This window comes from Triturus cristatus, chromosome 1_1 (genome assembly GCF_964204655.1).
Source record: "Triturus cristatus chromosome 1_1, aTriCri1.1, whole genome shotgun sequence".
In the NCBI taxonomy this organism is placed as follows: domain Eukaryota; kingdom Metazoa; phylum Chordata; class Amphibia; order Caudata; family Salamandridae; genus Triturus; species Triturus cristatus.
The window spans coordinates 34,576,070-34,648,158 of NC_140579.1; positions in this window are offsets into that span (position 1 = coordinate 34,576,070).

Sequence of the window (72,089 nt, forward strand, 5' to 3'; positions counted from 1 at the left end):
AACGTACACCCCAAAGAATATCAGACAATATATTAAACGAGCCTCTTTCCGATTGTAGATATGATCCAGTGCCAGGAAAACACGACAGAATGTTGCTGTCTTCAGTACGTTTGCGACGAGTTGCAAAATATTTAATGACGTTACCAGGAATGGTTGAACATCTAGACAAAATATATCGCTTTATCCAATCAGGGCAAGGTCCTGAAAGTATTGCCGAAGCCATGGAATACCAGAAAGTAGACATACAAAAATTATTGTTACGCTTTTTCATAAACTGTTTGATCAGAAATAGAGATAGGCCTGAGGTAGATTCGGAGGAAATGCAAGCACTTACCAAATGGGGTCAGAATATAACAGACGGGAGACATGATAAACAGAAGTGTATAGAAGCCATGTGCCGAAGGATCAGAAAAGAAGTAGAACGAATACATGAAAGCAGAGTAGAAGCAGATAAAACTGAATCAGAGGAAGAGGAGGAGGAACAGTCAGAAATGAACACAGGACAATTTGAATTACCAGCTAAACAAATGATAGCTTATGTAGAAAAAGGAAGATCTTTTAATAAAACAATACGTCCGATACGTCCAGAATGTAACAGAATTTTTCAAACAGTTATTACAAATCCAAGGACCCCTGAACACTTATTCCAGGCTACTGATAAATTACTCCGAGAACGAAGGGGGTACCATATGCTCGATTCTATGGATGAACAAGAATTAGCCAGGTCAGCAGTACAATGGGCTGACAGCTCTGAAAAATACAGTGATGATGCGCTAGCACACACGTTTTTGAATCTTACCCCAGACGAACAGCGTTTAGCTAGTATATACATGATACAACATCTCCTTATATTATATAAAGGCCAACACTCCGATCCTGGTCCCCTACCTGATATATTGATAGAACTACTCATGAATAAATGGAGAGGTTTAGGTACCGATCTAATTAAAGTAATTCTAGAATACAGACATAGATATAGTGCCTTTTTGTGTCCAGAACATGATCCAGCTCCTTCCATGGGGAGAAAAACGTATTACATAGACAGACAGAATCCCTTATGCGAAGTACACCCAGTAAGAAATGATGACAATACGTTTAGACGCGTGTTTGTGTACACGCCCATAACCAAAATAGAACTATTGGAAATGAAAAAACTGGTGCCCAGTCATGACAAAGATCCAGCAGGTTTTCACCGTGAACTAAAGGACATGTTACTCATGGGTGATTATACCTATCCTGACATTATGAAAATATTGAAAGTAATATTGCCTGCCGGTCTTTATGAGAAACTCAAGGAAAAAGAATGGGAGGTGGGAGACCAAAAGATTGATTGGACCGCATTAGAAACTGAAGAAAATAACCGAACTGCAGGCGTAGGGCTTGGGGACAAAACAAAAGCATTGCCAGGTTTATTAGTACAAGTATTGCCACGTTTATTAACTATGAAAAAGGAAGATTGGGGAGCAATCTCAGCTTGTAAACAGAAACCCGATGAAGACACTAGTGATTTTTATTCCCGATTTGAAAAATGTTTTGGTATTAATAGCGGCCTGAAAGCAAATAGCGAGTCATATCCACACCTTTTTGTAACAAAACTAGTCGAGAATTCCCTGCCACAGGTTAAAAACAGAGTATTGAAAGTTGAGACCACTTGGCAAGCTAACACTCCTTCACAAATGTTACAAATGTTACAGTATCACCAGAATAGAATTAGAGAAGAACAAGAACACGAACAAAGACGTATGAAAGACACGAAAATGAAAATGCTTGTCGCTCAGTCAATTCCAGCTGACGGTCATAAAAAGGGTGCGACACAGTCCAGTAATTCAGCGATTCCCGTTAAAGGGACATGCAACTATTGTAAACAGCCAGGTCATTATATAAACGATTGTGCAGTTCTGAAACATAATATCTCTACGGGTAAAACAAAGGAGAGACCACGTCCGCCTAGACAGGATCAGATCCAACAACAAGTACCTCAACATGCACAGCCTATGCCGGTTCCACAACAGACCGTAGTGGTTCCACAACAACAGCCACAGCCTATCGCTGCAACACAAAACACGACACAACAGATGTACCAGTATGCACAAAATGACTATCCAGAATATCAGCGTTACACATGAAATAGCCTAGAGAGGGAAGTTGGCTTACCCCTTATTGAGGTTCCTGTAGATCAAGAGGGTCCTTATGTACAGAGTCAAGTATTAGGGAAAGACAGAAAGTTTCTACTTGATACAGGGGCAAGCAGAACAACTATAAGTCACGATGAAGTCCCAGGGGCACCCCTCTCAGGCTCACAAAATATTTCCCTTGGTTTTTCAGGAAAGCCCACTATTAACGAAGTATCGCAACCACTTGCATTTACAGTTGGTCCATTGACACGGACTACAGATCTATTGCTTACGAAATCATGCCCAGAAAACTTGTTAGGTATAAAAACATTGAAAGCTCTAGGAGCTATAATATGCTGTTCTCCGGACGGAGTACGACTATTTTTGCGTGACTTTAAAGGTCACTACGTGTCTAGAGACATGGATCACCGGTTACAGAATCTACCTGCACATTTATGGGCACAAGGCCCCACTGATGTAGGTTGTATGCACATTACACCTTATCGAGTTACACTCAAAGCAGGAGTGGTACTACCACGAATGCGACAATACAAGTTACCGCCAGATGCTGTAGTGGCTTTACTGCAAATCATTGACGAGCTCATTGCACAAGGAGTGGTTGTAGAAACGGACTCCAATGTATGTAATTCTCCGATTATTCCGATTCTTAAACGAACAGATCCAAAAGCACCCCCAGTATATCGATTAGTTATTGATCTGCGCGAATTGAACAAATGCATTGTACCACAATATCCCGTGGTCCCAGATATCTCTTCATTACTGACAGCTATTGATTCAGAGGCAACGTTCTTTACTGTAATTGACCTCAAGAACGCCTTCTTCAGCGTCCCAATCGATCCGGAAAGCCAATATTTGTTCGGATTCAGTTTAAATGGACGAAGTTTTAAATTCACACGCGCGCCTCAAGGATTTACAGAAAGTCCTAGCATCTACAGCCAAGCACTGAAAAGACAACTTGACAGTATCCACATGCCCGTTAACACTGCACTGCTTCAGTATGTCGATGATCTGCTGATCACCGCCCGAAGCGAACCCGAATGTGAAAAAGCATCACTGACGGTTTTACATTTCGTAGCCGACAAGGGGCACAAGGTGTCCCCTTCAAAGCTGCAATTTTGTGCCCAGCAAGTTGTGTACCTAGGGCACTTGCTGTCCAAATGGGGGAGACAGCTCACACCTGATCGCATCCAGTTAATTGTAAACATGCCACCACCCAAGACACAAAAGGAGGTACGGGCCTTTATAGGCCTCACTTCGTACTGCAGGCAGTGGATTCCCCAATATGCATTTTTAGCAAAACCACTCATTCAGTTGACAACCCAGGAGGCAGCGACATTGACTGTCCTCCCTTGGACTCCAGAACATACACAAGCTTTTGAAGACTTAAAGAAAGCTTTATGCCAAGCACCTGTCTTAGCGACACCATGTTACAGTAAGCCTTTTACACTCTTTGTTACAGAACGTGAAGGTACTGCCTTGTCAGTACTCACGCAGGAACAAGCAGGATCACACAAGCCATGTGCTTACTTTTCTAGCACATTAGATCCCGTAGCTCAAGCTCTTCCTGCGTGTCTGAAATCAGTTGCAGCGACAGCTCTAGCGATCAGACAAAGTGATTCCATAGTATTAGGACATCAATTGACAGTACAGGTACCACATGCAGTAGAGGTTCTCTTGAACCGGACACAGACACAACACTTGACTATAGCACGACTGACAGGTTACGAACTCACATTGTTTCAGCCACACATAGAAATCAGACGTTGTAGTACATTAAATCCTGCCACACTTTTGCCATTAAGTGGAACAGACCCACTGGCACATGATTGTATTGAAGTCATTACTATTACGACGAAACCCAGACAAGATTTGACAGATGTCCCATTACCAGATCCAGACCTGACACTTTATGTAGATGGTTCATGTATGAGAACAAGTACAGGAAAGTTAGTGGCCGCTTATGCAGTCACGACAGACACCGAAGTCATTGAAACAAATTGTATCGACACATTATCAGCTCAAGCAGCAGAGCTTATTGCTCTGACACAAGCCTGTATTCAAGCCAAGAATAGAAAAGTTAACATATACACAGATTCACGTTATGCTTTCGGAGTCGTACACGACTTCGGAGTCCTTTGGCGAGAGAGGGGTTATTTGACTTCTCACGGTGCCAACATTCAACACGGCCCCCTCATTCAAGCTCTGTTAGATGCAATACATCTACCTACTTCAATATCTATCATGAAGTGCAAAGCCCATACAAAAGTCATCGATATTATTTCCCAGGGTAACGACCTAGCAGACCGAACAGCTAAGCAAACAGTACAGAATCAGACTCATGCAACTGACTTGACAAAGACAATAGTTCCGACGCCGACACACTGCATGACAGTTAAGGATCCCGCCATTGATGTAATTGACATACAAACACATGCTACACCAGAGGAAGTAAAGAAATGGACTGAATTAGGAGGGATCCAAACAGATCAGGGATGGATGACGAAGGGAAAATCCATATGGTTTCTCCCCGACTCAATGGTTCAAGTTATCATTAACACAATACATAGTCCAGCACATCTAGGAGAAAAAGCTATGTTAGACAGTATTCAACACATTTGGTTCAACAAACATTTACGAGCTGCAGCCAAACAGAAAGTCCGAACTTGTATGATTTGTTGTCAGTTCAACCCAGGTAAAGGCGTACCTGTAGAGCAGGGTGGATTTCAACCTCCCGATCACCCTTTTGAAGTCCTCCAGATGGATTATATCCAGATGGAACGATGTCGAGGATTCAAATATGTCCTCGTAGTTGTATGCGCTCTTTCCCGTTGGACAGAGGCGTATCCCGTCTCAGATTACACTGCCCCGACTACTGCCAAACAATTAGTTCGTGAATTCTTCCCACGGTATGGTTTGCCCCGTATCGTGTACTCAGATAATGGCCAGCCGTTCTCATCCGAGCTAATGAAACACATTTCACTCTTGTTAGGCTATCAATGGAAATTCCACTGTGTCCGACATCCCGAGGCAGCAGGTCTCGTGGAACGTCATAATCAGACCCTGAAAATACGACTTTCTAAAATCTGTAGAGAGAAAGGTGTCGACTGGATAGTAGCCTTACCGGTTGCACTATTTTACATGAGAATGGTAGCACATTCTCGCACAGGGCTATCCCCGTACGAGGTGGTCTTCGGTAGGCCACCAAATATGTGGGGGACGCCTATACCTCGTAAAATAACTGATGTTGATTGTAATATGCTGACAGATTACCTTGCTTCCTTGATGTCTGCACTACAATCTTGCCGTTCACAGGTAGCTGCAGCCTTTCCCGACAACACCGAGGTAAAGCCCCATGAAGTGGTTCCGGGGGACCTAGTTTTCGTCAGAAACTTCGACAGGAGGAGCCCGTTGGAGCCTCGTTGGCAACAACCAAAACTGGTTCTTCTAACGACGAGGACAGCAGTGAAGGTCGAGGGTCGAAAGGGTTGGTTACACTCGAGTCATATCAATAAATTTCATGGACTACCATCCGATCTGAACTCTCAGCCCTGCCCCCTTCCAGAGACTGATTCAAAACTCCCCCTGGTTGAAAAGACCGAATCACAGGACTACAAACTGAAACTAAGGTCTAGCAAGTCAGACAATTCGATTGTTTAAGTCCTCTTCAAGGTGAATCGGTTGAATTAAGTCTTTGACATGTATCCTCTAGACCAAATGAGAGAGAGAAATAGACAGAAACAGCTCAAGAAACATGCATACTGTAAATCACTTCATAGTCACTGTATAGTGACATTGTTGATTATGTTTTTTCTAAGTCTTTTTATTATTGCTGCAAGTATACTGTTACACATGTACTATCCTATTTTCAAGCGTGCTTACAATGTTACAGCCGAACATTCTTTTAGTGAACTACCTCCACATGAGTTGTCCTATAGATTCGCGCTGCGCAACAACACATTCATTAGTATGTTACATCATTCCCATCAGACCAGCAATGCTACAAATTGTTGGATATGTGGCCGACTCCCTCCCTATCAGAAATACAAAGGAGTTCTGCCTCTCTTTCCGTACCCATTTACGCACAATGGTTCCTGTGGAGCATGGTTCAGTTTGATTAACTCTTTAGATTCAAACACTGTAGTTTACCAGAGCAATTGGGTATGGGGAAACCTGAACTTAGTTTTGCTTAAAGCCTGTTATCCTAACAAGAAGGGACTTCCCAAAAGAACAGGAACTGACCTAGAAAATGAAGTATATGGATTAGGTAATTTTACACTTAACCTCATGATTCTAAATGTTGAATCTGAAGCTACACTAGTCTTGCCTGCTATGTCCGTATTACCAGTCAAAGGTGAATTATGTGTAAGAAAGAATGGTTCAGTACACCTGGGTCATAGTAAATGTACTACTGTGATCGAATTCAGTGATAAAGGCAAGTCTACATTTAGAGCTTCCCGTCACTCCTACTTCATCTGTGGTCATACCGCATATATACGCCTACCCCTAGATTGGGATGGTACCTATTACATTGCATTCCTTCTGCCACCTGTTTTCCTAGCCCCTCCTGATTATCATAGAAATACCAACCTAGTACACCATAGACCCCAGAGAGATATCCCGATTGTTGACTACACCGAAACAGCATGGGAACAATATACAGACTTCAATAAAGGTCTCTTTCCTTACATAGGTGTTGTCTCAAACAGTAAACTGATGCGTAGATTAACCAGAACCCTTGAAGCAGTAGTGAATGAAACTACCTCTGCCCTAGGCAACTTAACAGAGGAGCAGTCTGCGATGCGGATTGTTGTTCTCCAAAATCGTCTTGTCCTTGACGTCATCCTAGCAGATAGGGGCGGAGCTTGTAGGGTCATCGGATCAAGTTGCTGTGTTTTCATCCCAGAAAACGCGCCATCCGTATATAAAGCCATAACTCGTCTTCACAAGATTGCAAACCAGATACATCAGAATGCAGGCACCTGGACATGGTCCGGTTGGCTCTGGAGCGTGTTGTCGGCCTGGGGATGGAAAGTCCTATCCTTCCTAGGTATTGGCCTTCTCATAGTATTCAGTTGCTGCCTATGTCTACAATGTGGACCAGCGATTTGCAGCCTGTGTGCCACATCGTGTATTGCACGTTCAAGTTTTCATTCAAGATCCCGGAAGAAGAAAGAAGAGCAAATGATGTTACATGAACTGATTGATGGATTCCTGAAGATCGATATTTCATGAAGGGTCGTAGGGGACAAGGAGGGAATGAGGAAATATGAATTTTTATGGTCAATTGTGTCCCCTATCTAGACCCCAACGGCTCCATGTACATGCTACAAGTACATGTATGTTCCCTCCACTTTAAGCTATGAAGACGCAAATACAATTGTGTCCAACGTTAATATGTACTCTTTCATATCTGCCATGAATGGGCCAGATATTCCATTCCTAAGTATGCCTTGCCACCGTCTTTATATGGTATACTTCTCACGTTTTCCAGCTCTGGCAAGGTAGGCCCTGAATTCTGCCATCGAGCTTTTTCCTGCTTCTGCCTCTGAATGCTCCAGCCTGAACCTGCATCTGTATCCATGAACTTTGTCTTACTCCCTGCGCGGCTAACGGTGCCTAGCCCGGCCTGTTGCCTGCCAAAACTGTATTCAGCCTTCAAGTTATCTGTTCCGCTCCTCAAGAAATGCATTCTTGTCTAGTAGCTTAGGTAAACATCTCTCTAGCTGCAGAGCAAAGGGCCCGGCCTTACTGTCTCCGTGCAAGTAATTCATGACTCTCGTTACCAGGGTAGGCCCATGCCCCCTCGCATCTCATGTAGACACTTAGACGCTTGTACACGCACTAGCAGTTAGTATAGAATAGGATCTGTCCGAGAAGACCTTTTCTTCCAGATAATATAGTTCCTTAAACACAAGATATTAAGATATGATTTAGGACTAGGTTGTCCTGACACCCCAGACTTCTGTCTCCTCATGTAGGGCTAAATGTCAAATTCCCTTCACCCTCTAGTTACACGTCAATCACACGTCATGCGGCTGCGCGCGCATCTCTGCTATATATTTTTTTGCTGACTTTGCAGGATTCTCTTATGGATCCACCCACTTGTGTCATCATCATAATGACGTTTTTAGTATACGCCTCTATGCACGCCTATTGTAATGCCTTTTCTATTACGTATGTGTATTCTTATCAGCTGTAACGCCTCCTGCATCTGTCTTTACTGTAATGCATTACTATATATGCTATAACCTGTCAATAATGTATTGCTGATCCCTTCCTGAACCTTCGTGGTGACGGAACTCGATTGCCTGGTTCGAACCATCATTCCTTTGTAAGGAATAAATTCCCTATTATACCCTCGAATACCACGGATTCTGCCTCTTATTTTTACTGAGTTATTCGTATTGTATTTTACCGCATAAATTAAGTCTAGGTAATTTAAATTTACCACACCATGTGTTGTCATTTGTATTTGGAAAAACAACTGCTGCGTTCTGGGTTTAAAGGACGATAAACCGGGTTCAAATTTGGGAGGAGACGAAGCCTCGTCAACCGTGAGCACGAACTTGCTGTAACTCGCGCTGGGCTTGCGCTAAGCCTTGCGGCCGGACACTCACAAAAACAGCCTTCTCTCCAAATGTTGTGCACAGCTGTGCTCACAGTGATCTCACCCTGCACTGACCCCACAGAGCTCGATTCCCGGATGATGACTCCATCAGTAGGCAGCCTGGCAACATTCACAAGGAAGTATTGTGGCTATGCTTAGTGCAAAAGTCTGTTGTAATTAGTATAGCATTACACACACACACACAGCCAAGGCTTAAACCTGCTGTTGTATGCGGACTCCTCTATTTACACCCCCAGCAGAAACAAAACGGCGTGTAACTAAACATATCTAATCATAGGTACAAAGGAGCGTGGGGAGCGGCTGACTTACAGCCAGCAGCTAAACAAATAACTAATGCGGAGGTTACGTGATAAACCTCTTGTATATTGCCAAGTGACCCGCTGCCCGCTGGCACTCCGAGGCAGAGAAACCATGCGCGCATGCGCGCTGGCTCCCCCGAGTCAGGAGCCAAATGGGGACACGGCCGCTATACGTGCGCAGTGCATAACTGTCAAAGTACACACATATCTGGTGGTCAGGTTGGACTGATCGGGACTACGGGATGGTAGTGGTTGAGTGTAGAGATAGAAATAGTAGCCGTCAATTGTCATATATAAAAATGGGCACCCAGCAGGGCTGGAGGAATATAGCCAACATGATCCTGTTGGTGTCATATGAAGGCATTTCTTGAGATGGAAACTTACAGTTGATTCCACATCTTCCAAACTCAGAAATTGCCTTTAGCAGGGCCTCTCTTGGAGACTAGAAACCAAAAATATACATAACAAGCATTCTGCTGCGCGGCCGTAAAACTAACGGCCGCGCGGCCGTGAAAACGAAAGTAAATAGCGATCGCGATCAAAGCGAAAGTGATCGCGATCGCTTGGAGGGGAGTGCTGTGTGGCAAGCACGCGAGTGGTGCGCACGCAGCAGTGATTGGCGGCTGCGCGCGTGCACGCTCACATGCACTCAAGCTTTAGGCCACAGGCAGCAATTTAAAAATCCCAACTACAAAATGTCTCTCCGAGCCAGCGCATGCGCTGGGCTCAGCGAGACCTAAAAACAGTACTTACTGTAGCTTCAGAGATGCTGCTGGCAAACATGCAGGAGCTCTGGACAGTGGGGTTTACCTCGCTGACTGACACTACGACAGGCTCGCGTTTGATATTGGACAGAATTACCATCTTCCCCCACGGAGTTCCTCCTGAAGCGCACTGCTCAGGCGGCAGTTGCTGAAGAATACTACTGTATTAACACTAAAGGGACACCAGCGCACTTCCTGTGCAGAGAAATTCTTGTTTCACTCATGTCATTACCAGCATGCACAGCCCAAAGCTCACTCAAATTGTGCAACATTGCTCTCCAATGAAGATTAGAAGGGGTGGGCATCAGTAAACTCTACTACATGGCAGCTGGCAGAGTTTTTGCTAAACTCCATGCTCCAAGTGGAGCGCAGAGTTGACAAAACTTTCTGAACTCTGCCGACAGAGCTGAGTTTACCACCCACCCCTACTTTTATTCTGAATTGCGTCGGGTAACTTTGGAGGGACACTGTAACACTTTGGCATTTTCACACCTACCAACTACAAGCTAACACATGTTTTTTCAAACCATAAATAAAAGCAGACATTTTCACCCCATGAAAAGAAGAAACTGGGCTTTACTATGCAACACATTACATGGCAAAAAATAATTTCAATGATATAAGCTATCATTGTTTTTAACTGCAACAGAAGTTGTCCTGTGTCACTCAGCTGCTTTCCGCAATTCAGCTCGAAGCTTTTCTCCATCTTGCCCGGGCCTCTTTGTCCACAGACTTAAAATAAGCATATTTCAGCTACTTCGGATTGTGCATGGTCTTGGGGTAGCATTTTATACTTAGTAGAGCTTACTATTTATACATGGGCCCACTTTGGGAGGGGGAGCAGCCATCTGCGTTTGGGTTTCATTTGATAGCAGATAACTGCTTCTGATTGTGTGTGTAGCCTCGGGACAACATTTTATACATACTAGAGCTTGCTAACTATGCCATGGGCCCACTTTGGGTAGGGGTAACAGCCATCTGCATTTGGGTTCCAATTCATAGCACATGGTTGTTTCTGATTGTGTATGTGGCTTGGGGTGGGGTTTTATACTTAGCAGAGCTTGCTAACTGTGCAACGGGCCAAATGTGGGGAGAGTGAAGAGCAGCCTCTGCGTTTGGGATCCATTTCATAGCAGTTTTGATTCAATTATGAATTTGTCAAGACATTTCTCACAAAAAATCTTTTTAAGTCAAATATTCACTGTCCAAGATAAGACAGATGGCTTAGGGAGACAGTGGGGCTGGGGGTTCCGTCTGAGTATTTCCCAAGCTTCTCGTTGAGGAGCCCTCCATCTGTCTCATCTAGGATTCACAACTTCGTCTATCTGAACATGCCCGGGCCCACTTTGTTAGAGACTCACATACTGTGCACCCAAGAGTATTTCAATTTTGTCTGTGACAAAGCCCTAGACACAGGACAATGGAACCCGTACATGTTATGACAGCATCCTAACCATGTTTTAGGAGCTTCAGCATGTGACTAGCATGTGACCAGGGTGATGTCACAACATATGTGACTCAACATGGTCACCTGACCCCCCCTCCCATCTCCACCCGGAAGTGATGTCACTGCCAGGGATAGCACCTAGAGGCCCGAAAGTCTCAGTAATGTAGTGATGTCACTTTCGAGTTGGGACACCTTTCACTTTTTACTTGATGTAGGAGGTATCCCTCATTACTACTGTAATCAATAAAACTTCATGATTGGAGTAGGAAAGAAAGAAAGAAGTAAGATATAATTCTTGAGATCTGGGAAAGATAGAATTAACCTTTGGAATAAAGGTAGGGCAAAGTCTAGGAACAACTTCATTGCCCATGAACCTGATAAAAGGAGGATTATATCCTGAAGCCCCTAATTCATTTTATCTACTGGACGAAGTAATAGCAACCAAGAAGATGACCTTGGAGGACAAGCTCTCTCCTTCCCTAGACTGCCCAGCTCAGGACATCCTGAACCTAGACTCCCCGACCCTCTCCTCTATGAGTACGACTCAGAGACTTGCTCTGCTGGAAAAGCTAGAGATTGTAATACAGGGTATCAACAAAATCATATCAAAGCTTACCACACCTCTTGAGCCTACCCAACGCCCACACCCTATACCCACAGTTACTAACACGCAATACACAAGGCCTCCCAAGGCTCAATGGCACAGCTGGACCACAACCCCCTTCTTGAACCAGCCTCAGAGACCCAAAAGAACAAGTGCCACAATATCCATGAGAGAGGCGATTGATCTTGCCAACTCTTATGACACTCTTCTACTGTCATCCCCAGCTCCAAAATCCAGATTATCACTGGATTTGGAAGAGACCACACCCCACCTCACTAATATCCCCATGGCTCCCCTAACGAAGAACCTCAACAACAAGGGGACAACCAACTGCATGCTCATAAATTGCAGATCGGCTACCAAACATGCAACAGAACTGGCAGAAACCATCCTCACCCATGACATAGACATCACGTTCATCACTAAAACTTGACTGAATGAGTCCTCTTCCCCAATCATTGACATACTTGTGCCCCCGGGTTTTAATCATCAATAAAGACAGAAAAAACCATTGAGGCGGGGGTATTGCAATCATCCACAAAAGCAACATCTCCAGAACGGAAAGGGACTCCTTCAAATATAACACATTTGAATATCTAACCTCCACCATTAAGATAATTGACAACAAAACGCTATACTGCCATCTCTTCTACCACCCGCCAGGCAACACCACCTCATTCTGAAAACACCTTTCTGACTAGATAATAAACTACTCACTCTTGGACTCCAACAACATAACTAGGTGACCTCAACCTACATTGGAATGAGGAAAATAACTCTCTGATCCAAACCGTGAATGAACTTCTATGCAACAACAACCTTATCCAACACTGCACAGAGCAAACCCATAACAGAGGCTCAATCCTGGATGCCATTATAGCTCAAAAAGATACAGTCACTATTGACCACATCCTTCCTGTTGACTGGTCTGACCACCACATCATTCTATTCCACATCAACCAAACGATCCAATGCCTACCTCGTACACAGGAATCCCCCTATTGGGTGAGAAATCTACGGCGGATTCCCCTTGCTGACCTGGAAGAAAGGGTAAGCTCACTCCTTCCCACCACCACATGCGACCTTTCCACAACTGAACTCACCTTGCACTACAATGCAACAATGACTTCCATACTTGACCAAATAGCTCCCTTGAAACAAAAAAGAGTCAGGAACATTCCATTTAGATCTTGGTTCAACACAGACCTAAACTCTGAAAGAAGACAACTAAGAGCTGCAGAAAGACTCTGGCGGAACAACCCATCCACAATCCACTTTGATCAACTCAAGTCTGAACGCAGGAAATATAAAAAATACATTAAGTATGAAAAAACTTCCTTCTTTTGTGATGAACTAGACAATGCCAAAAATCGGCCCAAAGAACTCTTCAATCTCGTTAGACAACAAACATCCAAGCCCCCCTCATCCTCAGTGCAGGCTTCCAAAGACCTATGTGATAACTTTTCCAAATTTCTTTAATGATAAAATCACCAAGATTGAGCTCTCCCTGGATGACCACCGCCGACCTCCCAACGGAAGTCCGCTCCCCGGCAAAGAAGATAACAACCCACCTAGGCACCCCCCTAATAACTGGAAATCTTTCAACCCCAACTCCGAAGCAGAGGTCATCGAAGTGATTACCAGTTCCAAACCCTCATCACACATTTCGGACTCTATTCCTGCCCAACTGGCTAAAAAGCTCAAACTCACCCTAGTCCCGCTCTGGACCAAGATTATAAACAGCTCCCTGAGAACCGGAGTCATGCCAGATTGTCTCAAAATCGGCCAAGTCACACCATTACAAAAAAAAAAAATGGGCTCTGACCCAAACTATCTCAATAACTTCAGGCCCGTCTCCAATCTCCCATTCCTAGCCAAAATCCTGGAAAGATGTGTTCTCCTTTAACTTACTCAACACTACTAGACCCTCACCAATCGGTCTTCAGAAAAGGTTACAGCACAGAGACAGCGATCCTGAATGTCATAGACGACGTCCACAATTCACTCGATACGGACCAACGCTGTCTACTCATACTCCTGGACCTATCGGCAGCCTTCAACATGGTTGACCACAAACTGCTCATCAATGTACTTCAAGAAAGGGTCGGAGTTGAAGAGGTGGTCTTGCAGGGGTTTACCTCCTTTCTACAGAACTGCACCAACAGAATAAAAATTAAAAACTTCACATCTGACCTACTCCCCATAAGCAGGGGTGTCCCTCAAGGTTCAGTTCTCTCCCAACAACTATTCAACATCTACATGGAGCCCCTCACCAACATACTCAAAAAAGCCAACATCCCCTTCCACCTCTATACAGACAATACCCAGATCTATATAGCAACTTCCTCCATTGGTGACATTCAGAGACTAAACGACACTCTAAGAGAAGTACATACTGGCTATCCCTCAACCTCCTGAAACTCAACCAAGAGAAGACGGAAATCTTTCTCATTTCCAACAGGGAGCAGACCCCCCAAATCACAGAATGGCTAAAAACTATTGTTGCTCTCAACTGCAATCTCACCCCAGCCGATTCTGTAAAATCACTGGGAATCACTCTGGACCCAAACTTGGACATGGTCAAACACATCAAGAACATCGCAAACAGCGCTTTCTTCAACCTAAAACTACTCAACAAAATAAAACCTTCATCCCTCGCAACAACCTCAAACAGGATACTCAATCCCTGGTGCTGTCCAGATTGGATTAAGGGAACGCAAGCCTCACAGGCACAGCAAAATCTCACCTAGCTGCCCTCAGATTAACTCTAAATGCAGCAGCCAGGATGGTCACCGGAGTAAAGAAATACAAACACATCTCCTCCGCTCTCAGAGAGCTAAAGTGGCTCCCAATTGAAATGCATGCCAACTTCAGTACTGCCTGTCTCACACACAAAGCTCTGCACACTGGGAAACCTGCCTACCTGGCCTCCAAACTCAATAAGGCTGGTCAAACAAAGAACCTCAGAAATACTAACACTGTACTTCTCATTCCTCCGAAAACTCACAAACCAAAAACCTTATCACATTCCTTCTCTGGAAATGCACCCAAATTCTGGAACTCCATCCCAGTCCATATCAGGACTATCCCCTCCTTAAAATTCAAAAGCCAGCTCAAAGACCTCTTCCTCAACCGAACTCTTCCGAATGGATAGCTGCAGCCTAACGTAGAATCTTGCCCATTGCACCATATAGTCACTTTGATAAGAAGGCTTCTACATCACCTACCTCTAAACTTGCTCCTTTGTCCCCTTCCCTGAACTGGATTTGTCACTAATCAATGTGTTTATTATTGGTATAGTGTGTGTTTGATTTCTTCACTATAAATGTTGTAAAGCGCTCCAATACCTTTGGGTCTGGCTAGCGCTATATAAAACTCTTAAATAAATAAATAATATTAAATAATAATAGACAGAAACTTTAAATCACCTTCTCCTAAGGTTCGAAGGGGTGACATTGTAGAACCTGTGGAGAAGTGTAGCTCACTGGTTAGAGGAGGCATACCTCTGAAGCAGAGGTCAGACCCGGGACCAGGGTTCGATTCCCGACGCGGCAGGGTCTGGAGCCCAATTGTCCACGGACTCGATAATTCTCGCTTTGGTGCCTACTCTAAGCACGAGTTCACACTATGCAGCTCTGGGCAACAAGCTTGCTTAATCTCCACAACGGCCCCCCCCCGCGGCGGGATGCCTGGCTTTCACCTTGGGGATGCCCAGTACGGGTTATCTCACAGGGAAAAACCAGGACGGGTTCCCAATGCAAGCGCCGAGATGCCCAAGGGTAATTTGAGCGCTATATAAGACCGCACATACATACATACATACATACCTTCAACACTGGAGGAAGTTCCCAAGCAGGCAATAGAGAAGGTGAAGGAGGTCTAGAGACTGCAAAACTGTTGGACAGTCTAGAAAACATTCTATCTTCCCTTATGGAGCAGAAAACTCTCTGAAGGCTTTAATGGTGAATCATTTACACATCAAGGTAGTAAGGCAAAAATTAGGATGGAAACCATATAGAAGAAAATGAAAACTGTTGAAATTTCACAAGAAGGAGCGGAAAAGTCACAAGAAGAAGACCACGTGTCAAAAGATTTCCAATACTTTGAGCAAGACTTTAGGGTGGAAGATCTTCTGAAATTCTGAATAACTTCCACAAAGGAAGAGAAAAAGGCCTCTTGTTAAAAAATTGGACTTCTCAACCTCCACACTGATAGAGTGAGCTTGAGGAGGGAGAGACAGATAATCAGTGATGTTATAGAACATTTCATGAGTGATGTAATATGCAAGATCACAAGCAGTGCATGGTGGGGGTGCAAGTTAAAGTTATCTCTGCTAGCTATAGCTGGTGAGTTTCTGTTTTTTCTTTTAGTTCAAAACGCTTTGTTGGCACTGACATTTTCACCGGACTATAATATTCACTTTAACGTTTGTTTTTTTTCTTTGAATTTCTAGGATTGTTTAAACGTAAACTAATGTTTTATTACCATATATAAAGCCAACCCCTGCTGTGCATGGCCTTTGGCTCTGCATCCAACCTCCCCCCCCGCAAGCAGCTAACCCTCCGCCAGAGGAGGGGGGGTGCAGAACCCTCTTCCCAAGCCACTTTTGGACCCTGGGACTCCGAGCCCTTTCTTTTTAAAAAGGGTAAGAGGTGCACCCAGTTCTCCTGCCAAAGCCACTAATGGCCCCCGGGATCTCATCCCCATGGTCAAACAATATATTATTAGAGGAGGGGGATGCATGGTTCTCGTCCTCGAGCCTTAAAAGGGCCAGGGAAATCCATCCACCGGGCTAAATACATTACCATTAGGGGAGGGCGTGTGGGCCCCTCCTTATTAGGCCCCGTGGAGCCCATCCCCTTTCCTAATTCTAATATTAAGAGGAGGGGGCCATGCAGCCACCCTCCCTGAGCCTTTATAGACATCATGGACTCTATCCCATGGGGCCAAATTCTATTATTAAGAAGAGGGAAGTATGTGCCTCCCTCCCAGGGCCTTATTAGACTCCGGGAACCTCATACTCTGGGGCCAAATGCAATACAAAAGGGGAGGGAGGTCAGCACATCCCTCCTCCCCAAACCTTATTAGACCCTAGGTATCCAATCCCCTGGGGCCAAATTGCATTATTAAGGGGAGGGGGCATGCATCCCCCCTCCCTTAGGCTTCCCAGGCCCCCCAGGGGACTCCATCCCCCAGAGCCAAAGGTGGGTTCCACTGTGCCTACCCATGGGTACCCACAAACCTCAAGTTGGGGGCTGCGTGGGGAGCCCCTAAGCCCCCCACCGCCTCAGCTGGCTCCGCACAAAGTGCAGGTGCTGGCATGACTCCTGCCAGTAGGAATGTGGGCAGGGAAGCAGAAGTCTGCACTCCGGCAGGCAGGAAAGGCATGCTTTCTCCTATCTGGTGGGAGATTTAAAAATGCTCCTACCAGGCAGGAAAACATGTGTTTCCCTGCCTGCATAAGTGTGGGCAGGGTAACTGCACTGTCCTGGGGGTGGGCATTTGAGTTGGCCCCGGGGCATGGGGCCTGTAAAGCCTCTGGGTGAGGGGGCGCATTTTCCACTCCATTTTAAAGTTATTTTAAAGTTATTTTACAGCCACAGGGAATGGGGTGTCTTGGGCCTTTAAAGGCTCGAGGCGGGGGGCTGTGTGTCCTCCCTCCCCTTTTTTCTGATTTTGTCCCCAGGTGCATGGACTCACCAGGGCCTAACAAGGCTCTGGGGGTCCCATGAACACTTAATTAATGCATTGGGGCATGGGGATAGAGTCCACGGGGCCAATCAGAAGGTTCTTTTTTTTAAAAACGTAGTTTCAAGGGACTCTTGTGAGAGTCCTTTGTACCCAACAGTCCAGATAAACTGATGTTTTTATCCTGAGTTTCTCAAAAACTGCTGACCAGATTTACACCAAATCACATAAAGCATGCTTTCTGGACCAAGATCTAGCTTTATGTCAAATTTGGTGTAAGTTTCTGAAGTAGCGTTGTCTGAAAAGGTCTATGGAAAGTGCATGGAAAGTGCATGGGGATTTTGTCTTTTGAGACACGCCTTTTCTTTCAACTCCCACTTGACAAATCACCCCAAAACTTTCAATGCACCAACTAAGCATAAACAAAACCTTGCAAGGGGTTGGCCGAAGGCCGTGGTAGCATGCAGTGGGGGGTTGGCTTTACACATGGTAATAAAATATTATTTTATGTTAACTTTGACAATGTGCTGCATGGGGCTGACTACAGGGCCTGGACTGTGGCTAGGCCCTGTGTCCAACCCATTGCGAACAGCTAACCCCATGCCATGCATGGTATTCTGGCCTGTTCAGATTGTAGCTGATCTTGCAGGTCCTGGCCACACTGCCACTCTCAGGCAGACCCACGGTTACCCTCCCTCACCTTTGCAGGCCCCAGGGAGCCCATCCCTCAGGCCGTACTTTTTTTTATTGAAGGGTGGAGGGATGCATGCCTGCCCAAGTCTTTGAAGGCCCCGGAGACCACATTCCTAGGCATATTTATATTAAGCGGAGAGGGCACGCAGCCTATGTGGCATAATTAGCTGTGCATGACCAGGGCGAGTTATGGAAACGCTGCCCTAACTATAACTACCCAGTGGCGACTGCTCCTGGGTAGTTATAGTTAGGGCAGCATTTTCATAACTCACACCCGTGTCATGCACAGCTATGTCACATATTATATAATTCAAAACCTATTCTATACCAAAATTGATAATATCACTCCAGCATTTGTAATGATATCATTGATGGCAAACCTGTGCATAATGGGGGTACAAGTTATAGTTACATTAGGGCACAAGTTATAGTTACTTGATATAACTATACCTGGTGAATTTCAGAGTTTTCCTTTTAGTTTAAAACTTTCAGTTTTCACTGAAATTTTCACCTAACTATAAAGTAATTTTAACATTTATTATTTTCAGCGAATATATTGGATTTTTTGGGTTTGATAGTAACTTTGGCCCCTTCTTATGAATCTTCACAAAACTTTCCAAAAAAAGCCTCATTCATGTCAGCTCTTCCCTGGAAAGTTTAGGGTGATCCATCTAGTGGGGGCAAAGAAAAAGAGCATCTCAAATGCATTTTCCAATAGGATAATTGAACAGCGATACCGCAAAAACTTGTGAATGGAATTACACCTGAATTTGGCAGAAAGCTGGGGGTGTGGCCAAAAAGGCCAACATGTCGGCCGAGTTTTAGCAGTGCTCCCGTCGTCTGACTTTAATCCTCCTTTATCTTGCCTGTGAGTGCTGCATTGTCTCCCTCCAGTGCCCCCTAACTACCCTCCCCACTCTGGTTGACACCCCTTTTTTTGTGGCCGCCTCTTGCACCACCCAAAGAGCACTGCTGCACTGGGCTGAGGCTGCATGAAACCTGCACAGCTTAATGGAGGCTGTCGTGGGATGCGTCTCGCGTCTTGATTGGCTTGACTTGTCGGCGGCCTTTGACATGGTCAACCATAAGATCCTACTAACCAGACAAGCCACAATAGGAGTGAAGGGTATCGTACTGAAGTGGCTGGAATCCTACCTGACTGACAGGTGTCAGGCAGTAGCATTGTCCCCTTATCACTCCGAATTTAAAAGCTTGGGTCATGGAGTTCCTCAGAGCTCGATCCTGTCTTATTCAATGTTTACTTTTGTCAACTAATCTCTATGATAAAGGTGTATGATGTCAATCTGGTCAACTATGCAGACGACATCCAGTTGATCTTGTCTATTAAGGGTGGTCAACATGATGATGTTGAGGCCTTTCAGAAGTGTATGGTAGACATTATTAACTGGATGAACTTGAACTCCCTTAAGCTAAATTGAGACAAAACTGAATTCTTGTGCTGTTCAGCTTCAATAATTCCTATGGAACTTCCCCCCAGCCTTTGGCCTTTTCCTAAAGAAGAGAAGATTAGTCGAGCGGATGCTGTGCATAATCCTGGGGTAATTTTTGACGACAAGTTATCCCAGGAGAACCAGTTATAAAAGTGGCTGGCACTGGCTTTGCACTGCTATAGGGTCTCAGGAAAGTGCTCCCCTTACTACCTGCCCAAGCCAAATCGCTCATCGAACGTAGTCTTATACTCAGTAGATTGGATAACTGCAATGCTCTAATTCTAGGAGCACCGGAGTATTTGATTAACAGACTACACAGAGTTCCAGTGGTAGCTGCTAAACTTACTTTAAAAAGACCTTGCATATCCTCGACATCGAGTGCTTGAGAGAATTGCACTGGCTGCCAATCAGGCAGAGAATTACGTTTAAAGCCATGTGTATTGTGCATAATGCTATACATGGCAAAGGTCTGGGGCTGCTGCAATGAAGGATGCTTGTTTCTGGTCCAGACCGATCTGCATATGGCTGGGTCTGAACTGGGATGGTGAATTGAGATAAAGGACGATGATGGATTCAGCCCAGATCTGTGACTGGGGGGGGCATCTGAAAAGTTTCAGCGCTCCCTCCATCATCTCCTTGTGTTTGGATTAAAGTTTATACCACGGGGAGACGCCTTTGTTCAATGTCAGCAAACCTGGTTTGTGTGAATAAATTTCACAATAAATGACAGGGGGGGTTGTATTTTCACAGTTCAGGCTGCCCAGCTGTGAAACAAGCTCCTTCCATCTCTTAGATCAGTTACAGATCTGAAGTTTAGAAAGGCCTTAAAGACCTGTCTCTTTCTGAAGAAACTATCAAGGATGGCACTTTGTTTGAAGGTCTAGTAGCAGGTGTGATTTTTCTCTTATGCTATTGGTGCCAGGATACCAGCAGAGTGACAGTTTGCGCTATATAAATGTAATTATTAATAATAATAATTGTGAGTGTGGCCCTGTGCACCTTTGATCCTGCAGCCGCCTGCACCGTCTGGCCACTGAGGAGGTGAGTGTGCCTCCTCCTTGGTAGCAGGCCCAACGTGGTGGACACCCGCTGGATTCCCTAGCGAGAGCCACCCAGAACTTGCCCCAACCTACAGTGACTACTGGACTTGTGCCGCGAGCCTGGGCTGGCCCGTACAATTGAATCTCTCCCAGACAGACAGGGAGCAGCGACTTTGCTGCACACACGGGTTGAGGGAGACTGTTGATGACCTTTCCCCCGTATAGTTAATTGGAGGAAGACAGCATGCACGGAGCCTGCTGTTGTGATTACATGCTCCCACTTTGAGCACCAAAGCCACACCTCAGAGCTCTGCAGTCCCCCACACATCCCATGGTATCAGTAGGGGTGCAAGGACCCCCCACGATGGAGGATTCCACGGAGGGGAAATATGGCTGTGGTGGGTTCCCTGGGGACCCAATTAGGGGGCATATCAGCAACGAGGCGATAAAAAATTATCGCCGCTTTTGCATCTGTTTACGGGTGAAAAACGGCGATAATTGTATCGCCTAATCAGCAAGGTCACGCTATCGCGTGAAACCTTGCATCAGCGCCTGAATTCTGAACACCCAGGTTTGCATCTCCAATGAGATGCAAAGTGGGCATTCCTGCCCTGACATGACTGGAGAAATGCAGCTAAGCGATATTTCTCCTATCATCAAGCCCCACGCTATGAAGCATAGCGGCAAGAAAAGTAGCGATAACCCCTGTTATCGCTACTTTCCTTACGCCTGCTTCAGGACTGACTTAGCCATGATATCCTATGGAAGGTGGATATCATGGCTAAGTTTGCCTTGTCCTATCATCAAGCTAACGCCACACTTGGTGAGATTACCGCTGGGTTTCCAGCGATAATCTCACGTTTGGCAGTTAGCGCTAGGATTTTTATCCCTTTTGAGATAAGCGTTGCTAATAGCACGCTATCTCAGCGATAAAAATCCACGTTAGCTGGCGATAATTATCCTAGCGCTAAGTGCGCTTAGCGATAATTATTGCTGGTCCTTGATGATATGCCTTTCGAAGGCCGCAGGCGGTGGCGCTAAGCTCAGGCCCTGGGGAGCAACTATGGTCAACTGGCAGGCCCGGTCTCATGAAAGAGAGTAAACCAACCACTATGGTGACCCAAGCACCTACTCCTTAGGCGCACATAACTTCCCTACACAATTACAGTGGAATCGGCACACTTACTCAGTATCCTGATCATCCGAGGCCCGTACTAGCTGAGATTGCCTTCCTAAGACCTCTTGCCCTTGGAGAAACTGTGGTGATTTAGGATCTCCCCACCTGACCATGGCTCTGAGGGAGAGAGGTAGACTAGACCTTGGTACACGGACTGACGCCGTATGGGGAACTATGACAACTAGACCTGAGGCACGTCAATAATGACTGATAGCCCCACTCAGGGAGAGAGGTAGTAGGCACCCGAAACTGCATGAGATCCCTTATATGAAGTTTCTCCAGAAACCTGTAAAGAGTGGGGGTGGACCCCACTGCTGTATGGACCACTTACGGGGAAACCGTATTGAAATGCACACCCAAGAGCACACAGGCACCGCACCAGCCCCCATCCTGGGTCGTTCCCACCCCTGGAAAAGGTGCGCTACCGAAAAAGTTCATGTAGTTGGCCTATGAGTGTCTTTTGCTTTTGAGCCCTGAGCCGGCACTCTACTACCTCGATGGAGTGGAGTCCTCGCTTTGCCTCCTACTCGCTGATTCCCACAGTGGCACACTCCTGAGACTTTGCAACTCAGACATCACTGCCTTGCAGAGGCTGGGGAGCACCCGTGGAGGTGTGAGATTGTCAGCGACTTGGGCCAATCATCCACCACTTGGCCCCTGCCTCCCTTGGAGGTCATGCAGCTCCTTTTCTGGGTGGTCCTGACTGATTATCACCAACTGCTCATGCTGCCCTGAGGCAAGTGGCCCAGTGCTACTAGATTCTCTTACCAGTCCTGGCTGTAAACTCCCTCCGCTCCCCGACCTGTGTGTTGCCATGAAATTCCTCCGGGGACCTCGACCTTGATGGTACAGGCTGCTCATGCCACCCAGAGCAAGCAGGCCCATTCTCAGTGACCTTACTTTCCACCATCATTGGTCGAGACATACCGGACGAAGGGACGTTGACTCATAACTCCTTCTGCCGGAGGCAGCTCAGATCGAAATGTGTACCAATATTGTTTTCCAGCAGCAGAAAACAAACAAGCCACCTGGCCCCCCATTCCGCCGCTCCAACTCAGTCTGCTACAGACTTGGGTAGTATCCTCAACACAATCTAAGACTCAAGGGAGGGGTGGTGGAAACCAAGGTTGATGGTGTCCATATTGACATTTCGCTTTTGCACCATGACTTACGCAAAGTTGAAGAGAGGGTGACTGAAACACGGATCTCCTTGACTGAAGATGACATAGTACCACTTAAGCACGGCGTTAAAATTATCGCCGCTTTAGCGGCAGAAAACTGCCGCTATAACGGCGATAATGGGCTTGATAATATGCACTAGAGAAGTCCGATAGAAGCCCATGTTGACACCAGAACATGGGCTTCTATTGGATTTCTCAAGGGCATATTATCAAGCCCATTATCGCCACTTTCGCTGCAGTTTTCTGCCGCTAAAGCAGCGATTATTTAAACGCCCTTTTTTGATAATATGCCCTCAAGTTTCTAAACTGACGTCCACAGTAGCTACATTAACACTTCGTTGGGCTTCCAGAGGAGGTAGAAGGCCTGGGACTGAATGTACTTCTGGAGGGTTGCTTCAAATCCTAGATCCCAATAGACAAACTATCTGGCTATTTTGTCATTGAGAGGGCACATCGAGCTCTGACCAAGAGGCCCCTACACCGGAGTCCTGTTCTTGCTCAGTGATACTGCGAATTCTTAACTTCTGAGACCTAGACACCATCCTACGTGAAGCTCAAAACCAATCAGACCTCTGACATTTGAACTCTAAGGTCATGATTTTCGCAGATTACACCAAGCCTGTCCAACACAAACGGTGCTCCTTCAAGGAAGTTAAAAAGAAGCTTTGTGCTCTTGGCATCCGCTATATGCTTGTATTACCGGCCCACCACAAATTAATTTTTGAGTTCTCTACCTGCTTCTTTCACACCCTTGCGCAGGCCTGGAAATGGGCAGCGGAACAGCGGTTGCTGCATGCCATGGAACCAGAAGATTGAGTGGGTCAAGGGCCACGGGACCACCCTCCGCCACTCCCCGCTTGAGAGTCCCGGAGGAAGCACTCCAGGTCCCGGAAAGCGGGACTGTACAATGGGGGAGACAGATCTCAGCGAGCCCACCCCCTTGTGGAGGAGAATCCACCGAAAATGGAGCCTGATGAGACCCTCACAGCTACACTGCAACTGTTCGGCTCCGCTGACAGTGTACCAAATTCTCTGGCTTAGCCTCCTTCGACTGCTTTGACTGAATGGGGATTGTGTAAAGATGAGATAATTCTCCAGGCAGGCTTGTAGTCAAAGGTTTATTGACAGTTCAGCACGATCTCTAACACAGCACCAACACTACTACCGTTGATCCCTCTCTCCGTCTGGAATGACTCTACATCATCAGATGCATCACTCCATTCCATGACATGGAGAGTATTCTAACCCAGATCACAACACATCCCCCTCCCAACAAACAAATACACAAAAACATAAATCAAAACAGCACTCTGTAAAAAACCAATTAAGCAGAGCAGGTAAAATTTAAGATAAACGCAACATGCATTTCAGAACTTCAGCATAATGCAGCAACAGCAATTACTGCATGCAACTACATTATTATAGCACAGTATGGTAACTGCACAACCATGGTGACATTAATTTAACACATAGTCCTTCAACTTGACAGGCACACTCCTACACCTTGAAGAACGAGATCTAACTCCCCCCCCATTAAGAGTGCCACCTTCAATAGGATTACCCATGTCCGACAAAGCAGATCTGGGAACCTCCACATTCTGAAATCCACCTGAATACCTGACCAACCTAGACATACTCCACCAGCAGTCAGTGTCAACCCTCACCACATTCTTCCTGATCGCCACAATGGTGAAAGGACCCAGAAAACCAGATCTACCTTTGAACGTGTGTCTGGGGTTCTTTACCAGCACCCGATCACCAACACACCACTTCTTGAACTTCACATTCATCCTAGAGTCATAACCAGACTTATACCTCCTCTGGTGGTCAGCAACCCTGGTACGTCTTGCATCTACAGAAATACCACCACCAACGCTGGGAGGTAACCAACTCGGGTTCAATTTGGAAGAAGCCTTCCTCCCCCTCAAATCTTCAAAAGGAGATTTTAGTGTGACAACATTCGGTGTAGTGCGGTGAGCCCACCAAGTCTCCCTTAAAACAACACTAAAGGGTAACTTAGACTCCAAAGCACGCTGAGCACAACCCTTAACCACCCTGTTCATCCTTTCTGCTAATCCATTAGCCTGAGGTGAGTATAGGGCTGTCTTCTGATGAATAATATTAGAATCCCTAAGAAAATTGTACATCTGATGTGAGACAAACTGCACACCGTTGTCAGTAACTAAGAACTTTGGAACCCCTTCCGAAACAAAGATGTCTTTGAGAAACTCTATCACCGTTTTCGTGTTAGCTACAGACACACACTTGGTGACCACCCACTTGGAGGTGTAATCCACCAACAAAAGAACAAACCTTTCAAAAGAAGGCAGCAGTTCAAATGGACCTACAATATCCAATCCTACTTTTGTCCATACCTTCTCAGGCACCTCCACAGGAGATAAAGGAGCTTTACTGGGAGTGTGAGACTTATCATTAGTAGCACAAGATAAGCAATCTTTAACCACCCCCTCGATCATGCGGTCCATACTGGGCCACCAGTACTTCTCTCTCACCCGAGCTTTTGTCAGACTCCTTCCTAAATGCCCTTCATGAGCAAGGTTGACAATTCTCTCCCTAAAAGCACTGGGAGGAATCACTCTATCGCCTCTCATGAGATTGTCACAGCAAAACGACAACTCATCCCTCACAGCCCAAAAAGGTTTCATGTCAAAACCTAGCACCTTGTAATCAGGCCACCCATGATTTATCCACCCTTTAAGCAAAGCAAAGTCCCTGTCACTGCACACACCTTCTTTCCATTCTTCCGATGAAAAGGCAGACTCCGCAACCCAATACACACCCTCAACCTCACCACAATCCGAAGTCTCTCCAACCGGCAACCGAGAAAGACAATCCGCAGACTTGTTACTCAAACCAGGAATGTAGCGAACCACAAAATTAAACTCTTGAAGTCCCTCACTCCAACGCTTGAGTCTGGGCGTAGTGTTCTCATTATGACGGCATGAGAAAACTTGAACCAAAGGACGGTGATCCGTCCGAACCACAAAAGGAATACCCCAGAGATAAAATTTAAAGTGCTGAATTGCCCAAAATACACTCAACGCTTCTCTCTCAATACACGAGTAATTCACCTCCGCATCTCTGAGAGCTCTAGAAGCAAATGCAATAGTTCTGTCCTCACCATCCACTACTTGGGAGAGCACAGCTCCTAGCCCTTTTAGACTGGCATCCGTTGTCAAAACAGTTTTACAATTCACATCAAAATGTCCCAAAGTGGGCATCTTACCAATTTCAGCCTTAATACAATCAAAAGCTTTCTGACACTCATCAGACCGAACAAATTGTGTCCCCTTCTTAAGTAAAGTTCTGATAGGCTCAGCCACACTAGCAAAACCTTGAACAAACTTCGAGTAAAACTCTGCGAGACCCAAAAACGATCTCACCTGGTCTTTATCCTGAGGAGTAGGAGCTTTCACCACGGATTCAGCTAACTCCAACTTGGGTTGAATACCCTCCCCCGATATTACATGCCCTAAATATGTCACAGAACTCAACCCCACTCGGCATTTCTCTTTTTTCACTGTGAGTCCAGCCTCCCGCAATTTTCCTAACACCGCATACAGGGTTGAGCAATGTTCGTTCCCATTCTTGCCATATATCAAAATGTCGTCTTGGAAAAACATGACATTAGGTATTTTCCCAAGCACCATCTTCATGACCCTTTGGAAGCAAGCCGCCGCCGACGCCAACCCAAAAGGCATTCGGAGAAAACGATAAGCCCCCAAAAGGCGTCACAAAAGACGTGAGGTGCCTCGAATCCTTGTGCAGCACAATTTGGTGGTAAGCCGACGACAGATCCAGCACACTGAAAACTTTAGCCCCTCTCAGGATACTAAGAGATTCCGATATGTTAGACAGAGGTTGACGATCAACCCAAATCCACTCATTTAACCCTCTAAGGTCCACACACATCCTGACACTCGTTCCTCCATCCTTTGGAGCAAGAACAACGGGCGCAAGCCATTCTGAGGCCTCAATCTCTTCAATAATCCCCAAACCCAGTAACCTCTGCAACTCTTTTTTTAGTGGTTCAACCATCATGTTGGGCACTTTCCTAACCTTGTGCACACAAGGTATGGCCCTTTCCTTCAATACAATGTGATGCTCAAATCCTTTAAGGCAGCCTAGGGTATCTGAAAAGACCTCTGGGAACTTCTCGTAGCATTCGTCACTCGCACCCCACGAATCTACCAACATAACTTGTTCCTTGGGGTCACTCGCACAAGGGTTAAGCATAATACCAAGATCCCGTTGGTGTCTCCATCCCAGTAAATTGTCTCCCCTTTCAGCCACATAAACTTTACCCATGGTGTGCCTATCCTTAAATTTGATCAGAGCTTGAACATAACCAAGAACATTGATCTTAGCACCGCCATAGCTAACAGGGTTGATGTCTGGCGCTAACAAGGTCCTATTCTCTAAACCTACATACTCATCCCACTGCTTATTTCCAATCATGGTAAACGGTGAACCTGAATCAGCCAACACTGTAAAATCATACTCATCAACCATGATCTTACATTCTGGCATGATTATTCTGTCAGCATCCACTTCCCCACTATCAGCTTTTACGCTCAAGAGAATGGTGCGTACAATTTCAACATTCTTTTTAGAGTTACGGTTCTTATCCAGACTCTTGCACACTCTAGCATAATGTCCCTTGACACCACACTTGTTGCATACCGCCTCTCTCGCAAAACAGTGTGGATAATTTGAGAAGTGTGAGAAACTACCACACCTCAAACACTTAAATTTAGGATTAGACAAAGCAGTCTTATCACTAGAGTCACTCCCTTCAGGAAAGTGATTGTCACGCTCTCCCTTATTATGAACACCTTTAAAAGGAAGACGGCCATGTGTGTCCTTCTCAGTAGGCGCTTTAGTGTTGACAGAAGGAGTAACCTTTGCCAAGGTACAGCAACCCTCCAAATTTTCTTCTTCTTCTTCTATGGCATGTACTTCACTTGGTTTCTGTCCTTTATCTTCTTTGTTCTTTCTAATCTCTTTTACCCATTTGGAGGTGTTCTCCATTCCCTCTACAATAGCTACAGCTTCAGTCAAAGAGGGATTTTTCGACAGAAGCTTCTCTTGTACACGAACACTGTTCGTGCATCTCACTAATTGGTCTCTTACTAGTGAATCTGACAAGTCACCGAACTCACACGTGCGAGCAAGCGTTTTCAAAGCTGCGACATAGCTCCCAACACGTTCCACAGGACCTTGTACCCTGGTAAAAAACTTGTGTCTCTCCAAGACTACGTTGATACGAGGCCCAAAATACTTTTCTAGCATAACTAAGGACATCTCATACACGTCACTCGGCGAACCGTCACCATCTCCAACAGGGATTAAATCCATACTGTCATAGGTATTTCTTCCTTCAACGCCCAAATTGTGAAGAAGAATAGCTTGCTTCCTGAAAGCAGAAAACTTTTCACCACCAATGGCTACGATATATGAGTCAAACAAGTTTTTCCATCTTTTCCACGGTAGAATTGGATCACCTTCTTCAGAGAGGAAAGGCGGCGGTTGCGACATACTTGAAGACGAAGCTAACGCCATTTTACCTCACTTAATTAAGTCCGATCACAGATGGTGGTGTCCGCTATTGTCCGCTATTGTCATGACACTGTCATTAGTAATGCAAACATAAATGCAGTTCACGAGTCAGTAATATTTCAGTAGTATTTCGGCACTACAACAACTACTACAGCTTCAACTGAACTCTGAACCTCTTTGTGATAGCAGTCAATAGTATTTGTTAATCACTTTACCTCTCTGTGATACCTCTTTGTGCAGCCCAGAACACTTGTTCGCTGACGAGCTTGGCTCCGTGTAACCAAGGAGATATAAACAAATATGGCCGCTATGACGAGGCGCGCAGGCGCGTAGGCACGTAGAAACGTGCGTTCCAGTGCATGCGTTCCACAGCAAGTAACGTTGCTGGAGCTCGCGGACAAGCTCGCGGAAACCAACGATTAACGGTAGGATCTAAATTGTTTCAGAAAGTCTTTTAACAAGAACCGGAACATGCCACACTCACGTACTTGAGTGGAATCTTCATTTCTTTCACCGCAGGGTTGAAATCCACTCGCAGTTCACGGTGCAAAATTCACTCGAAATTGAAAGTGAAGGGGAATTGGTGCTTCGCTTCGTTGCCTGTCCCCAATCAGGCATAAACAACTCGTCGCCAGTGTAAAGATGAGATAATTCTCCAGGCAGGCTTGTAGTCAAAGGTTTATTGACAGTTCAGCACGATCTCTAACACAGCACCAACACTACTACCGTTGATCCCTCTCTCCGTCTGGAATGAATCTACATCATCAGATGCATCACTCCATTCCATGACATGGAGAGTATTCTAACCCAGATCACAACAGATTGCCACCTGCGATGGAGCAAAACTTGTACTCGGGGACCCAGAGTGGTATCATATATCTTAATGCCCGACTCTCTGGCTTTGTAGGAGTGGGAGGAGGGGGTTACATACAAATTTGAATGCTTTGGTATGGTATTGTTTTAATGGCTACATAAATGGTTCTTAAATGTTGGCCTTCACTTTGAATTATTGCTGTCGAGATACGACTAACGGGTGGCTTAAACTGCCATTCAAATTTCCCCCAAGTTTTCGTACGTCATGTTCTGTTTACCGGTGCCAGATGCTTCAGGAGAAAAAGTATGGGGTGCGGGAGTTGGAGGGTTAGGGTATTTTCAATGGTATTGTTGTTGGGTTGTGTTTTGTTTCTTTTCAGGTATTTACTATGCGAGCTCTCCAGTGTGCCTTTTTCTGTTTCCTGGGTTACGGTCTGGATTGCCATGCACAGACCGTCCCCCATCATTGGCTGGTCCCCATCCACCACACTTATATCCCACCACCCTCCTAGATGATTAAAACCATCTCCTGGAATGTAAATGGTCTCCTGGACCATATTAAGAGCTCTGTGGTGCTGCGCTAGATCAAGTGATATAGACCAGACGTAGTCCTAGGTTCTAAATGCCCCTTTCTGTGTCAACTTGAGTATGATAGAATCTTCCACTCAGGCTTTGCCAGAGGCTGAGGAGGAGTCACAATCCTCTTACATAAAACCCTTCCGCTAACAGTAACCAAGATGCATGAGGATCACCAGAGGACATATGTGGGGATTGAAGGACCTTAAACTTTTCTCTACTGTTATGTCCCTCCACAGCTCCTGCAACCAACCTTACAAATACTCTGATCCCTAATAACAGCCCTTTCCCCCGGGACCACCCTAATTGGTGGGGACTTTAATGCGGTTCTCAATCCCATGAAAGGCACCTCCGACACCCCACACCCCAGTAGGCATATTTGGCCTCATGGATGGATTCCATAGGTCTCTGCAACATGTGGCATTTGTGGGACCCTTCACAACACTCTTACAAACACCAGTTAACAGCCCGCAACACAGAATCAAGTATTGTTGCTGACTGCCGAAATTTTGTTGCTATGGTCCGTTCGGATCCTTCCACAAGGGATATCCGATCATGCCTCCCTCCTTCTTACGTTGAGTGTCCAGCCAGGTGCCGTGCAGCTGGCACAAGCAGCAGACTTATCGGCCCAAATCTTCACCCTGGAGCACTGGGTCAGTGGCTCTAACATAGTCGAAGCCAATTGCCTACTGGTGACAGCATGATCCAAATTGACACCGGTTTCCCTGGAGGAGACAAAACAGGAGGGCATTGACCCAATGGGAATGTGAATTGGAAGATAATTCTGGCAAGCTTCTATACTGGCTAGCGACCCAATAGGATAGTACCTGTCATCAGAGATTCAGCTGATAACCTCCATAAGGACCTGCCCACAATTGCTCAGGTTTTTACTGCCTTTTATTGAAACCTCTATGAGATGTGAATAAGTGAGGCTGAGAAACACCTTATCTGAGACATACCTCTACCCTCGATCCCTGGTTCCTTAGCTCATAAGCTGGATTGACCTCTGTCAGCAAAAGAGGAAGACCAGGACTTTATCCGAACTTTAATCGGGGAAGTCCTCAGATGACTTCCCTATCGAATATTACAAAAGATACTGTACTATTCTGACACCGCACTTGCTGGCCCTTTATACAGAAGCGTCACACCAGGGATCGTTTTCACCAGACCTCGACTGTGCCACCATCATTGTCAGATACATAAAGCAGGACTTCCCGCAGACCGATGCTCCTCCTACCAACCAACGTCCCTTATTAATACTGACATCAAGGTATGAGCTATAACGTTCTAGCAATCAGACTGAGTTGAACACTGTCCCACCTCATTCAGCCACACCAATGTGGTTTCATGCTGGGTAGAAGTACCCGCTACTATATTCGTCGAGTGCAGTTGGCCCTCTCCCAAACACACCGCCTGGATCGTAACCTAGGCTTTCTCCTTATAGATTTCCGGAAGGCATTCAACATGGTTTACTCGTCTTTTCTCGATGCTGTGCTCCAGAGAGCTTGGCTTGTTCCATCATTCTGAGTCTGTGTCATTGGAGCTCCCTCTCCCCCATTTACATTCCATGGAGGTAGTGGCAGTGAGGCCCCCTATCCCCACTTCTATTCACCCTAGCTTCTGAGCCCCTGGTGCATCTGATACGCTATGACACTCAGATCTTAGGCTGGAGATGGGAAGGTGGATTTGAAAATTGGATCAATCAATCAGTAATCTTATAGAGCATGAACTATTCACCTGTGAGGGTCTCAAGGCGCTAAGTGGGGGGCTGCACTTCAAAGTGCCAGATCTTGAGGTCCTTCCTGAATAGTGACAGCAATGGTGATTGCCTGGGGTGCAGAGGAAGGGAGTTCCAGGTCTTCGCAGCAAGGTAGGAAAAGGATCTACCTCCAGCTGTGTTCTTGTGGACATGTGGGATGGTGCCCAGGGCCAGTTAGGCGGAGCGGAGATGTCTGGTGGGAGCGTAGAAGGAGAGGCGGTGGTTGAGATATGCAGGTCTGGCATTGTGGAGGGCTTTTTAGGCATGCATGAGAAGCTTGAAGGTGATTCTTTTGTTGATAGGTAGCCAATTCCGGTCCCTCAGGTGGCCGGTGATGTGGTTGCGATGTGGGATGTTCAGGATGAATTTGCCAGATGCATTCTGGACTGTCTGTAGTTTGTTTTGGAGCTTCTGGGTGGTACCGGCATAGAGTGCGTTGCTGCAGTCGAGTCTGCTGCTGACAAGAGCAAGGGTGGCCGTTTTCCTGGATTCAGTGGGGATCCATTTGAATATCTTACAAAGGAGGCAGAGCATGTGGAAGCAAGAGGACGAAACGGCGTTGACTGTCAGTTCATTGAGCTCAAGAAATCCAGTATGATACAAAGGTTTTGTATGTGGTCCGTGGGTGTGGGTGTGGGGTGGTCCGAGCACTGCAGGCCACCAAGTGTCATCCCAGGCAGAGGGGGCAGAGCCCAGCATGAGGTCTTCAGCCTTGTCTGAGTTAAGCATGAGGCAGCTGTCCTCCATCCAAGTGGCTACTGCTTTCCTCCCGTCATGGAAGTTGCTCTTAGTGGCTGTTGGTTGGTCTGTGAGGGAGAGAATCAGCTAGGTGTCGTCGGCATAGGAGACAATGCTGAGTCTGTGGCTTCTGACAATAGCTGCAAGTTGGGCCATTTAGATGTTGAAGAGGGTGAGGCTCAGGGAGGATTGAGGCACTGCACAGCTGAGCTTTGTGGGTTCTGAGTAGAACGGTGGAAGTCTGACTCTCTACGTTCGGCTGGTGAGGAAAGAGCAAATCTATTTCAGGGCTTTGTCACAGATGTCGACATTGTGGAGTCTTGGGCAGAGGGTGTGGTGGGAGATGGTGTTGAAAGCAGCTGAGAAGTCCAGGAGGATGAGGGCTGCGGTCTCACCTCTGTTGAGGAGGATGCGGATGTCGTCTATGGCAGTGAGGAGATTGGTCTCTGTACTGTGGTTGCTTCTGAATCCAGATTAGGAGTGGTCCAGGATGTTGTTCATGTTGATGAACTCGGAGAGTTGGGCATTGGCTAAGAAAGGGGAGCAGAGGGATGGGTCTGAAGTTCTTCAGGTTCGTTGGGTCATCCGAAGGTTTCATCAGCGGGGGGGTTGATCTCTGCGTGGTTCCACTCTTCCAGAAAGGTTGCAGTTCAGGTGCGATGGAAGTGCTGGCTCTGTTGAAGATGTGGTGAGGGCACGGATCCAAGGGGGCTTCGGAGTGGATCCTCTCCATGATCTTGAAGGTGTTGTCAGAGATGTAGGTAGTCCAGTTGGTCAAAGTCTGCTCGGGGCTGGAGCCATTGGCTGTGGTGGCTGCAGGTGGGGTGGGTGAGTCTTGGTTTGCAAAGCTGTTGCAGATCTTCTTGATCTTTCAGTGGAAGAAGATGGCGAGGTTGCAACAGAGGGCTTGAGACAGGGGGATGTCTGCTGTCTCTGTGGTGGTTTTAGCAAATTCTATGACCATGGTGAAGAGTTCTTTGCTGTTGTGTGCACTGGCGTTGATGCATTCCTCGATGGCTGCATTCTTTGTTGTTCTGATGAGGTGGTGATGACGGCTGACTCGAAGGCTGCATGGTCTGCCATGATCTTGCTGCTCCTCTGTCTTTTCTCCAGCCGTCTGCAGGCGCGCCTCGACTGTTGGAGGGTGGGCGAGAACCAATTGGCTTTTCTTGGAGGTCAGCTTGTCTGAGGGATTTCTGAGGGAGGCCAGTGTGTTGGCGCAGTCGGAGATCCAGCGGTGGAGGTTGTGTGTTGAGGTGTTGGCATCCGTGTATGTCTGAGGTGGCGTCTTGCTGAGGGAGGTGTTGAGCTGTTCTTTTAGGACTTTGTTCCAGCTTCTGAAAGGATTGTACTGGGCGTGGTGGTGTAATGTGGGTTTGGTGAAGGAGAAGTGGACTCAGTGGTGGTCGGTCCAGAGTGGCTCGGAAGAATGGTTGATGAGAATGTTGTTGCTTGCGGAGAAGATTGGGTCGAGCGTGTGTCCTTCTAAGTGGGTTGGCATTGTGACCAGTTGTTTGGGTCTGATGGTGGCGAGATATTTCAGTAGGGATGAGGTTTTGTGGTCACAGCAGCATAAAAATCACAGTCCGTCTCCTGGGTCACTGAATCCATGACCGCAGGAGAGCTTACCACATTTTTTTAAAGCACTCCGAGGTGAAGGTGTATGCTCTTTAGCTGGAATGCAGGGACCCCAATCATTCTCATTAAACATTGCAATCTGTGAATTTAAAAAATATACATTTGATTTTAATTATTTGTGACTTTTTGACAAAGACAATAGGAATGCTTTATATATGTTGATTTACTGACTTCTTGATAATTCCAACTGGTCCACTTTTTATATTTTGGGTTCTTTGTATTGTTACATCACATAGTCAGCCGTGTGAGCACCCAGCACCTGTCGGGGGGAGGAGGGGGTCCAATCACATGCTGCACACACCCAAAATTCTAGCACTGGTATATTTTATGCTGTATTTGATATAAGAGGGTCCCCCCATTACAATATGCTGGTTCGGCACAATGGAGCTGAGTTGTGGCAGATGGGTCATCTATACAACATTAAAAAAAATAGGTTCACCTCTTGTGGAATGTCAGGTTTCATTGGCTTGGCACACCATGAAAGGACTTGAGTTTGTGTCAATTATACTTCAGCGCCTACTTCATTTTAGCAAATTCATGTGAAAAAAATTGTCCTTTAAAATGTACAATTTCACCCCACTTTTTTTAAATTTTTATCGGAGGGGAAAAAACCTTGAAGAGGTCTGGGCTACTCCCTTTGCTCGCTCACTACAATTCAGGCTGAGTATTAAGCCCCCGCACTTTCAAAGATCAAGTCAGCACAATAATGTAGGTGGTATCTGAAATAGACTTTTTTACTTCTCATACAGTTATTAAGGAACTTCAACTAAATCAATTGTTGTGATGCTAGGGTCATGTGATATGCCTTTCAGAAAACAAATCAGGGTCAATGGTCATATGACGTAACTTCGTTGTGATATCATTATGCTCAAAGGGTATGTGTTGACACTTCCACTACCCCAGGCATTTTAGTGAATAGACGCCCATGGCAACATCCACCCCAATCAAAGCATGTGAGTATGTATAACCCTTTCACTACACGCCGTGCTGCGTGCAGAGAATTCAAATGCATTACAGACTATACAGGTGGTAGGAATGTGCTCTAAGAGTTGCATAACTCAACCTGGAGTCACCTTAATTTAATTCTGTCGACTGTTACAATTAATAGAAAGGATGGCTTGTAGAAAGGATCCCCCAACCTCTACTTTCTTTGGAGGGGCAGAAGAGAATAAATTGAAGCTTTAGACCACTTCCTCTTGTTGTTTCCTGAAATAAGCGCCTTCATGGCAGCGAGTCAGAGAGGCATGCAGTCAATCGCCACGCCTCAGAGGCCACCGAACCATCTGGCGACATGATTGTTGCTAAACCGGATACATCTGGGCCATTACAGCAGACAAACATTGCAGCACCTGCCAACGGGTTCAAATATTGATAGTCCAACTTCCACCACGAGGTCTCCCCGCACGAGACCAGCGTGAGTGAAAGAGCTGAAGCAGACAGTGACACCTAGCGGCCAGGCCTCGAGCCTGCAGAGTCACAAAGAGCCAGACTCACTGGATGAAAATGTTGTTCGTTCATTCACAGAAGCATTGTTCGGTTTCTGAAAAGGAATCTCAGTCAGTCACTCACGAGGTCAATATGATTACTAGCGGTAAGTTTCATCCATGTAGTGAATCTTACTGAGAGCCAGTCTCAAAGTTAGCCTCCCCCACTGGATGTCTCATTAACTAATCAGAGAGATTCTCAGTGGGAGTGAGCCTTCCTCACTCACCAACAGCGAGTCTCACTTATTCACTGTGGCCGAGTCTTACTCACCTACTGGTAACAGGTCTGGATAACTCACTTGCAATAAGTCTTACTGCCTCACTGGAAATGACTCCCAGCCATTCAGGGTGCGAACATTTTCTCTACTCACTAGGAATAATTCATGCTTTCATTATTAGTGACTTTAATCACTTATGAGGAAGGGTCTTACTTATCCAAAGCACCTCGTCACTCCATCTATACTTTAATAGCACCCACTCTGCTTTCCCTCACCTACAATCACTCTAACTAGTTGCTAATCCCACTGAGGAAATACTCTCAACAAGAGAAAGTCTGACTCATTTTAAGGAGGCCTCACTCCTTTAGAGTGAGTGACACTCACAGAGAGTGGTCATCACTGGAAGAGCGTATCGACGGGAATACGCTCTTATTACAGGTCCTGTTCAAGAAGGGTGGGTTTCCGCGGAGGTGAGGCTCAGTCTCTGGCAGCGAGCCTTTCTTACTCACTGTGAGTGAGTCTTGTTCCCTTACTGAGAGCAAATCTCACTCATTCATTATCGTTAGAGGAAAGTTCCTCTCACTGCTAAGTTGATTTTGGGTTGCTCGCCCCCTGCTGGCCTTGTTTGAATTTGCAACATATGTACATACAGTGGCTTCTCCTTTTTTATTTTAACTCAAAGCATTTTATTCAAGTTTTTAAAGAATCTCTTTGGTGCCAACATGGCTGTGTCTGCTATTGTTACTCCACCACCTTTTCTTTCCCAACCTGGTCAACCATCAATGCTTTGGGAAGAATCGATTGATTTATTTGATAACCACATCATAGCTTTGGATGACCTTGAATTCTCATCTGAAAGGAAGAAAGGTTTGTTGTTAGGCACTATTGGCAAAGAAGCCCATCGTATCTTCAAGTACACACCTCAAATGCAAGGTAATGATAATAACCCCATTGAGGATGTTTTAACAGAAGCCAAACTTTGTTTGGAGAAGAGATTTGCCAGAGAGGAAAATATAGTCATGTCCCGTTCTACACTGGGCCTCAAAAACAGGGAGAAACTCTTGATGAATTTATTTCAGTACTAAGGGAGTTGTCAATTAAGTACACGTTCAGGCAGATGACTGATGAACTGATAAGGGACCGACTCATAGTTCATTGTCACAGTAAAAAGACTCAGGAACATCTTTGGGCAGCCAAGAATCCTTCCTTGAAGGACGCCATTACCATTGCGAAAGTCGTTGACGAGTCTGAATGATGCATGAAAGAGATGATCAAGGTGGAGAATCCTGATGGAGCCGTTGCAGCCACCGGGAAGAAGGAAGACCCCAGCAAAATGTTTAGCAAAAAGCTTAATCCTAACCCACAAAAGTCATTCAAGTCCAAAGGCTATTCTAGATGTGGCAGCTCTTTCCACTCTAGTGATGCAAAATGGTGTTTTGCTTCTATGATTGACGAACACTCGGACACAGATAAAATAAATCAAAGGTATTTAACTATTTATTGAGAACGGTGAAGACTGGCCGTAGGGTGATTGCTCAATCTAATGGCAGGAGCAGGTCATCATCATCATCCCCCTCATATTCCTTTATTTCGTTTCCATTGAGCCATAGAAGGTTCAAAACAAAACACTCAAGCAAGAGTACAATAAAAACAAACAGATTCATTGCCAAAGAGTGGTGTTATGGTGTATATATATATATATATCCTAAAAAATGCAATTTAATGTTGAAGATTGCAGTCCAGCAATGTAAACCTTTCCATAATTCCAATTCATAAAAAAGGGTTTTTTAAAAAGTCCTATTCCTGGGGGCGTGGCTTGGACGCCGACTGGGATGGCCGCCTGAGCCCGGAGCTCCGATGCACCGGGACGGACTTCCATGAACTACGGAGGTTTTTTCTGCTCCTCTGTCGAACTCGCTGGCAGTTCCTGATGTCGGAACGTGAGGTGCGCCGGGTGAGGTTTACAAGAGCGTTTATTTTCAAGGAGATGCCTCACTTTTATTGCTTTTTGTGAGCGCCTCAGCGCGGCCGCCATTTTGTTTGCTCCGTAGCGCTCGTACGATGCCAGCGTGTCAAAACGGAGTCCTTTCACTGTTGCTTATGGTGGTTTCTCAAATTCTTCCCCAACTACCTCAATGATTTTAAAGAGGTGAATGTGATGAGTTTTGTTTTTCTTTTTTTTTTATAATGAAGGCACAAGAGATGGATTCGGTAGCAGGAGCTCTTTTGCTGTAACATCTGCGTAGCGTCGCTGAGGCAACACATAATTTGTTTCATCCTGCAAGTAGGTCGTAAATGGAGCTATTGGGCAATGTTGTTTCATCATCTACTCTGACTGAACTGTTTCTGGTAGCTGCATCAGTGGAATATGTTATTGGGCGCCATACGTTATGCTGGAATTAGCTCCTTTGAAGGTTTTTGTTCCCTGTTGAAACGCTGGGTGCCTTTGTGACGACTGCGATAGCGGCGAATATAGTGTACCTGGCAGCTCTTTATGGCCTCGGTTGGAGGCCATTAAGATTTTCGTAGATATACTAATTTTTCGAACTTACACAGTAGAAATTGTGTGGAACTAACAAATACGTCAGATGTATTTTGAGTCGCATTACCAGCTGCGTGTCTTTGACGCTGGTTATGAGGACTACCTGAATCCTGTGCTTCATTCCGCCTGCACGGATTTTTTGGTGCTTCCGCTAATTTCTGCGCTTCATCATCGATCTTTTTGGCGGTTCTTGGTTCCCTGCTGTGCCTTTCCTCAGTTAACATTGGCTGTCAACTCACTACAAAAGGTACCTATGGGCAAATTACGCAACCCGAAGTTCGTTTTTGTGCCCTCAAAGAGTTCTTCTACAGCACCATCTTCCTCTTCCTCAACAGCTGACTCTTTCTCTACCACAGATCAAATGGCGGCAGCAGTCCCCAACTGTCCCTCCTCGTCACAGCCAACTTCAAGTAAGTCCTCTCCTCCCGCCACGTCATCTAAACGCTTGAAACAAGACTCTCCCCCTCCCGATAAATCGTCATCTCCTATCTCCATGGAACTTCTTCTGGAGGAGATACGTGCTTTACGTCCGTTTGTCGAGGAGACCAATAATAAAATGCAGCCTTTTGAAGAGAGATGGTCAACTATGGAAAACAGAGTGTCTTCGGTGAAGCAGCAGGTCTCAGAGATCCAAGTTCACTCTCAACGTATTGCCTCACTGGAAAAATCCGTTCTTGCCCTCCAGCAACATACTGAGGATTTAGAAAATAGAAATAGGAGAAATAACCTGCGCATTTATGGTCTTCCTGAGGCTTTGGAAGGTGATGACCCCGTCTCGTTTTTCTCCTCCTTCCTCCTGAAACTTTTGGCTATGCCTCCTACCACCTCTCTTAGTATCCAAAGGGCTCACAGACTTGGTCCTCGTTTATCAACTTCAGCTAAGCCTCGAGGAGTCATCATTCTTTTTCTGAAATTCACAGATCTACTTCTAGTCCTCTCTGCGGCTAGATCCAAGTGTCAAGTTTCCTGGTTGGGCCAGAGGGTTTTTCTTACTCAGGATGTTTCCAATGCTACTGCAGCAAGAAGGAAAGAATTGTTGAGCCTTCGCGCCCCTCTATGCTCTCTTGGTGCCAGATACGGTTTATTCCACCCCTGCACCTTCAAAGTTACTCATCAGAATCAAACTTGGACTTTTCAAGATCCTGCGGAACTTAAAAAGTTTATTCACATTCAATCCAATGCTGGCATGGATACTTCCACTTCCGCTTGTGGTTGGATGTTTAACTCTCCTTTTTCTTGCAGGTTTTCTCTGATAATGTTTTTACTTTGCCTTTGTTTATTATATTGTTGGCTCGCCTTTTGATTCATTCTTAAGAATTTCTATATGATGTTTTTCATTCTCTGTTGCTCAGTCTGCTGGTTCTCTTTCTTTTAACATCCCTTTTCTATCCCATTCTTACTGTCGCTTTTAATTGTTTGATGGTTTGCATTACCATTCTTATGCATTTCTCTATGTGTCTCTTTCATCATTAGCGTTTCTTATATTTATTTTTCTTACCCAGATCGATGGCTGTGTTCCCCTCTTCCCTTTTGTGGTTCGTACTCTTCATCTTCCGTCCTGGTGCGGTCCGGTCTGGTCTCCTGGTTCCGGGAGGTCATTCTTGTTGCGTCTCTCCATTGTCCCGATATCCTCTTCATGTTCCTTTCAGGTACGTTATTTTCAGTCGTCCTTTTTGGATTTGTTTTCTCTCTTGTTGTATTTTTCTCTTGTTACCCTCCCCCTCTTTTCCTTTTGCCTTCGCTCCTCTTTTTATTTGCTTCCAATCTTCCTCTGTTTATCTCATTATCCTATCTTTTTATTCCTTTTGTCTTAGTTTTGCACTCTTTATTTTTCTTTTCCTTTACCTTAATTCAGCCTTCTTATCTTGCTTCTATTCTCTTCTACTTTTTGCAATTTTCTCTCTTTTTATCTGTTGCTGTAGGTATTGTTTCTGTTAATGTTATCCAGTGTTTAAATTCAGAGTAATTTCCTGGAATGTAAAAGGTTTTATTAATCCTATTAAACGTCAGAGGATTCTTTCCCACCTTGCTTCTTATAACCCTGACTTAGTTCTCTTACAAGAGACTCACCTCTCTGAGGCGGAATCTCTCAAATTAAAGCGTGGATGGGTGGGTACGGTTTTATTCTCTCCTTCTACCAATAAGAAGAATGGTGTTGTTATTTTGTGTCATAAAAAGTTAGCATGTAAAGTTTTATCACAAGAAACAGATGCTGATGGTAGGTGGATATTAGCTAAATTATCAATTAATTCTATTCCTCTGAATGTGTTTAATGTTTATGGCCCTACACAACCCGATTTACTTTTCTGGCCCTCAATTACGAACAAATGTATTCAATATAAAGATGACCTCTTCATTCTAGGTGACGACTGTAACCAGATTGTGGATCCCTTTCTTGATCATAAGTCAACGGTCCGATTCATACCTCACAAACCTCACAAACAATTTCTAGACACTATTTCTCAAGCACATCTCACTGACTCTTGGAGACTCTCACACCCTGACACCCTTGACTTTTCCTTTTTCTCTCCTCCTCATTCATCTTTCTCTCGCCTTGATTATATTTTTCTTTCTCTCTCCTTATCGCAAAACCTGCTATCTTCTTCTATCGAACCCATACTCATCTCGGATCATGCTCCTATTGTAACGGATCTTGACCTCCTTCCCCACATCCCAAGCCCTCTCGTTGGCGATTTAACAATTCTCTTCTTACTGATCCCTTTTTCTCCTCTTCTTTTCGCTCTTTTGCTACTGATTTCTTCCAGTTAAACGATGTCTCTAACATCTCCCCCCATCTTCTCTGGGACTCCTTTAAAGCCACGGCTCGCGGGTTTGTTATTGACTTTGTTTCCAAGAAAAAGAAACGTTTTCTTCAGAAGCAGAAAACTATACTAGCCCATATTAAATCTTTGGAGCATAAGTTCTATTCTTCCCCTAATAATTCCGTCTCTCCGGATCTTATTCGTGCCAAGCTAGAATTCAATAAATCTACTACTGATAATGCTTCGTCGATGCTTCTTCGTAGTAGTGCCCGATACTACGGTGGGCGCAATAGAGCAGGGAAGCTTTTAGCTAATTATCTTAAGTCACGCAAGGAACGCTCCTTTATTGATTCTATTTACTCTTCTGATAACAATTTATTGCATAAAGCTCAGGATATTCTTGACCAGTTTCAGTTATTTTATCGTACTCTTTATACACCCGAATCTTCTCCCTCTCCCTCTCTTGTTCAAGCTTATCTTGACAAACATCCTAAACCCTCGACTTCTCATCTTACTTTCCCAGACCTGGAAGTTGATCTCTCTTTACATGAGCTCTCTACGGCTTTGAATATTCTCACCAAGGGTAAAACTCCAGGTCCTGATGGTTTTTCAGTTGAATTTTATTTACACTTTTAACTCCTTTCTCTCTTTCAATCGTTTTATTTGTTGGGTAAGGCAGAGGGTACATTTCAAGAAGCCACCATTTGTCTTATTCCTAAGGACGGTCACGATCCCAAATTCTGTAAGAACTATCGCCCAATCTCTTTAGTAAATGTGGACTATAAACTGTTTGCTAAAGTACTGGCTTTACGCTTAGATCCCCTAATGCCCCAGGAGCAATGTGGTTTTGTGGTTTTGTTAAAGGTCGGCTTACCACTGATAATTCTCGCCTCTTCCTTAATGTTTTAAATAAGGTTTCATCTCTTTCTATTCCCTTAGCGGCTATTTCTTTGATAGAGTTGACTGGTCTTTCCTATTTGCTTCATTGCATTGGAATGGTTTCGGTCCTCATTTCATCTCTCTTATTTTCTTTGTTGTATTCTTCTCCTAAAGCTTCGGTTCTGGTCAATGGTCAAGTTTCTTCATATTTTCCTCTTCGTTAAGGTTGCCCCTTATCTCCCTTGCTTTTTGTTCTCGCCCTTGAACCCTTTTTGTCTTCTATCCGTAACAATGATTCCATTTCAGGTTTTCCTTATGGTGATAATCAATTGAAACTCTCTGCGTATGCGGATGATATTCTTCTCTTCATTTCTGCACCAGAAACTTCTATTCCCCCTCTACTGTCTGAGTTCGACTCTTTCTCTCAGGTCTCGGGATATAAAATCAGTTTGGATAAAACTGAAATTCTTCCCCTTACAAAATGTTGCACCCCTCATGTCTTCTCCCCTACTGGTTTTGCTTGGAATAGCTCCAAAATTAAATATTTAGGAGTATGGCTTTTCAATTCCATTTCCTCTTCAATTACCCTAAAAATGTCTGCGGTTTTGTCTCGTATTGAACGATTATTTTCCTCCTGGAATCCCCTCTTTCTTTCTTGGTGTGGGCGATTGGACTCAATCAAGATGATGATAGCCCCCATTTTAATTTACATTTTATCTATGTTACCCGTTCACATCCCCGCAATTTATTTTAAACGGATTGATTCTTGTTTGTCCAGTTTTCTTTGGAACAAAAAGAGATCTAGAATCTCTTTAGCGCGGCTTCGTAAATCCAAATCCAATGGTGCTGTTGATTTCCCAGACTTTCGTCTCTACCATAAATCATTTTCTTTTCGTCAGGCGTCCAGATGGCTTGCTTCAGTTCCTTCTACTCTCGCTCCTCTTTGGCTTCACATCGAGCAAATATTGTTGTTGCCCTTTTCTTTTGGAGAGGTCATACGCTTCTCTGTCAAGGCTCCGCACACGTCATTTCCTTTGTTTAAACATACCTTTTCTCTTTTAAAGCCTCTTTTCAATCCTACGCCTAATACTCGGGAATCTTTTCTGGATTCCACTGTTTGGTATAATTCGCTCATCCTTATAAATAATAGGCCCATCTTCTGGAAATCTTGGAGGTCTCAGGGCATCATATGGGTGAACCAGTTTTTTGATGGAGCGTCTCCTTGTTCCTTTCCCCAATTTCAGATGTCCTTTCACTGTCCTCGTTCCTTTTTGCAAAAGTTTGTTACTCTGATGACACTTATCCTTGATATTTTTTACTCTCTTCCTCTGTTTCCCAAGCTCCTCTTCTTAAAATTCTTTCAACCCTTCCCAAAGCCTCTCTCAGTTATAAATTCTTTTCATCTCCTAATCCAGATCGCCTTAAATCTAAACTCGAACTCTCTTGGGAGGCGGACTTGGGTTGTGTTTGGTCCGTTGCCCTATGGGATAAGCTTTGGTCCAGATCTTTGAAAATTTCTCGTTCTGCCTCCATCACTCAGTCTTTATTCTACTTATATCATAGACTATATCTCTCTCCACTTTCTCTAGCCTGTTTTTCTTCCTCCTCTGAGTCTAATTGTTGGACATGTTCTGCCCCTAACGCTAATCTCTTTCATCTTTTATTCTTATGTCCCTCTGTTTCTCAATTCTGGAATACTGTTTGGCTATACATCTCTCGTATTTTCACACTCTCCTCTCAATATTCAATTTCTACCCTTTTTCTAGGCAGTTTATCCGATTCTTTAGATCTTCCTCTTTATTCTCGTGGTCTTTTTGACCTCATGCTTGCTCTAGCCTTTCAACACATCTCCTCTAACTGGAAATCCCTTACAAAACTCTCCGTCCGTCACTGGTGGAATTCTCTTTGTCACTTTCACAGGCTTAATACTGCTTTTGCCTCCTCCTGTAATCCTACACATAATAGGGATCTCTTCTGGTTACCTCTTACCTCATACTTAGATCAGATGGTTCGGAAGAATGTATCATGTATCACTTCGGAAAATTTTGATCCGCCTTGAGGGAATTACTCCTTCTTCTCCTATATTAATAGTACAGGATTTTTTATTGTTCTACTTGTTCTTCTAAGTTGCATTTTGATTGTTGTTTTGCCTACAGCACCCACTCTTTAATGCATAATTTTATAATTTCATAATATGTTATCACCTTTTCCCTTTCTTCCCTTTTTATTTCTTCATCTCCTTCCTTTCCCTTCCCTTTTTCCCATTTTTCCTTAAAACTGTATGTTTTTATATGATATTAGCTTGTTTAATGTAATTTAATTTCTATTTACTTATTTCTTAAGCTTCAGCTGATATCTCTGTATTGACATTTTCTTGAATAAAGCTTTTCAAACACAAAAAAAAGTCCTATACCTAAAAAAAAGTCTTCCAAATAAGACGAACTAAAAACTTATAAAAAGATTTAAAAATTGAGTAACAAAGAAGCTGAATCCCAAGGCCTAGCAAGGTAACTTTGAAAAATGCGCACAAAAATGATCAGTACTGCTTTTTAAGTGCATTCAACCTGATATGCCATATTGCAGACAGGTAACTATCAATTGAGAACACAATTCAGTCTCTATTATTGGTTTTTCATACCCTTAGATCTGTGTGACGTTCCCTAAAACCAAGGAGTCTGCAAAGATGAATAATCCTATTTGAACTTTTTTTGTAAAAAACTTGTATTCTCAACTGCATGGCCACCAATCGGACACTGGTTTGATATGTCTCCCTTTTTTTTAATCCAGGAGGAAGTAAAAGAAGCCAAAGGCAACATATTAAATAAAAAAATGTATAAAGTGCACATGCAACGGAATTAGTGACCAAATTCAAGTAAAACTCATAATCTGGTACACACTTGAACCTCAATTTTTTTATGTGGTACACAGCAGCTGGACTCGATTACATAGAGGCAAGTAGAAATCTGTTTCAACAAGGTACCAGTTTAGCATGCGTCAACATGAGCCAGTGAAAGAAACAGGCAAACAAAACTAGAACTGTGGCACAGGCAGTACACCTTTGTCCCCGACCTCGGGGAAATTTGTAAACGTTCTCTTATAGGGCCGAGTCTGTAACACAAGAGGGTGTCAGTAACTGCTGTATATCCACCGGTTTATGATGGGCCTATCGGTTGTGTAGGGGGTAGGTCAATACCTCTGTATGGTGCCCAGCGGGACCAGACCTTCTTATGTTTCTGCAGGCAGCCTCGTGCCTTCAACACGGCTATTTCTGCCCCATGCATGTGTCCATGCCACGCTTCCAAGCGCAGAATGATGGCGGCGCAGTCCCCTACCAAAGTTGGGCAATGTCCCTCTTGGGTGTCATGAGTAAAAGAGAGAGGAGGCCCCACTGACCAAAGGGAACAGGGCCTTACTTAATAGTGAAAAGAAAGTATATCCCTTGGAGAGGATAAGAAACTCACACTCTCACAGATATAACTTCAATCAAACTCATCAACTCCAACGTACGGAGATTACACATATACTGGAATCACTCAGCTAAAATACCAGGCCCGAGAGTGTAGCGTCAGAGGCTTTATTCATAGATATAAAAAGATTAGACTTATATTTTAAGCATCACTATTCTCATTTAAAAACCTAGAACATTTTACAAATGTAAACAACACAATCCGTCTGATGTGCATTAAAATATTTCATACTAGACACCATAAATCTAATATGCATTTAAAATCAACTCTTTAAAGTTTTAGTTATGATGACCATGTGCACCATAAAAACAAATGTATCAATTTTAGTGAGAAAACATTTTACACAAAAATATATATCAAAGGAAAGTATACCAGAACCTAACAGGGAGACCCTATTGCACAGCAAAAGAAAGGCTACTGTTGCAAGACCTGATCCAACTTTTTACGTAGAGTTCATATCTTTATTGCTGTCAATTGTTATTTTTTGCAATAATCTTTTCTCATAGTTGGATTCAGTGAGTTATCAGCGTCAACACGTTTCGGTGGTCTTGGAACTATAAGCCCCACCTTCCTCAGGACAAAACAAGGTGTATCAAGGATAAGTACCTCCCTTTTAGCGAAACTATAAATACATCAAATCACAATTAGTCATGTGTTTGCCAATAACATCAAATAATTGATGTAACAGATACTACATCCTTCTTATTGCCACCGAGATGGAAAATTGCTGTCCTTGGTTCTGAGAGACAGGTTCGTGTTTCACAATAAGAATACGATGGGTCCTAAATCAACCATTAGGTGAAGGTGCTAACAAGGCCGGTATGTTTGGATAACCAGAGGTGTGTCTCCTGTCTGATTCTTTATAGAACAGGTAGAGAAATAGGCTTTTAGTATCAGCAACGGGCCCACCTGCTTTGTGTCTGGGTATAACTCTATAACCTGTGTCTGCTGTCTCTATTATCGCAGCCCTGTTGCTCCTTCAAGTAAAAAAAAAAGTCCCTCTTGGCCAGTGTGAGACCCAGGAACAAGAGGTGCTGTTTGAAGTGGTTCCCTCCAATCCCCTCTGTACTGTGTAGTAAAAATAGATTGGGCTCAGGGGTGAGATGCCAGGATAAGACCTTCGTAAGGCAAGCGGAAACCTTTCATCAATATGGCTGGAGAGCCCTGCAGCTCCATAATGTGTGAAAGAAAGTCCCCTCCTCATTGTCACATCTGAGACAAGTAGGGGACGGTATAACTCCCATGCGCCAGAGCGGGGAACGTGTATAGTAAATCCTTTGCACATATTTTAATTGAATCAACTGGCATTGTGTCACGATAGCAGTGCCCGAGGACTTGCTAGAACCACCGTCCAGTCGTCATCTGTGAGGTCCAGAGTGTCCATCTCCCACGCCCTGCACATTGTGTGTAATGCTGTATGGTAATGTGAGACTATGGTTTGATAGATCTGCTGGAATTTGTGTGCCCCAAGTCCCCCATCGGTAGGTGCCCTTCCACTGGATGGAACTCCGACAACCCTTTCAGAGAACGGATCATTGGGGTCAGCGCATGCCTAAGCTCTAAACATCTGTAGAATTGGTTGCGGTGGAGGTGATACACCGTTTGTAGCTGTAGGAAGGTCTTAAGGACTGTTACCTGCATTATGTCATCCAGTGTCGAGATTCCCATTTAGATCCCATACATGGAAACCAGGCAGTGTGGCAACTAACAGGAGGTAGGTTCCATGCCATAATGGAGTCGTCTGCATCAGGTGTTCTCTCCAGCCCATCCTTCTCACCGCTTGACACCAGATTTGTATGACCACTAAGCATGCTGTGGGTAGGTGATCTAAGTTTGACTGACTATAAAGGAGACCCAGGAGAGAATCAATACCCATTGCGCGTCTCTCTACTGTGAATGCCGGGTCCATTTACGAGCTGGACCACCACTCGATTATGTGTAGGAAATGGGAGGCAGAATAGTACGCATAAATATCAGCAGCAGCAATGCCACCGCAGTACCTCGATTGCGTGCAGGTTTGTAGTGCAACCCTAACCGCCCGCCCTCCCATAGAAAGTGGTTAAGGAGTGCAATTTACCTGTCAGAACCACAACTGTGGGATCTCATAGGGATAGTTCTGAATCCAGTATAGTATGCATGGTAGGGAAACCATTTTAAAAATGGCAGACCGTCCATATAGGGATGGGGGGACCAACCCTTTGTTTCATCTCGAATACGGGAGAGCAATGGGTGAATATTGTGAGACCATAATATTAGTGGACCTGGTGAGATAAATACGCCAAGGTATTGGAAACCCTCTGTGGCGTGGAATAGTTGAGTGGCCCATGTTCCTCTGTTTCCCCGAACACATGGAGAATTTATAGGATTCTTGGGCCAGAGAATCCTGGGTCTGTAAGGAAAAACAGCACATCATCTGCATATAGTGCAATTCTGTATGATGCTTCAATTGGCCGGTCAAATCCCCACACCAGGGGGTAACGCCTCACCCATGTGGCCAGGGGTTCTATTGCCAAGGCGAATAGCAGCGGTGAAAGTGAGAGCCCTGCCTTGTTCCCCAGCGAATTGGGAAGCGCCCGACCATATGCCCGGAGGCTGTGAGATTAGTATAGAGAAGTTGTATATATGAGAGAAAGTGCTGCCCGAAGTTGAGAGCTCGGAAAAGCTGGCAGAGATAGTCCCAACTCAGGGAATCAAACGCCTTGTCAATATTGGCCAACAGAAGGAATGCAGGGCGACCAAGTTCCGGGGCCTTCGCAATGGTGTTATGGAAACTCCTTACACTGTGTCTGGTGGATCTGCAAGGCATAAAGCCCGCCTGATTGGGATGGACCAGCTCATGGATATGCGTACAGAGGCAATCTGCAAGTAATTTGCCCAACAGTTTAGCTTTGAAGTTTAGACGAGAAATGGGTCGGTATGAGGAGGGCTCCTCAGGAGGGTGCCCCGGTATGTGGAACACCACAATTTCTGCATGGCGTAAGTTCGGGGGGAAAATCTATTGTTGCAGGGCTTCCTAAAGTACATTTATGATGTGTGGGCCCAGGAGGAACATATGAGATCATAGGAATTCACTTGGGAACCCGTTGGGACCCGACACGCGGCCTGAATGAGAGTGACTGGTGCATCAAGCTGGTCTCGTACATGGTCGGGTAGGGCTTTGGGTGGAATATCCCTTAGAAATTCTCCTATCTGGTCTGTTGAAATGGTCTCCTTTTTGGCGTAGAGGGACGAATAAGAAACTGCAGATGCCTGAGCGACGGTGCCGGGGTAGAACACAGAGTACCCTCTGCATTCCGCAGCACGGGCACCGGGGTAGGTGACCATGCCACCTAACAAAAGTGGTGAAGCATTTTACTCGATTTGTCTCCCCATTGATAAAGTCAGGATTGGGTCACCAACCAGATGTCGAGGGCTTCATCAGTCAGAAACTGATACAGTTGTTGGGCGAGAAGAAGGCAGCGTTTTGCTTCGGGGTCTCTGCCCTCCCTTACCTTGGTTTTTAAGTCTCGCTGGTGGTTCTCTAAGTCCACCATTTATGTACGCCGGCGATGCTTATCCCTTGTGCGATAACTAATATCAATCCCTCGAATTGTGGGTTTAAGTGCTTCCCATAGGGTGGTGCATGAGGGGGCAGTGGTGACATTTGATTCTAAGTTGAGGAGAGGATGTAGCCTTATGGCTAGAGCGGTCGACCTCGAAGCTGAGGAACCAGCTTCGAACAAATATGAATGTATCCAACTGAAATGAAACTGGTGCTCATGTAGAGCGCTCTGATACCTGATATCTTCGGCTCTAGTTTGCGCTATTTAAAACTCTATTAAAAAAAAGTAGGGGCATATTTTCAAGGAGCTATCGCCGAGTTATCGGCACTTTATTGCAGCCAAAGTCGTGATACAATTACCGCCCCATTCACAAGCTGGTGCAATCAGCCTATATCACCAGATTTACGGCAATAGCATCCTCAAAAAACATCGCCATGGATTACCCCGGCAACTCTCGCTAATGAGATGCAGAGTAGGCGTTCCCGAGCAAAAAGCCGTGACAACACCACATCACAACATTCTCAACGACCAGCCAGATCTGTGATAAGAACTCAAAAAAGGCAATAAGGCATGTTAGCAGCAAGAAACTAACACCTCTTCTGACCTGGTGTAAAGTGGAACGACAACCGGCAGCAGCCAAGGGAGCACAGCCCATAGCCAAACATGATCAACAACAGATGCTCCGAGCAACTGAACATGCAGCCCGGAGCACCAATCGGGCAACAACACACACCACCACTCCCCCGGACCTCCCTCCCCCTCACTTTGGACAAAGAGAATGCACATCAACTTTATGAAACCATGAACCAAACAAAGCGCCTGAAGTCGCGCAATCACAACACCTAACATACAGGTGTGGCCAGAAAAATGGAAACACACATTCATATCACATTACGTAAGTCACAGCCTGGAAGACAGAAATACAGATAAGAAGGTATCATGTGCCCATCAAAGGACAGAGAGAGAGAGAGAGAGTGGGGGAGAGGGGAGAGAGAAAGAGAGGGATAGAGAAAGAGAAGGAGAGAGAAAGAGAGAGGGAGAGAGAGAGAGAAAGGGAGAAAGAGAGAGGGAGGGAGGAAGAGAGGGAGAGAGAAAGAGAAAGAGAGAGGGAGAGAGAAAGAGTGAGGGAGAGAGAAAGAGAGAGGGAGAGAGAAAGGGAGATAGAGGGAGAGGGAGATAGAGGAAGAGAGAGCAAGGGAGAGAGAAAGAGAGAAAGAGAGGGAGATAGAGGGAGAGAGAAAGAGAGCGCCACCGGGAACGCAATTGGCAATTTGTCGCCCTGTGACCTAAGTACCACAACATGAGCAACACGGACGTACTGGGGAATCATTATCCCTACATTCATCCATACCTCCACACTTGCAAGATCATAAACATGACACATCGGTGTGACAATGAATGTTTAATGCACATTCAATGGAGTGTTCTAGCTGGAGCAGTACAGGGTCATGCAAACCCCACCTTGCAGCTTTGGCCCGTGGAGGGCCAGCCAGAGTCTTTCAGGTAATGAAAGGTACATCAGAAGAAGAGGAGTTCAGTCCGCAGTCAGATAGCTGTGTCATTGGTGACCAAACAGAATATGTCAGTCCATGTAGAGGTACGAGGTGAGTGTCGCAGAGTGCATCGGGGACAGTGGAAGGGGATGATGTAGGGGCAGAACCAAGCAGAAACAGTCCATATGGCGTACATGAATGCTACCGCTTCCTTCTGACCACGAGTGCAGATTCATCCGCATCTTCGTCCTCTCCCTCACATGTGGGTGTTGGTGTTCTGTCTCCAGAACTGTGTGGCAGAGACACCTCAGGGGCCGGAGGTGGAATGTCCGCCGCACTGTGTGGCACTGACATCAGGGGCCGGAGATGTGGATGGGGTGGTAGCAGCAGCATGCATCAGCGCCATGCCTTGTGGCAGTAATGCCATGAGGATGGTCTTTAGGGCGTTGAGGGACCCAGCTACCTCTCGCTGGTGTGCAGTCGTGGCAGCTGCTGTTTCTGCACGCTTTCGCTCCCTGTCCTCCATGAGCCTCCGCATGAGTCCCAACTCCCGGGCGGGCTCGCTGGAGCCACTCTGACTGGACAATCGTTCTTGTCTCTGAGTCCGGACTCAGGTGATGTCAGCCATGGTTTGTTGGAGGGCATGGAGCGGACTGTGGGTGTCCGTTAGGGACTGTGAGTGGTCCCTGATGATTTGATTTGATTGATTTGATAGACTTGTAAAGCGCACGTATGCCCAAGAGCGTCTTGGCGCTGGAATTGGCAGGAGTGTTGATGTTTGGCAGGCCCTGGTAGTCATGACATTTCAGTTGGCGAATAACCATGTTTTCAGCAGTCTTCTAAATGAGATGAGCGATGTGCTGTTCTTTATCTGAATCGGTAGACTGTTCCAGGTCTTCGTTGTCCTTAATAGGAAGCTTCTCAATCAATCATTTGTAAAGCGCACTACATATCCGCGAGGGTCTCAAGGCGCTGGGTGGGCCGCTACTGATCGAACAGCCAGGTCTTGAGTATCCTCCTGAAGGTCAGCAGGTCTTGGGTCTGTCGTAGGCTCAGTGGGAGGGTGTTCCATGTCTTGTCGGCGAGGTGGGAGAAGGATCTCCCGCCGGTGGTTGTTCTTTGGATGCGCGGGACGGTAGCGAGTGAGAGGTCGGCGGAGCGTAGCTGGCGGTTGGGGATGTAGAAGGAGAGCCGTCTGTTGAGGTAGGCTGGTCCGGTCTTGTGGAGTGCATTGTGTGCGTGGATGAGGAGCTTGAAGGATATCCTCTTGTTGACGGGGAGCCAGTGCAGGTTTCTCAAGTGGGGGGTGTTGTGGCCGTGTCGTGGTACGTCGAGGATCAGTCGTGCCGAGGCGTTTTAGATGCGTTGTAGTTGTTTGATGAGCTTGGTTGGGGCTACCGCGTAGAGGGCATTTCCGTAGTCGAGTCTGCTGCTGACAAGGGCCTGGGTGACTGTCTTTCTTGTATCTGTCGGGATCCGTCTGTAGATCTTGCGGAGCATGCGGAGGGTGTTGAAGCAGGAGGAGGAGACGGCGTTGACTTGCTTGGTCATTGAGAGCGTTGAGTCGAGGATGATTCCCAGGTTGCGTACGTGGTCGGTGCGTGTCGGGGCTACCCCCAGTGCCGGCGGCCACCAGGAGTCGTCCCAGGCTGAAGGGTTGGAGCCAAGGATGAGGACCTCCGTCTTGCCCGAGTTCAGCTTCAGACGGCTGTTCTTCATCCAGTCGGCGACGGCCTTCATTCCTTCGTGGAGGTTGGCTTTGGCAGTGATGGGGTCCTTGGTGAGGGAGAGGATCAGTTGAGTGTCGTCGGCGTAGGAGATTATGTTGAGGTCATGCTGTTGGGTGACGTGTATGAGGGGGCCATGCAAATGTTGAACTGTGTCAGGCTGAGGGAGGATCCCTGGGGTATGCCGCAGATGATCTCGGAGGCTTTGGAACGGAATGGGGGAGGCGGACGCTCTGTGTTCTGCCGGAGAGGAAGGAGGTGGTCCATTCCAGAGCCTTGTCTCGGATCCCTGCGGCGTGGAGGCGTGCGCGTAGTGTGCGGTGGCAGACGGTGTCGAAGGCGGCGGAGAGGTCTAGGAGGATGAGTGCAGTAGTCTCACCTTTGTCCATCAGGGTCCTGATGTTGTCGGTGGCGGTGATGAGGGCAGTCTCGGTGCTGTGGTTGCTGCGGAACCCTGACTAGGAAGCGTCCAGGATTCTGTTTTCTTCGAGGTATCGGGTTACCTGTCTATTGACGATTATCTCGATGACGTTTGCCGGGAAGGAGAGCAGAGAGATGGGCCGGAAGTTCTTGAGGTCTCTTGGGTCTGTCTTATGTTTTTTGAGTAGGGCGTCTATCTTGGCATGTTTCCAGCTCTCTGGGAAGGTCGCGGTCTCGAGGGAGAGATTGATGACATTGCGCAGGTGGGGTGCGATGGAGCTGCTTGCTGTGTTGAAGACGTGGTGCTGGAATGGGTCTGACGGAGATGCGGAGTAGATTGTGCTCATGGTCTTGATGCTGTTATCGACGCTCACGCTGGCCCAGGCTAGCAGGGGGTCGTGGTCGATGGTGTGCAGAGGGTCTGTGGTGTTGCTGTCTATTGGGGCTGTCTGGGTGTTGAAGCTGTCGTGGATGTCTGCTATTTTGCGGTGGAAGAAGGTGGCGAGGGAGTCGCACAGGGCTTGCGACGGCAGGATGTCGTTAGTGTTGGAGCTGGGGTTGGAGAGTTACATCACGATGTTGAAGAGCTCCTTGCTATAGTGTGAATTGTTGTCGAGGCGGTCTTTGAAGGAGGTCCTCTTGGCCACCCTGATGAGGTGGTAGTGGTTGCGGATGGCGTCCTTGTGTGCTGCGTGGCTGTCCGGAGTTTGTCCCCTGTGTCATTCCTTCTCTAGTTTCCGGCAGGCTTGCTTGGAGGCAAGGAGTTCTGGGGTGAACCAGCTGGCCCTCTTGCTGGTGTCTCTCTGGGGGGGTTTCTTCAGTGGGGCGAGGGTGTTGGCGCAGTCCTCAATCCAGCGTTTGAGGCTGTGGGCAGCGTCGTCAGTGTTGGAGGGTTCGGTGGGTGGGCTGAGAGCGAGGTTTGCATGTAGTTGGTCTTTGGTGATTTTGCTCCAGCAGCGGCGGGGGATCTGTTGGGTGCGGTGGGGTGTGGTGGGTTTCTGGAAGGCGAAGTGGATGCAGCGGTGGTCGGTCCAAAGGAGTTCGGTGGTGTGGTTGATGGAGACGTGTGGGCTTGAGGAGAAGACGGGGTCGAGCGTGTGGCCGGCGGAGTGGGTGGGCGTTGTGACGAGTTGCTTCAGTCCGAGGTTGCTGAGATTAGCGATCAGGGTTGTGGAGTTGTTGTCGTTGTTGTTCTCAAGGTGAAAGTTCAGGTCTCCGAGGAGGATGTTGTCGGTGGAGATCAGGACGTATGTGCTGATGAGGTCGGCGATGGAGTCGCTGAACTGGGTAGAGGGTCCGGGGGGTCGGTAGACGAGGGTGCCTCTGAGGGTGGAGTTAGGGTCTGTGTAGATCTGGAAGTGCATGTGTTCGGCAGTGCTGAACGCGTCGTCGGTGCTAGTCGAGACCCTGATGCTGTTCTTGTGGACGATGGCGATTCCTCCTCCGACGAGCCTGCTTATACCTGGGAATTGACAGGAGTTGTGAATGACCTGACCTTAGATTTCTGGTTGGCATATATCTTCTGAGGTGTGTCCTCAGAGACAGTGGTCCTTTACCCTGTAGGGCCTTATATGCTAGGCATTGTGACTTAAATTTGATTCTTTTTTCCACTGGAAGCCAGTGTAGGTCTCTCGATGGGAAATGGGTTCATATTTGGGAATGTCCAGAATTAATCTCGCAGCTGCATTCTGCATTTGCTGAAGCTTTAATAAGAACTGAGACTGTAATCCCACGTATAGTGCGTTACCGTAATGCAGTCTGGAAAGGGCCAAGGCTGTGACCAGCGTTTTTAATGCATCAGGGGGAATAAAAAGATGGATTTTCCTAATCATTTTTAAAATGCCCCAAAAGGTGGAGGCAAGCTTATTAATTTGACATTCAAATGTCAATCTTTCGTCAAATACCACCCCTAGGTTTCTGACCTTTGGGACCGGAGTTGGGCATTTACCCATATCAGCCAGCCACCATCTTGGAGACCAAAAGGAAGTATTTGACCCTAGTAGCAGAACCTCAGTTTTTTCGCCGTTCAATTTAAGGCAGTTAGTCTGCATTCATGTATTTATCTGCTACATGCAGGTGTTAAAGCGATCGGCTGTCTCTTCGATGTTATTTGAGACTGACACCACCACCTGGGTGTTATCGGCATATGACACCACCGAGAAACCGCATTGCCTGATGATCGCTGCCAGAGGGGCCACATAGATATTAAAACGTGTGGGGCTCAAGGGGGAGCCCTGAGGCACCCCACATGGCAGTTTGAAAGGTTTAGATGCAAATCCATCAACTTCTATTACAAAAGTTCTGTCCATTAGATAGGAAGACAGTAGAGTAATGGCATTGTCTTTGAATCCCAACTCCTCTAGTCTACCGATTAAGATCCCATGGTTGACAGTGTCAAAGGCCACCGATAGACCCAACAGGATCAAGGCGGCCTTCTTTCCTGCATCCAGTGTTCTTCTGAGTTCCTCTGCTGCCATGACCAAGGCAGTCTCTGTCCCGTGGCCCTCTCTAAACCCATATTGTGAGTGGTCCAGGAGGTCTCCGGCGGAGATGAAAGTTGTAATCTGCATGTTGAGTAGTTTCTCCAACACCTTGGATGGGAAAGGGATCCTGGAGATCGGCCGGTAGCTACTAGGTTCACTAGGGTCGAGGTTAGATTTTTTTTGTAGAGGCTGGACTGAGGCTGTCTTCCACCCCTCTGGGAACAGACCTGATTGTATTATTTCCAAGAATACTGCTCAAAGTTGCTCACTGAGCAGTTCTGGGAACAGATGAAAAACTTTAGGAGGGCAAGGGTCAGATGGGACTCCTGACTTGGTAGTCTTTACCACTTGTGTAATCTGTTCCACTGTGGGCGAGGAAAAGAAGAAACCCTTGCCGGGTGCTTGTGTATCTGGCCCTGGCTTAGTTCTCTCAGAAGAGGAATCTTTGCTATCTGAAAAAGTTTTGTACACTGTCTCAACTTTGTTTATAAAGAATTTGCCTAGAGTGTTACAGAATTCCGGGCTATTTATCTTCTGAGAGTTCGTTGGGAGATTGGCTAGTTTTTTTTACTGTATCGAACAGCTCTCTGCTGGAGTTCTTGGCCTCCAAAATTTTCTTAGTAAAATATTTTCTTTTTTCCTCGATAATCAGTTTCTTGTATTCTGACAGGGTGTATGCATATTCAATTTTTCTCGCCTTATGATAATTGGCTCTCCACTTTCTTTAGGACCTTCTACATACTTTTTTTTGCGCTCTAAGTTTTTCTGAAAACCAAGGCTCAGCAGGTTTTTTCCTTTTCGGCAAAAAGTTCTTTTTTTTTTAGGGGCTGCCATGTCTAGCACTGTTTTAACCCAAGCGGTTACTTTATTAACCCCATCATTAATGTCCGAGTCTAAGCTTGGTTTTGATGCGCATAGAAGGTCTTGTAGATTTGGGATGTTGATTTTTTCCCAGTCGTGATATGCGACTGCAGTGTGGGTGGTGTTTGCTGCCCGTTATTCGGTAGCGCAAAATTATAGCTTTGTGTTCCGACCAGGGGACTGGAATAACTTCCAAAAATGTTACCCTTGGATTAGAAGTGAAAAATCCATCCAGGGTATGTCCTGCGACATGTGTCTCTTGCCTGACTATCTGTCCCAAGGAAAAACTTGCCATAGCGTCAATAAGCGCAATGGTGCTGTGGTCTTCTTCCTTTTCTAAGTGATAGTTAAAATCTCCTAACACAGTGTAATCTGAACAATTTATACTGGACTCCTAGAAGGGACTAATATTGTCCATCAGCGGTGTCCGGGCTTTCGGTGGATGATATATAAGATGTCCTTTTAGTGAGTGGTTGTTATTGAGTAATATCCGGAAGGCTAATATTTCACAATCCGGTGTGGACTCAGACACCCACGTATGGCGTCTAGTTTGTCTGCCATGCGGTCGAACCCCACCTGCACCTATTCAGCCAGCTTCTCTTGGCACCCCAACCCACTGAGTTGGAAGGCCATGTGTTCGTTGTAGGGGTCCTGGGAGGCAGCCATGGTTGTGGGTGTTGCCTGCTGTGTGTATTGTGCAGAGGTTGGTTTCTCCTCGTAGCAGCTGGGCTGCCCTGCTACTGGAAGTGGGGTGCAGAAGCTCTCCATGAGATGTTGGAGGGCGTCGAAGTCGAAGGTGTGGTGGTCCTCTTCGTCATCAGAGAAGAGAGGTTGGGACTGTTCCGCAGGAAGTGTTGAATTTCCCTCTGCAATGTAAAGGGGAACTGCAGTTTAACATTGTTTGCAAATGTATTTTGACGCATTGTACATATTTACATGCAGACTGAACGACAGTGTACACTGTGACTGGTTTTTGGGAGCTGCCTATATGATACGGGACAGTGGACATTTCGAAACATAACGGATGTGTGTTTGTACTTGTACGTTGTCAACTCACATTTCCCTGCGATGCCATATGTGATTGGCCAGTTTCTGCACACAAGCGGCACCAGTTGTGTCCCTTGTTCTGTTGTGGATGTTTTGCGGATTGTGCCACATCATTGTCAATGTTGATGTGCCAATTACTAAAGCCTTTTCTCTTCGTATATGAGTGCTCCTTTCTGTAAGGAAACCTGTAAATCTTGTTCTTATCTTGTCACATTTGCTGTGCATTCAAAGACAGAGCAGACAATTTCTTTATCGAAAAGATCTTAAAGGAATACAATATTACTGATCGTACAAGAATAACTAAGGGGTCTATTATAATTGCGGTTGGATCGACACCACCCGTATGGCGGTGGCGATCCGCCCGCAATTATTCACAGCTCACTATGAATTCACCCCCTGCCTGATTATATTGGCGGGGGTACCGCAGCGGACAGGAAGTCCATCCGCCGCTTTTCCGCCCGGTCGATGAGTCGACCAGGCGGAAAAGGTTTGAATATGGTGGCGGTGTCTGTTAGACACCGCCATCCATATTACTGTGCATGCGGTGGCATGACTTTCCGCGGCGGCGTTGCCGCTACGGAAAAGCATGTGGAGTTTTCTTCTGGGGGCCCGTTGCGGGCCCCCAGGGTATTGGGGGGGTGGAGGGTGCACATGGGGGGTACCTATGGTACCCCCCTGCATTTGCATGCACAACATGGCAGGCACCAAACTTCGTTTGGAGAAGAGATTTGCCAGAGAGGAAAATATAGTCATGTCCCGTTCTACACTGGGCCTCAAAAACAGGGAGAAACTCTTGATGAATTTATTTCAGTACTAAGGGAGTTGTCAATTAAGTACACGTTCAGGCAGATGACTGATGAACTGATAAGGGACCGACTCATAGTTCATTGTCACAGTAAAAAGACTCAGGAACATCTTTGGGCAGCCAAGAATCCTTCCTTGAAGGACGCCATTACCATTGCGAAAGTCGTTGAGGAGTCTGAATGATGCATGAAAGAGATGATCAAGGTGGAGAATCCTGATGGAGCCGTTGCAGCCACCGGGAAGAAGGAAGACCCCAGCAAAATGTTTAGCAAAAAGCTTAATCCTAACCCACAAAAGTCATTGAAGTCCAAAGGCTATTCTAGATGTGGCAGCTCTTTCCACTCTAGTGATGCAAAATGGTGTTTTGCTTCTATGATTGACGAACACTCGGACACAGTTAAAATAAATCAAAGGTATTTAACTATTTATTGAGAACGGTGAAGACTGGCCGTAGGGTGATTGCTCAATCTAATGGCAGGAGCAGGTCATCATCATCATCCCCCTCATATTCCTTTATTTCGTTTCCATTGAGCCATAGAAGGTTCCAAATAAAACACTCAAGCAAGAGTACAATAAAAACAAACAGATTCATTGCCAAAGAGTGGTGTTATGGTGTATATATATATATATCCTAAAAAATGCAATTTAATTTTGAAGATTGCAGTCCAGCAATGTAAACCTTTCCATAATTCCAATTTATAAAAAACGGTTTTTAAAAAGTCCTATACCTAATAAACAAGTCTTCCAAATAAGACGAACTAAAAACTTATAAAAAGATTTAAAAATTGAGTAACAAAGAAGCTGAATCCCAAGGCCTAGCAAGGTAACTTTGAACTTCACAAAGTGAAAAATGCGCACAAAAATGATCAGTACTTCTTTTTAAGTGCATTCAACCTGATATGCCATATTGCCGACAGGTAACTATCAATTGAGAACACAATACAGTCTCTATTATTGGTTTTTCGTCCCCTTAGATCTGTGTGACGTTCCCTAAAACCAAGGAGTCTGCAAAGATGAATAATCCTATTTGAACTTTTTTTGTAAAAAACTTGTATTCTCAACTGCAAGGCCACCAATCGCACACTGGTTTGATATGTCTCCCTTTTTTTTAATCCAGGAGGAAGTAAAAGAAGCCAAAGGCAACATATTTAATAAAAAAAATGTATAAAGTGTACATGCAACGGAATTAGTGGCCATATTCAAGTAAAACTCATATGGGCAGATTTACAAGAAAGTGACACATCTGTATAGATACGTCACTTTCCCTGCGCCACCCTTAGAAACCCTTGCGCCACCATAGATGCGCCGTATTTACAATACGGCGCACTATGGCACAAGGATTGACAGATGCGTCAGAAATTCTGACGTATCTGTTGGCGGAAAAGTCACGCATTTGCTGGAGTCGTGTCGCAAGCACGACGCAACTCCAGCAATGCGTGTTGAGGCCTATTCCCACTACACTGTGTCACTACTTACGCTTGCTTGAAGCAGGCGTAAGGTTTTGACGCAGTGGCGTCCTAAAAGTGGTGCAGTGAAATCTTGTAGATTTCGCTGAGTCACTTTTACGAGGCCTTCCTGCGTGGGAACGCCCACCCTGCATACATTATACCTGACGCAGATATAATGTGACGCAGGGCTTTACAACGTGACGCATCTCCCTAGATGCGTCACGTTGTAAATAGGCCGCATTGTTTACACTGCTGTTGCGTCAAAAAAGTGACGCAAGTGCAGCGCAAATGTCACGCAAGGGGCTTGTAAATCTGCCCCATAAACTGGTACACACTTGAACCTCAATTTTTTTATGTGGTACACAGCAGCTGGAGTCGATTACATAGAGGCAAGTAGAAATCTGTTTCAACAAGGTACCAGTTTAGCATGCGTCAACATGAGCCAGTGAAAGAAACAGGCAAACAAAACTAGAACTGTGGCACAGGCAGTACACCTTTGTCCCCGACCTCGGGGAAATTTGTAAACGTTCTCTTATAGGGCCGAGTCTGTAACACAAGAGGGTGTCAGTAACTGCTGTATATCCACCGGTTTATGATGGGCCTATCGGTTGTGTAGGGGGTAGGTCAATACCTCTGTATGGTGCCCAGCGGGACCAGACCTTCTTATGTTTCTGCAGGCAGCCTCGTGCCTTCAACACGGCTATTTCTGCCCCATGCATGTGTCCATGCCACACTTCCAAGCGCAGAATGATGGCGGCGCAGTCCCCTACCAAAGTTGGGCAATGTCCCTCTTGTGTGTCATGAGTAAAAGAGAGAGGAGGCCCCACTGACCAAAGGGAACAGGGCCTTACTTAATAGTGAAAAGAAAGTATATCCCTTGGAGAGGATAAGAAACTCACACTCTCACAGATATAACTTCAATCAAACTCATCAACTCCAACGTACGGAGATTACACATATACTGGAATCACTCAGCTAAAATACCAGACCCGAGAGTGTAGCGTCAGAGGCTTTATTCATAGATATAAAAAGATTAGACTTATATTTTAAGCATCACTATTCTCATTTAAAAACCTAGAACATTTTACAAATGTAAACCACACAATCCATCTGATGTGCATTAAAAACAGTTCATACTAGACACCATAAATCTAATATGCATTTAAAATCAACTCTTTAAAGTTTTAGTTATGATGAACATGTGCACCATAAAAACAAATGTATCAATTTTAGCGAGAAAACATTTTACACAAAAATATATATCAAAGGAAAGTATACCAGAACCTAACAGGGAGACCCTATTGCACAGCAAAAGAAAGGCTACTGTTGCAAGACCTGATCCAATCTTTTACGTAGAGTTCATATCTTTATTGCTGTCAATTGTTATTTTTTGCAATAATCTTTTCTCATAGTTGGATTCAGTGAGTTATCAGCGTCAACACGTTTCGGTGGTCTTGGAACTATAAGCCCCACCTTCCTCAGGACAAAACAAGGTGTATCAAGGATAAGTACCTCCCTTTTAGCGAAACTATAAATACATCAAATCACAATTAGCCATGTGTTTGCCAATAACATCAAATAATTGATGTAACAGATACTACATCCTTCTTATTGCCACCGAGATGGAAAATTGCTGTCCTTGGTTCTGAGAGACAGGTTCGTGTTTCACAATAAGAATACGATGGGTCCTAAATCAACCATTAGGTGAAGGTGCTAACAAGGCCGGTATGTTTGGATAACCAGAGGTGTGTCTCCTGTCTGATTCTTTATAGAACAGGTAGAGAAATAGGCTTTTAGTATCAGCAACGGGCCCACCTGCTTTGTGTCTGGGTATAACTCTATAACCTGTGTCTGCTGTCTCTATTATCGCAGCCCTGTTGCTCCTTCAAGTAAAAAAAAAAGTCCCTCTTGGCCAGTCTGAGACCCAGGAACAAGAGGTGCTGTTTGAAGTGGTTCCCTCCAATCCCCTCTGTACTGTGTAGTAAAAATAGATTGGGCTCAGGGGTGAGATGCCAGGATAAGACCTTCGTAAGGCAAGCGGAAACCTTTCATCAATATGGCTGGAGAGCCCTGCAGCTCCATACTGTGTGAAAGAAAGTCCCCTCCTCATTGTCACATCTGAGACAAGTAGGGGACGGTATAACTCCCATGCGCCAGAGCGGGGAACGTGTATAGTAAATCCTTTGCACATATTTTAATTGAATCAACTGGCATTGTGTCACGATAGCAGTGCCCGAGGACTTGCTAGAACCACCGTCCAGTCGTCATCTGTGAGGTCCAGAGTGTCCATCTCCCACGCCCTGCACATTGTGTGTAATGCTGTATGGTAATGTGAGACTATGGTTTGATAGATCTGCTGGAATTTGTGTGCCCCAAGTCCCCCATCGGTAGGTGCCCTTCCACTGGATGGAACTCCGACAACCCTTTCAGAGAACGGATCATTGGGGTCAGCGCATGCCTAAGCTCTAAACATCTGTAGAATTGGTTGCGGTGGAGGTGATACACCGTTTGTAGCTGTAGGAAGGTCTTAAGGACTGTTACCTGCATTATGTCATCCAGTGTCGAGATTCCCATTTAGATCCCATACATGGAAACCAGGCAGTGTGGCAACTAACAGGAGGTAGGTTCCATGCCATAATGGAGTCGTCTGCGTCAGGTGTTCTCTCCAGCCCATCCTTCTCACCGCTTGACACCAGATTTGTATGACCACTAAGCATGCTGTGGGTAGGTGATCTAAGTTTGACTGACTATAAAGGAGACCCAGGAGAGAATCAATACCCATTGCGCGTCTCTCTACTGTGAATGCCGGGTCCATTTACGAGCTGGACCACCACTCAATTATGTGTAGGAAATGGGAGGCAGAATAGTACGCATAAATATCAGCAGCAGCAATGCCACCGCAGTACCTCGATTGCGTGCAGGTTCGTAGTGCAACCCTAACCGCCCGCCCTCCCATAGAAAGTGGTTAAGGAGTGCAATTTACCTGTCAGAACCACAACTGTGGGATCTCATAGGGATAGTTCTGAATCCAGTATAGTATGCATGGTAGGGAAACCATTTTAAAAATGGCAGACCGTCCATACAGGGATAGGGATGGGGGGACCAACCCTTTGTTTCATCTCGAATACGGGAGAGCAATGGGTGAATATTGTGAGACCATAATATTAGTGGACCTGGTGAGATAAATACGCCAAGGTATTGGAAACCCTCTTTGGCGTGGAATAGTTGAGTGGCCCATGTTCCTCTGTTTCCCCGAACACATGGAGAATTTATAGGATTCTTGGGCCAGAGAATCCTGGGTCTGTAAGGAAAAACAGCACATCATCTGCATATAGTGCAATTCTGTATGATGCTTCAATTGGCCGGTCAAATCCCCACACCAGGGGGTAACGCCTCACCCATGTGGCTAGGGGTTCTATTGCCAAGGCGAATAGCAGCGGTGAAAGTGAGCAGCCCTGCCTTGTTCCCCAGCGAATTGGGAAGTGCCCGACCATATGCCCGGAGGCTGTGAGATTAGTATAGAGAAGTTGTATATATGAGAGAAAGCGCTGCCCGAAGCTGAGAGCTCGGAAAAGCTGGCAGAGATAGTCCCAACTCAGGGAATCAAACGCCTTGTCAATATTGGCCAACAGAAGGAATGCAGGGCGACCAAGTTCCGGGGCCTTCGCAATGGTGTTTTGGAAACTCCTTACACTGTGTCTGGTGGATCTGCAAGGCATAAAGCCCGCCTGATTGGGATGGACCAGCTCATGGATATGCGTACAGAGGCAATCTGCAAGTAATTTGCCCAACAGTTTAGCTTTGAAGTTTAGACGAGAAATGGGTCGGTATGAGGAGGGCTCCTCAGGAGGGTGCCCCGGTATGTGGAACACCACAATTTCTGCATGGCGCCAGTCCGGGGGGAAAATCTATTGTTGCAGGGCTTCCTAAAGTACATTTATGATGTGTGGACCCAGGAGGAACATATGAGATCATAGGAATTCACTTGGGAACCCGTTGGGACCCGACACGCGGCCTGAATGTATGCCCGATAGGACCGTACCGAGCTCTTCTAGAGTGACTGGTGCATCAAGCTGGTCTCGTACATGGTCGGGTAGGGCTTTGGGTGGAATATCCCTTAGAAATTCTCCTATCTGGTCTGTTGAAATGGTCTCCTTTTTGGCGTAGAGGGACGAATAAGAAACTGCAGATGCCTGAGCGACGGTGCCGGGGTAGAACACAGAGTACCCTCTGCATTCCGCAGCACGGGCACCGGGGTAGGTGACCATGCCACCTAACAAAAGTGGTGAAGCATCTTACTCGATTTGTCTCCCCATTGATAAAGTCTGGATTGGGTCACCAACCAGATGTCGAGGGCTTCATCAGTCAGAAACTGATACAGTTGTTGGGCGAGAAGAAGGCAGCGTTTTGCTTCGGGGTCTCTGCCCTCCCTTACCTTGGTTTTTAAGTCTCGCTGGTGGTTCTCTAAGTCCACCATTTATGTACGCCGGCGATGCTTATCCCTTGTGCGATAACTAATATCAATCCCTCGAATTGTGGGTTTAAGTGCTTCCCATAGGGTGGTGCATGAGGGGGCAGTGGTGACATTTGATTCTAAGTTGAGGAGAGGATGTAGCCTTACGGCTAGAGCGGTCGACCTCGAAGCTGAGGAACCAGCTTCGAACAAATATGAATGTATCCAACTGAAATGAAACTGGTGCTCATGTAAAGCGCTCTGATACCTGATATCTTCGGCTCTAGTTTGCGCTATTTAAAACGAGGCCTGGGCGGTAAATTCCGTTCCGTTCGCGGAATTTGCGGAATTTGGGTAATTTCGCGTTCCGCGGAGAACGCGAAATTGCCCAAAAATATGCGTTCCGCGACTTCGCGAAATTTTTTGCTTGTTCGCGTTCTCAATATGCATGTTCGCGAGATATTTCACCCCGAGCACGCAAACAGCGATCGCGAACAGGAAAAAAGTATCGCGAACAAGCAATTCCGCGTGTTCGCGGAATTTCTGCGTGTTCGCGGAGATTTTTACCGTTTCGCGGAGATTTGCGTAACGCGATTACGCAAATTCCGCCCACCCCTATTTAAAACTCTATTAAAAAAAAGTAGGGGCATATTTTCAAGGAGCTATCGCCGAGTTATCGGCACTTTATTGCAGCCAAAGTCATGATACAATTACCGCCCCATTCACAAGCTGGTGCAATCAGCCTATATCACCAGATTTACGGCAATAGCATCCTCAAAAAACATCGCCATGGATTACCCTGGCAACTCTCGCTAATGAGATGCAGAGTAGGCGTTCCCGAGCAAAAAGCCGTGACAACACCACATCACAACATTCTCAACGACCAGCCAGATCTGTGATAAGAACTCAAAAAAGGTGATAAGGCATGTTAGCAGCAAGAAACTAACACCTCTTCTGACCTGGTGTAAAGTGGAACGACAACCGGCAGCAGCCAAGGGAGCACAGCCCATAGCCAAACATGATCAACAACAGATGCTCCGAGCAACTGAACATGCAGCCCGGAGCACCAATAGGGCAACAACACACACCACCACTCCCCCGGACCTCCCTCCCCCTCACTTTGGACAAAGAGAATGCACATCAACTTTATGGAACCATGAACCAAACAAAGCGCCTGAAGTCGCGCAATCACAACACCTAACATACAGGTGTGGCCAGAAAAATGGGAACACACATTCATATCACATTACGTAAGTCACAGCCTGGAAGACAGAAATACAGATAAGAAGGTGTCATGTGCCCATCAAAGGACAGAGAGAGAGAATGAGAGAGAGAGAGAGAGAGAGAGAGAGTGGGGGAGAGGGGAGAGAGAAAGAGAGGGATAGAGAAAGAGAGGGAGAGAGAAAGAGAGAGGGAGAGAGAGAGAGAAAGGGAGAAAGAGAGAGGGAGGGAGGAAGAGAGGGAGAGAGAAAGAGAAAGAGAGAGGGAGAGAGAAAGAGTGAGGGAGAGAGAGAGGGAGAGAGAAAGGGAGATAGAGGGAGAGGGAGATAGAGGAAGAGAGAGCAAGGGAGAGAGAAAGAGAGAAAGAGAGGGAGATAGAGGGAGAGAGAAAGAGAGCGCCACCGGGAACGCAATTGGCAATTTGTCGCCCTGTGACCTAAGTACCACAACATGAGCAACATGGACGTACTGGGGAATCATTATCCCTACATTCATCCATACCTCCACAGTTGCAAGATCATAAACATGACACATCGGTGTGACAATGAATGTTTAATGCACATTCAATGGAGTGTTGTAGCTGGAGCAGTACAGGGTCATGCAAACCCCACCTTGCAGCTTTGGCCCGTGGAGGGCCAGCCAGAGTCTTTCAGGTAATGAAAGGTACATCAGAAGAAGAGGAGTTCAGTCCGCAGTCAGATAGCTGTGTCATTGGTGACCAAACAGAATATGTCAGTCCATGTAGAGGTACGAGGTGAGTGTCGCAGAGTGCATCGGGGACAGTGGAAAGGGATGATGCAGGGGCAGAACCAAGCAGAAACAGTCCATATGGCGTACATGAATGCTACCGCTTCCTTCTGACCACGAGTGCAGATTCATCCGCATCTTCGTCCTCTCCCTCACATGTGGGTGTTGGTGTTCTGTCTCCAGAACTGTGTGGCAGAGACACCTCAGGGGCCGGAGGTGGAATGTCCGCCGCACTGTGTGGCACTGACATCAGGGGCCGGAGATGTGGATGGGGTGGTAGCAGCAGCATGCATCAGCGCCATGCCTTGTGGCAGTAATGCCATGAAGATGGTCTTTAGGTCGTTGAGGGACCCAGCTACCTCTCGCTGGTGTGCAGTCATGGCAGCTGCTGTTTCTGCACGCTTTCGCTCCCTGTCCTCCATGAGCCTCCGCATGAGTCCCAACTCCCGGGCGGGCTCGCTGGAGCCACTCTGACTGGACAATCGTTCTTGTCTCTGAGTCCGGACTCAGGTGATGTCAGCCATGGTTTGTTGGAGGGCATGGAGCGGACTGTGGGTGTCCGTTAGGAACTGTGAGTGGTCCCTGATGATTTGATTTGATTGATTTGATAGACTTGTAAAGCGCACGTATGCCCAAGAGCGTCTTGGCGCTGGAATTGGCAGGAGTGTTGATGTTTGGCAGGCCCTGGTAGTCATGACATTTCAGTTGGCGAATAACCATGTTTTCAGCAGTCTTCTAATTGAGATGAGCGATGTGCTGTTCTTTATCTGAATCGGTAGACTGTTCCAGGTCTTCGTTGTCCTTAATAGGAAGCTTCTCAATCAATCATTTGTAAAGCGCACTACATATCCGCGAGGGTCTCAAGGCGCTGGGTGGGCCGCTACTGATCGAACAGCCAGGTCTTGAGTATCCTCCTGAAGGTCAGCAGGTCTTGGGTCTGTCGTAGGCTCAGTGGGAGGGTGTTCCATGTCTTGTCGGCGAGGTGGGAGAAGGATCTCCCGCCGGTGGTTGTTCTTTGGATGCGCGGGACGGTAGCGAGTGAGAGGTCGGCGGAGCGTAGCTGGCGGTTGGGGATGAAGAAGGAGAGCTGTCTGTTGAGGTAGGCTGGTCCGGTCTTGTGGAGTGCATTGTGTGCGTGGATGAGGAGCTTGAAGGATATCCTCTTGTTGACGGGGAGCCAGTGCAGGTTTCTCAAGTGGGGGGTGTTGTGGCCGTGTTGTGGTACGTCGAGGATCAGTCGTGCCGAGGCGTTTTAGATGCGTTGTAGTTGTTTGATGAGCTTGGTTGGGGCTACCGCGTAGAGGGCATTTCCGTAGTCGAGTCTGCTGCTGACAAGGGCCTGGGTGACTGTCTTTCTTGTATCTGTCGGGATCCGTCTGTAGATCTTGCGGAGCATGCGGAGGGTGTTGAAGCAGGAGGAGGAGACGGCGTTGACTTGCTTGGTCATTGAGAGCGTTGAGTCGAGGATGATTCCCAGGTTGCGTACGTGGTCGGTGGGTGTCGGGGCTACCCCCAGTGCCGGAGGCCACCAGGAGTCGTCCCAGGCTGAAGGGTTGGAGCCAAGGATGAGGACCTCCGTCTTTCCCCGAGTTCAGCTTCAGACGGCTGTTCTTCATCTAGTCGGCGACGGCCTTCATTCCTTCGTGGAGGTTGGCTTTGGCAGTGATGGGGTCCTTGGTGAGGGAGAGGATCAGTTGAGTGTCGTCGGCGTAGGAGATTATGTTGAGGTCGTGCTGTTGGGCGACGTGTATGAGGGGGCCATGCAAATGTTGAACTGTGTCAGGCTGAGGGAGGATCCCTGGGTTATGCCGCAGATGATCTCGGAGGCTTTGGAACGGAATGGGGGAGGCGGACGCTCTGTGTTCTGCCGGAGAGGAAGGAGGTGGTCCATTCCAGAGCCTTGTCTCGGATCCCTGCGGCGTGGAGGCGTGCGCGTAGTGTGCGGTGGCAGACGGTGTCGAAGGCGGCGGAGAGGTCTAGGAGGATGAGTGCAGTAGTCTCACCTTTGTCCATCAGGGTCCTGATGTTGTCGGTGGCGGTGATGAGAGCAGTCTCGGTGCTGTGGTTGCTGCGGAACCCTGACTAGGAAGCGTCCAGGATTCTGTTTTCTTCGAGGTATCGGGTTACCTGTCTATTGACGATTATCTCGATGACGTTTGCCGGGAAGGAGAGCAGAGAGATGGGCCGGAAGTTCTTGAGGTCTCTTGGGTCTGCCTTATGTTTTTTGAGTAGGGCGTCTATCTTGGCATGTTTCCAGCTCTCTGGGAAGGTCGCGGTCTCGAGGGAGAGATTGATGACATTGCGCAGGTGGGGTGCGATGGAGCTGCTTGCTGTGTTGAAGACGTGGTGCTGGAATGGGTCTGACGGAGATGCGGAGTAGATTGTGCTCATGGTCTTGATGCTGTCATCGACGCTCACGCTGGCCCAGGCTAGCAGGGGGTCGTGGTCGATGGTGTGCAGAGGGTCTGTGGTGTTGCTGTCTATTGGGGCTGTCTGGGTGTTGAAGCTGTCGTGGATGTCTGCTATTTTGCGGTGGAAGAAGGTGGCGAGGGAGTCGCACAGGGCTTGCGACGGCAGGATGTCGTTAGTGTTGGAGCTGGGGTTGGAGAGTTACATCACGATGTTGAAGAGCTCCTTGCTATTGTGTGAATTGTTGTCGAGGCGGTCTTTGAAGGAGGTCCTCTTGGCCACCCTGATGAGGTGGTAGTGGTTGCGGATGGCGTCCTTGTGTGCTGCGTGGCTGTCCGGAGTTTGTTCCCTGTGCCATTCCTTCTCTAGTTTCCGGCAGGCTTGCTTGGAGGCAAGGAGTTCTGGGGTGAACCAGCTGGCTCTCTTGCTGGTGTCTCTCTGGGGGGGTTTCTTCAGTGGGGCGAGGGTGTTGGCGCAGTCCTCAATCCAGCATTTGAGGCTGTGGGCAGCGTCGTCAGTGTTGGAGGGTACGGTGGGTGGGCTGAGAGCGAGGTTTGCATGTAGTTGGTCTTTGGTGATTTTGCTCCAGCAGCGGCGGGGGATCTGTTGGGTGCGGTGGGGTGTGGTGGGTTTCCTAAAGGCGAAGTGGATGCAGCGGTGGTCGGTCCAAAGGAGTTCGGTGGTGTGGTTGATGAAGACGTGTGGGCTTGAGGAGAAGACGGGGTCGAGCGTGTGGCCGGCGGAGTGGGTGGGCGTTGTGACGAGTTGCTTCAGTCCGAGGTTGCTGAGATTAGCGATCAGGGTTGTGGAGTTGTTGTCGTTGTTGTTCTCAAGGTGAAAGTTCAGGTCTCCGAGGAGGATGTTGTCGGTGGAGATCAGGACGTATGTGCTGATGAGGTCGGCGATGGAGTCGCTGAACTGGGGAGAGGGTCCGGGGGGTCGGTAGACGAGGGTGCCTCTGAGGGTGGAGTTAGGGTCTGTGTAGATCTGGAAGTGCATGTGTTCGGCAGTGCTGAACGCGTCGTCGGTGCTAGTCGAGACCCTGATGCTGTTCTTGTGGACGATGGCGATTCCTCCTCCGACGAGCCTGCTTATACCTGGGAATTGACAGGAGTTGTGAATGACCTGACCTTAGATTTCTGGTTGGCATATATCTTCTGAGGTGTGTCCTAAGAGACAGTGGTCCTTTACCCTGTAGGGCCTTATATGCTAGGCATTGTGACTTAAATTTGATTCTTTTTTCCACTGGAAGCCAGTGTAGGTCTCTCGATGGGAAATCGGTTCATATTTGGGAATGTCCAGAATTAATCTCGCTGCTGCATTCTGCATTTGCTGAAGCTTTAATAAGAACTGAGACTGTAATCCCACGTATAGTGCGTTACCGTAATGCAGTCTGGAAAGGGCCAAGGCTGTGACCAGCGTTTTTAATGCATCAGGGGGAATAAAAAGACGGATTTTCCTAATCATTTTAAAAATGCCCCAAAAGGTGGAGGCAAGCTTATTAATTTGACATTCAAATGTCAATCTTTCGTCAAATACCACCCCTAGGTTTCTGACCTTTGGGACCGGAGTTGGGCATTTACCCATATCAGCCAGCCACCATCTTGGAGACCAAAAGGAAGTATTTGACCCTAGTAGCAGAACCTCAGTTTTTTCGCCGTTCAATTTAAGGCAGTTAGTCTGCATCCATGTATTTATCTGCTACATGCAGGTGTTAAAGCGATCGGCTGTCTCTTCGATGTTATTTGAGACTGACACCACCACCTGGGTGTTATCGGCATATGACACCACCGAGAAACACCATTGCCTGATGATCGCTGCCAGAGGGGCCACATAGATATTAAAACGTGTGGGGCTCAAGGAGGAGCCCTGAGGCACCCCACATGGCAGTTTGAAAGGTTTAGATGCAAATCCATCAACTTCTATTACAAAAGTTCTGTCCATTAGATAGGAAGACAGTAGAGTAATGGCATTGTCTTTGAATCCCAACTTCTCTAGTCTACCGATTAAGATCCCATGGTTGACAGTGTCAAAGGCCACCGATAGACCCAACAGGATCAAGGCGGCCTTCTTTCCTGCATCCAGTGTTCTTCTGAGTTCCTCTGCTGCCATGACCAAGGCAGTCTCTGTCCCGTGGCCCTCTCTAAACCCATATTGTGAGTGGTCCAGGAGGTCTCCGGCGGAGATGAAAGTTGTAATCTGCATGTTGAGTAGTTTCTCCAACACCTTGGATGGGAAAGGGATCCTGGAGATCGGCCGGTAGCTACTAGGTTCACTAGGGTCGAGGTTAGATTTTTTTTGTAGAGGCTGGACTGAGGCTGTCTTCCACCCCTCTGGGAACAGACCTGATTGTATTATTTCCAAGAATACTGCTCAAAGTTGCTCACTGAGCAGTTCTGGGAACAGATGAAAAACTTTAGAAGGGCAAGGGTCAGACGGGACTCCTGACTTGGTAGTCTTTACCACTTGTGTAATCTGTTCCACCGTGGGCGAGGAAAAGAAGAAACCCTTGCCGGGTGCTTGTGTATCTGGCCCTGGCTTAGTTCTCTCAGAAGAGGAATCTTTGCTATCTGAAAAAGTTTTGTACACTGTCTCAACTTTGTTTATAAAGAATTTGCCTAGAGTGTTACAGAATTCCGGGCTATTTATCTTCTGAGAGTTCGTTGGGAGATTGGCTAGTTTTTTTTACTGTATCGAACAGCTCTCTGCTGGAGTTCTTGGCCTCCAAAATTTTCTTAGTAAAATATTTTCTTTTTTCCTCGATAATCAATTTCTTGTATTCTGACAGGGTGTATGCATATTCAATTGTTCTCGCCTTATGATAATTGGCTCTCCACTTTCTTTAGGACCTTCTACATACTCTTTTTTTGCGCTCTAAGTTTTTCTGAAAACCAAGGCTCAGCAGGTTTTTTCCTTTTCGGCAAAAAGTTCTTTTTTTTTTAGGGGCTGCCATGTCTAGCACTGTTTTAACCCAAGCGGTTACTTTATTAACCCCATCATTAATGTCCGAGTCTAAGCTTGGTTTTGATGCGCATAGAAGGTCTTGTAGATTTGGGATGTTGATTTTTTCCCAGTCGTGATATGCGACTGCAGTGTGGGTGGTGTTTGCTGCCCGTTATTCGGTAGCGTGTAAATTATAGCTTTGTGTTCCGACCAGGGGACTGGAATAACTTCCAAAAATGTTACCCTTGGATTAGAAGTGAAAAATCCATCCAGGGTATGTCCTGCGACATGTGTCTCTTGCCTGACTATCTGTCCCAAGGAAAAACTTGCCATAGCGTCAATAAGCGCAATGGTGCTGTGGTCTTCTTCCTTTTCTAAGTGATAGTTAAAATCTCCTAACACAGTGTAATCTGAACAATTTATACTGGACTCCAAGAAGGGACTAATATTGTCCATCAGCGGTGTCCGGGCTTTCGGTGGATGATATATAAGATGTCCTTTTAGTGAGTGGTTGTTATTGAGTAATATCCGGAAGGCTAATATTTCACAATCCGGTGTGGACTCAGACACCCACGTATGGCGTCTAGTTTGTCTGCCATGCGGTCAAACCCCACCTGCACCTATTCAGCCAGCTTCTCTTGGCACCCCAACACACTGAGTTGGAAGGCCATGTGTTCGTCGTGGGGGTCCTGGGAGGCAGCCATGGTGGTGGGTGTTGCCTGCTGTGTGTATTGTGCAGAGGGTGGTTTCTCCTCGTAGCAGCTGGGCTGCCCTGCTACTGGAAGTGGGGTGCAGAAGCTCTCCATGAGAAGTTGGAGGGCGTCGAAGTCGAAGGTGTGGTGGTCCTCTTCGTCATCAGAGAAGAGAGGTTGGGACTGTTCTGCAGGAGGTGTTGAATTTCTCTCTGCAATGTAAAGGGGAACTGCAG